Here is a 72,089-nt window from a genome sequence, read left to right on the forward strand (position 1 = left end):
GTTTAAGAAATCGCGTAGCGAATAACCCAGACGCACGACATGATAGATATAGAAAACAAAAATGTCCACAAAATTGAGATAAATTACCTTGAATATGTTTATTATTCGATGTATAATACAGACAGTTTCGTTTTAAAAACCTTATATGAAATTGTATATGGGGAAGTACACCATAGCTTTCGAAATACTCTCCCACACGCATATTTGATATCTAACAGCAACCCAATGTTCACCAGACTTATCACTAGAGTGTGTATTTATAATTATGACTGCTGGAAATGTACGAATAAACAGAGGTAACTCATCTGCAGCATATACACCAATAAAATGATTTTAGGCAGATTTTTTGTAGTGCCTCATAAAGTTCAATTGTATTTAACATTTTTTAATTAATTAAAATATACTTTTCTCTGGAAATCAATTTCTAATTCTGAGGAGAATTCACCATAAATAATTGCCGTTACAGGAGATGGCAGAGCTTCTTTAATATGAACCTCTAAACGTACACTTCCTTGTCGTTGTGGACTAGTATGAAATGCAGCACTAGCACTAGAATCGGGGGTTAAATCAAACACCAGTAGAGCATAACCATTAGGATATTCGGCAAGTGAAATATCATTAACTTGATTACACTAATACATACCTGAACCTGTAAATAACGACGAATATGCCTGTATATATAGCTTATTATCAAAATCAGGTTGTACTGGTTTGGATGGTACAGGCATTCCATCAACATACAATGTAAAAAATGGCATACTAAAATGGTGAAAATTGAACGGATTTGTCTGATAAGTACCATTGAAAGCAGTATTAGTAACGAACCCAATAATAATACGTTTAGGCGCTATGCCGGAAAACAGATCTGGAAGTGTACTATCCATAATTCCTTGTGGCAGAGTTTCCGTCTTCACCTGCACTTTTGTTATAGGATATTTTTTTCTAAATTTAGGATTTAGTAATACTTTTTTGTGCTATTCTAACTGCTGGTGATACATCAATCTTTTTCACAAGCAATGTTGCATCTGTAATTACAACTTTTCCATCAGCATCTTTGCCTCTCATTAGACAAAATACAGGTTTAGATGGAATTAGTTTTATACGCAGTTTTACACCATTCAGTAAAAATTTCTCCTGATTAAATATATCAGCATGAATATAACCCAATAATTCAAATGACTGGCTTAAAGTAGTGAGAAGAAACTGTTGTTTAAATCCTACATTATCATTGGACACACTGTCCATATGACCTGCAGTATCTTTAAACTACATTGATGTTTGAAGATGCGTTGATTTAGCATTAGCATTATAATTTAGTAGTTTATGAATATACGATCGATATGGATATGTATGTGAAGAGTAGGAAATAAGTTGATTATTCAAATATAATTGCACTTCACTGAACATTACATTGAGAAAATCATTTACAGGATCAATTTTCCTATCGGCAGAAGTTAAATGAGAACCATTTGATTTAGTAAGTTTATCTTTAATATATAACATTCTGTGCGTAAGTCCATATAGTCATCCCATGACCGGGGACAACAAATTCTATTGGTGCATTATCAGATATTGAAGCCACAGGCTTATATTGAACTATTTTATTACCTATAATACTAGTTTGAGTGGGTAAACCAGCAAATAATTCTAATTCTGATTTCATACACTCACGCTTCATTTTTGATATTTTCTCTTTTTCTTACTATTAATATTCACACAAGTTAAAATTTACAATACAGTATTACGTTTGCGAAAATGTAATTTTACACATACACTGCCATATTGGAAAGGAAGTGGATTACCTGTTATATCTCTTAAACCAATAATAATTTGATCAAATTGTTTACGTTGCAAGGGGACATAATGAGGATTATCAAAAATATGTACATTATTAATACCATACTCTGTAATATTTATATTTATAATACGTAACAATGGAGCTATAGTATCGCCTACCATTTGTGGTTCTACAATATCACTGTACCCATACATAAGCGTAGGTAGCGATTTTTGTAAATCAGGTGGATAACGAGCATGATGCATAAGTGCAATATCTTCTTGTTGTATATGATCAAAACCTAGTATTCTGGCTAGTTCAGGAGGTAGACGTACTTCTATAAGCATCTCCTGGTCCTTTCTTACTCTACTGACTTCAATTCGTTTTACTGATACTTTAGCTTTTAATTGTAAATTTAATATATCACTTTTATGATTAATTTGAGATAGAATATCATCAACATTATAATTGTGTCCTGATAAGATTTTAGTTATGTTCCAGCTTTCTTGTATTCATGAGACGGTAATAAATATTATTAGTATATTTAGAAACATTCAGAAATGAATTTGTATAATGTACTTCAACAGCTGCTGTCTCCAACATCGTCCAAAACTCAATGAAGCGACGAAAAAGATCTTCTTCGCAAAGTGAGATATTGACATCTAGTCCTTATAAACGTCAACTGGAAGCAAGAGTCCGTCCTGGAACTACAAAGACTCGAAACACGGAGAACGGCAGATCAAAGTCTATTTCAACCAAACAAGTCAACGTACATATGCAACATACTAGCCGAAATGGATCCCAGGAAGAACTACAGAAATCAACAAAAGATGACGAAGAAACGCGTTGCATAATTTGTGGAGAGTCATTTCAAGAAGATTGGATACAATGTTGTCTTTGCAGTGGGTGGGCTCATGAAAACTGTACGAATCTACAGCGTTGTCCAGAGCTTTACATATGCGGCAACTGTGAATCAATGACTAAGAAACTCATAGTTCTATTTTTACGATCTTAACTGTAGATTAGTATAGTGTTCGATACTACCCGACAAAAGTTTAGAAATACTTAAATTTTGCATGTTTTTATTTTCCTTACTCGGTTGTACAAATGAACGTTTTCCATACGGAAATTGCATGTATTGTTAGAATAAACTTTACACTTGATATGCAAACAGTTGTTTCAGTTTCTACTCCTAATCCTATGAAATATATTTTGAAACACTCTTAAGTGTCCGATACTACCCGACCCTACTCTATACTGAGATTCAGGGAGACTAAGATAATGAGATAGATAATAATGGTAGAATGAAGGAAGTGGGAGAAAACGGAAAAATCTCAAGAAAATCTATACATACGGTTTTTGTCCACGAAAAAATTACACTTAGCGGGAGCTGAAATCGAACGAAGTATCTCAAGAGTGAGCTCTCTACCACTGAGCTACTGCGGCCCCTAGTTTTGGAAACTTGTATTCTCTATTCTGTATATTATATGCTACTTCTTTGTTACCTAGGCTGTATCGAATACTAGCGGATATAAAGTAGTTTAGCTTTCGATATACTGTTTGTTTCTTTTCTTTCATCCTCTGCAGTAAAAATGATACGTATTATGCTAATAAGAGTAGCAAGTTGATATGTTCAACCAATTTGTTACTATGATTATTATTGATTATTATTTTGCTGTTGTTGCTAAATATGATCAATACTATTACCATCTTTCATTTTCAGACCATTGTTTTTTTTATGCAACTGAAAATGTAAGTTGTACAATTTTAATGAATATTTTCTAAGATGTATATCGTGAACATAGAAATTCATCCATATAATTCTAATGTATAATACTAAAATTTAATGTAAGTGATACTAAAACTATATGTAACTAAAAAAATATTCTCTTCAGGATGGTTGAAAATGTAACAACAATTACGGAGGAAATAAGTAAAATCACGTCAAGGGAATTCAAATTAATTCAAGATTAAAATATATAAATAATTATCCATATCAATTAATGGCTGAAAAGTCAAAGATGGTATAGATTCTTGTTACCGTTAAGTAGAAAATGGTTTACCTTTCTAATGCTAGTTAAAGCGAGTTTCATGATGAAAATCAATTAATAAAGAACGAATATCGATGTTTTACTTACAGGAAAAACGACAGGCGTGATTATCTGTATAATGCTCACGGTCATGTATACTGTACAGTGCTTAGTGGTTAGTATGCGCGCCTTTCATGTGCTTATTTACTTATTTTTTATGACTTTTCGTCCTTCAGTATGAACAATAAAAAATACATTTTTTAAAAACATATTGTGAGAAATAACAATATTATTAAACAAAATATCTAAAACGTCTGAGAGCAATCACAATTATCAAAAACAACAAAAGCCGTCACTACAACATGGCCGTCCTTCTCCACCCCAACAACATAGCTATTATCCCCATCATACTGGAACGGACTCGTCTGGCAGTATGAACCTTAAGTCAGAAAACCAATATGGTGATCATTGCGAATACGAACAGGGCACAATGGTACAGTCTAGTGTCAAATCCGAAGATGACTTTGGTGTGTTCATTTTGAACAGGCACATTTTACCTATTTACAATGCGGATTTTTTGTTTCTCAATATGCAATGACTGATCTGGCAACTTTGCGCTCCCGTAAGTAACAGTGCGTTCTCACAGACAAAACACAAGCCTATCAGATGTGCAGTGTGAATGCCTCACGTTGTATAGTCATATCGAAAAGAAAGAGACTTACACCGGAACAACTTTTGGGAGAACTACGTGACATTAGTTCTGTGACTATGCTGTGCGGAATATTGAACACATCTCTTTCTTCCACTCCCTCAAACTGCTCATTGATGACCACATGCTTCGCAATATAAAGAAAATGACTCAGGTGGAAGCAAAAATATACCTGAACACAGACGAGTAGTCTATTTCTACTGAAGAAATAGAGGCTTTCCTGGCAATTTTGTATACTCGAGGAGAACTTGGTTCCAGTGATCAATCAGTGGTCTTTCTGTGGAGTACAACATAGGGGCCATCATTTTTTTTTGGGGGGGAAACAACGTCACGGGATAGTTTTAAAGAAATGAAACGTTTCATAAGATTTGACAAAAAGAGTACAAGATCTGAAAGACTAAAAGAAGACAGATTCGTTGCTATATCTGAGGTAGGAATCGCTTCATTGAGAATTGTAAGGTGTATTATGCAGGGCATAATGTTACCATTGACGAGCAGCTTTCTCCAACAAACGCACGGTGTCTCTTCACACAATACATGGGCAATAAGCCAGACAAATTTGGAGTCCAAGTGACTTCGACGTGTCAATGATTAGTCGACGTGATTTCTTCCTGAAGATTACAGAGGAATTCCGTTCAAAATACCTCGCGAACAGCAAAGGAAGAAATGATAAACGTGGAAAGGATTATGAACAGGTTCAAGAAGGGTAGTCCAATAAAAGGTATCAGTGTCAAATCGGATAATGAAAGGGAAACAAAACAATAACACAAAGCAGAACCTGCAAGAAGTTTGTGTGCGGCAAGTTCTGAAACAAGTAAAATGCAAACAATGTAAGCAATATTTTTGTCCACATATCTCACGTTTTCAGACATTCATTTGCTAATATTCTTTATCTCTAAAGTTATTTTCATTATGTCGTGTAACTTCTGTTTCAGGAATATTTTATATAAATTGATCTCAAAGGTTGTAGTTTGTTGATGTAACAGTGAGATCAGTGATGGTGTATCAATATTTGTTTTTTATTAAGGCAGTCAGTATAATATTTATAATGCTTTTCTCCAGACTATTCAAGTATTTAGACGAAAGGCCTAGATGTAGATTTTCTTTGCGCAGTAGGTCATAAAAGGGAACGAGTACGTGAGACCAGTGGGGGTGACCAGGGGGCGTGGCCACTCGTGGGCGGGGTCAAGTGCGCGTGGCCAGGGGGCGGGGGTCACGTGACCGGCGCCAGCCAGTCATTGTGAAGGGGGCGTGGCTTGTTTGCGCATGGGCAGTAGGAAAAATACCCCAAGGTGTCTCCTCCCTATTGGTGTGAATTTATCACTCAAACGTCGGTGTACTACCATGAGCAAAGTAAATGACGCGTCTCTTTATTTTGAAGTTTTTTTAAAAATATCTCCGTTTCCTTTATATGTTCGAAATTTCGGAAGGTTTCCCCAGCAGGACAGGTTAATAACAAACCCGTTTTTAATATTTGTGTTAGATATTAGCTTAAAATAAATAGATTAGAAGCAAAAAACATTAAATCGACAGAAATCTCGAGAATTACCAACTCTGCTAAAGTGGGAAATTTTCAAGAACACGAGGGAATTGTGCATTTCAACAAGAAGCAGCGACATCTATGTCATTGAGAGAAATGTGGATTAAATCTACAAACTAAACTTTTAACCAATATTTCTAGTATGTCTTATTATATGCATTATCTGCAAACTCCAAATATATGAATATATGCTAAGTATTAACATAAAGATAGAGCAAATAGTGGAAATTATCTATGGAAAAGGACGAATTGGTAGGACGATCGTAATGAAATCGTCTTTACCGGAACAGGCTGAGTTCACGTAAAGGAAACAAATAGCTCAGTTAGTTGAAGCAACGAGTCTGTATGCTGTAAAGGGGATAGTAACGGGTTCGATCCCATGGAAGTGCCGTTGTCATTTTTATCACTACACAACGGTTATTTTATTTATTTTTTTATGTAGGAAAGAATCAAATTGTAACGTATGTACAAAACTCATGACGATACCAAAAAAAAGAAAAAATGCCGTTGTCGCACTTGCATTAGCGTCCCTAATTTTGTTTGCAAACAGTTTCGTAATTATTTCCCCTGTGCTCACTGCTCACCATATGCTCTCAGGCGCATAACGAAAGTTTCCCAGTAAATGTTAATTCTAATTTGGAGAATTTTATAAAGTTTCACCATATTTCTCACTAGATAGTCTTCTATCTACGTGTTTGGATATTTTGATAACAGATGTCCCTATTAAATGTTTAATTTTCCCTAGATGTTTAATTACGGAAAAGCTTTACAATGTATTTGTATTGAATTGAAATTGTTTTGAATTTACTACATAAGGTAAGTAGACCAAAGGAGGAGAACTCAAGTAATTGATATTCTACGTAAAAGCAACCTATTGTAGAATGATGATGCTTCTTACCTTCAGCACATAATCTTTACAATCGTCAGACAGAGAAAAATCCTGGTTTTTCCTCCTCTATGACCACCCATCTTAAACCTCTACATATCATTGTTCGTCTCACAAAATTTCGGTGCTCCAAAAATATTCAAATAATAATAATAATAATAATAATAATAATAATAATAATAATAATAATAATAATAATAATAATAATAATAATAATAATAATAATAATAATAATAATCCTGAATATGCCATCCTTACATAATGTAAGGATGTCTTAGTTTCCTAGTTTAAATCTTAAATATCTTAGTTTAAAATGCTTTCTTTAGTACTTATTTGAGCAACCATGTAGGAGGGGGTACGACTCTTTATTTTGCCCCTCTCATTTCAGTACCCTTCCAACAGAAAGTAATTTTTGATAAGCAGGACAGACAAAATGAATAAGAAATATATTTACAGCATCCTCTCCCCTTTCATGATTGGAATATCACGTAATATTTTTTATTCTACGAAAGATGGCCCTGTGCGGTTAGGGGTAGGTAACTAAAAAAATACCTAATATATAGCGCCCCTTGATTGTAATATTACCGCTTCTTTATTTGTACGAGGGGGCCCCTACACAATCAAGGGTGACAAAAAGAATATGATGAGTGTCTATTGATTCCAGTGGTGGATCCAGTACGAATTCCTGGGGGAGGGGAGGGGAAGTGAAACATTCTTTTGATGATGTGAAGCTGTCACAAATTACCACTTAACGAAACTAAACAATAGTGGGGAGAACTGGAACCCAGTCAGTTTAAATTGATGTAAAAGTTTAATTTTTGGCTTCATATTAAAGTTTTGGTTTCAAATGAGAATTTCAGTCCAAGTGGTCAATGATCAAATCTCGTGGGGCTCTTCAGTGTAGGCTAATACGGCCCCCTTATGAGAAAAGGTAAAATTATTTATAACTTATAACATGTTTATAACTTTCGAATTTTTCGTCTATTTTAAAGAAATATTTTGCTTCGTATTAAAGTGTTGGTTCCAAATGACAAATTCAGTCCGAGAGGACAATGATCAATCCTCCGGGGGGGGCTCTTCATATTTGGGGGCTACGGCTCCCTTATGGGAAAAGGCAAAAATATGAAAATGCTTATAACTTCCGAATTTTCCGTCTATTTTAAAAAAAATTATTGGCTTCATATTAAAGTCTTGGCTTCAAATGACAATTTCAGTCCGTGTGGACAATCATCAAATCTCGGAGGGCTCTTCGGTGTAGGGGTTTCGGCTTCGTTATGGGACAAGATTCACGTAGTTGATATTGCAAAATTGTTTTGTATATATAAGTGGAAACTTGCACCATTTGGTTAATTTTACCTCTTATGTTTTGCAGATTCATATTCCAAGCAATAGTTACTTCGCAGAGCTAAAAGAAGGCACTTACTAGTTTCATTAAAATGAAAGGTCTTTTATGAGAGGAGCAGACGAACGAACAGGCACCCAAACGTTGGTTGAGTCGTACGGTTGAAACTCGTTAAGCTCGCTTCAATTAATAACAATAATAATAATAATAATAATAATAATAATAATAATAATAATAATAATAATAAAGCATTGCAGGTACCTTTGGTGCAGGGGGTCCGTGGCTCGATTCCACTTCGTGCCAAGTGAAATTTTAGGTGGACAAATACCGTGTGCATGGGTATGTGTTTTCTTGAGATTTTCCATTTTCCTCCCACTTTCTTCATTTCACCATTTCATTCATCATCATTCTCCCTTAGCATAGGTGCATAATCGTCCAACGTTAAACTAGATACTGCAATTTCAATAATAATAATAATAAAAATTAATTCAACTGAAAGGACTGTAATTTATGTGGACAGCAATTATCATAAATATGCAACCATTATAAAAACAATGTTTTGAGTAGAAAGATAATCCTTTCCAAGTGTTAACGAATGCACACGAGATAAGACATGTCTCGAGAAAGAGACAAGACGCGCTTTGTGACATCCAAGATAATACGAGGCAAATGTTTTGGACACGAGATAGCTTGTAAAATGTCTCGTCTTGTCTGGAATGTCTCGAAAACAAAAGTCTAAGTTTTAAAATTATTTTTCAAGATCTATTCTCTCAGAAGTAGTTCTCTGCCTTAAAATTAATAACGACATTTGTGATTTAGAAAAAGATAAACAATGCCTAAAGTTAATAGTTAACTTTTCGAAAAGAAGCTTCATTAAGGGTGAACCTGAAAGATGTCCACAAACTTCGGGAGGTGATTCGTGACATCAAAAGGAGACAAATGGTCCTCTTGCAGTTTTCGAATTCAGCTTCGTTGTCGAGATACAGGGTTGCCAACTGGTCGTGTTTGAGAAACTCACTGGGAATAAATTCAAGTCCAAGAATAAACTACTACTCATATATTTTTCAGGTCAATTGACTTATACCATGTTGTAAGTTCAAATATTTATTTATGAAGTGTGTACAAAATTCGCCAGGGTCTTTTCTGAGAAAATCGTCGAGAAAAAGTCACCTCCAAGAATAAACTACCCCTCGTAAATTTTTCTAAGAGAAATATCTGATACTGCAATATAGGGTTCTTAATTAAATATTGATTAATGAAAAATAAACAAAATTGTTAAAACCATTTTTGAGAAAATACCGTTTTTCGATTTTCGGCTGTTTGTAAACCACACTTATTTTAGGTGGTAGGAAATAATGGAAAAGCTCGTGTAAGAATACTAAGTAAACCCTAAGTTTAAAATTTGGTGTAGATAAGTTGAACGGTATGGCCTCTAGGCGAGTGCATATAAAAGTGTGCCGAACGGGCGGACCGGAAAGATTGGTGTCGAAAAGTCACATTTTCGGTATGTAGATGCCATGAAACGTAAATCCGTTGAAATCTGAATTTGATATTATTTTCACAATCACTATATTTTCTTCTCTCTTTTGTCGCTCGAAAAAGAAAAGCCTGAGTTTACCACAAAAAGCTAGGGAGTTTCTCAAAAAATATTCAATTACAGGGCCACCGCACTAAACATTTTCAATTCAATATCTTAACTGTGTTAGGCCGCAGTTGTTACTGAAGTGTGTATTTGGATAATACGAATAAAATTATCGTATTATTCAAATACATCGAATGTCAGATTATCGAAAAAAAACTTCGATTGAAGAAAATCCACACTACAAAACTAACTCACACTTTGAGCACATTTTCATTAGACATATAATAGACCAATTAATGCAATCATTGTTTATGAAATATGAAAAAAATCAAATGAGTCACTTTGGGAAAGTCGTTCAAAAAGAACACGTCAGGAGTTACCTACCTCTTGTGAATTGTTTCGACCAATGAGTTAAGATATACTTTTGGTTATTAATGAAATATTTATTTGCGAAATTTGAACAAAATCGCCTGTCGTTCGAGAAAATTGTCGGGGAAATATCCTTCACCCCAAAAATAAAATATCCGTTGTAATTGTTTTTCATAGAAATGACTTATACTAAAATATAGGGTTATTAATGAAATACTTATTTATGAATTATCAATAAAATTGTCCGAGTAATTTTTGAGAAAATCGTGAGGGAAAAATAACTCCCCGAATAAACTATCTCTTGAGGAATCTTTCAGGGTAAGCGAGTTATTCCATATTACTAGGTTTTTAATGAAATATTTATTTCTGAGTACGAACAAAATTGCTTGACTCATTTTTGAGAAAACCGTGGAGGAAAAACACCCCCAAGAGTAAACTACCCCTCGCATATTTTTCAGGACAAAGGAGTTTTGCCATATTGTTCGGTTATTAACGAAATATTTATTTTTGAAATATGAATAAACTTTTTTGAGTCGTTTTTGAGAAAATCGCCCAGACAACACTCCACCAAGAATAAACTACCCCTCGCATTTTTTTAGGACAAACGAGTTATGCCATATTGATACGTTATTAATGAAATCTTTATTTATGAAATATGAACGAAAACATTTGAGTCCATTTTGAGAAAATCACTGAGAAAAAACTCACCCCCTTAGTATAAACTACCACTTGTAGATTTTTCTCAGATAAATGCCTTATACCACAAAATAGGGTTCCTAATTAAATATTGATTTATAAAAAAAGAAAGAAAACAAGATCGTTAGAGCCAGTTATGAGAAAATATCTTTTTTCTATTTTCATCGTACAGGAAACTACCCTTGTTTTGGGAGTAGGAGGGAAATAAAAAAAACTATAGGAAATACTATGAAAATCTTAAACTCAAATTTGGTGCAGATAAGTTGAACGGTATGGCCTCTAGGCGAGTGCACAGAAAAGTGTAGTGAACGGACGGACGAACAGATAGACATGTATCGAAAAATAACTTTTTCGGTGTTAGGGGCTATAATGCGTGTAAATTCGTTGAAATCTCAAATTTGATTTCTTATTTCGAACACCATACTTTCTTCTCTCATTTGTCACTTCAAAGTAAAAGGAACACAGAACTACAGATAAGAGACACCTACTTTTACACATAGACTTTTATTGATTTAAAACTGTTTTAGTTTGTCATTTCACTTCCAATTGAAAGGCTTTACAATGATTAACGGCATACCAATGACGAGACGGAAGTTTTCAGGAAGTAAATGCATTCAAAGTCTAGGCTGCATTACAGCTATCTGCCTGTTTTTATTTCTGAAATTGTTAACAGCTGTAATTTTGTCCAAACACTACATGAAATAATTTTTGGTTGACGTCATTGTATTACTATCTTAGTATTGTTCTCTTCAGACTTGGTTGCAGTTTTTTCTTAACGGTTTTACATTTTTCTTATTTCATCGTTACACATAAGAATAAAATTTTGTGGTGACTGGATAGATTCGAACCTACGAACATTGAGTTTTTATTCTTCAAACAATTTACCAATGGGCCAAGCGTTGTCCTCACGTTAACGTACAGTTACAGGGGTTATTACGATTTATATAAAATGGCTGGCTGTTATAGTTTCCTGCTCACATATTTCGATAAAAAATTTTTCATTGCTTCGTAGATACGTAGAGCAATGTTTAGATACACATTTTAGGAAAGTGCCTTTTGGTGTATATAGTAATTTCATGCCAGATAAAAGCTGGATAAGTTTTAATAACATGTTTCATATGTAGTTCTCAATAGTAGACTTGTTCTTCGGGATGACGTTCCAAGGTTTAGCATTGACTAGCAGTTTTTGCTATTAATATCCCTTCTAGCAATATTGGCAGTGGACAAAAGTTAGCCCGTGTTAAAGCTTTTTGCTCCTAATTTAGTTATTTTACTTTATTATTTAACGAATATATTGAAAATTGTCAGAGACACGTATGCAGTAATTTATTTCGGGAGGGAGTCCGACTTCAATATTAGGATAAATTATAATAAAATTTTAAAAGATAATCCCCAAAATTAGGCTAAATTTACAGAAAAGTTGCGGTTTTAGAGGGGGTCCGGACCCCCTGGACCCACCCCTAAATGCGTCCTTGTTTGTCAGTAACATTTCCTCATTTTGAAACCCTCAAAAACTTCGGATATACTATATAAAGGAAAACGAGTTATTTTCGATGAAATATCACTTCAAGGAGACGCGTCAGTTTTATTGCACATGGTGGTATCCCACGTTCACAATGGCAAGAATTCCTTTCCTCTGATTCTCTGTCATCGTACTCTATCGAAAGGTTAGGTTCGAAATATTACTCCTACGAACAAGCATGACTGGCAGATAGGAATACTGAACAGAACTCCACAGAAATGCATGCTGAACTTACGTTTATAGCTACGCTTTGGTAATTTGCCCTCAAGGTCAATCGAGTGGTAATTCAGTTCCGTCTCTGTTTGTAAGCCATGTTCGTATTACTTCGAACAGTTTTGATAATGAAAAGCATGCCTCTTAATATAACAGACTTCTTTCGCGTAAGAAATCGAAACTCAGTTGGTCAGAGCAACTAGTCTGTAAGAATTAGGTTGTTATTTAGTTAGGAGCATAGTACGAGTAAGGGTTTTTATTACTATTGTTTTTATCTTTTTTATGTGAGGAAAAATCAAATTGTGACATCGCGATATCAAATGTATTTGATTAGGTAGCTTTGTCTTAGCTAAACTTTAAACATCAGTAACCGTCGAAATTATTTCACTAACCGATCACTTACTGAACATTTCAAACACGTCAAACCAATGGCATAACATGAAGGTTAACCTCTCCTCCGCAGTCCTTAGTTATGCGTCCGTACTTTCAAGGGCGAACTAAGGGTCGCGCGACTGCCCGGGGCGCCAGAGAAAGAGGGGCACCAAAACGAGCCTCAAAAAGTAAATTTTATAATGTGCTTTCTACTGACGTTTTTGGTTTATATTCTTGTAAAGTAGTGGCAATTATATGATCTTTTTCCATTTCACTATGGAAGAGAGTTTCATAGTACTAAGGGGGCTGTATCGAAAAATTGAGAGATGGCATGTAGAATAAAGAATGCCGGAAATTAAGTATTGTTTGTTTGTTTGCTTGAGTTTAGCATTCCACGGTTATGCCTTAATGGGCAAGGGAGATGTGGATACTAATTATAGTGGAATCCGAATCACTTTTATCGTTCAACAGTAATCCACCGGAAATTGGACCCGGTACCACAGAAGGCAGGCGTGCTAGCCACTAGACCAGGGGGGGTGGAGTTGGTATTGTTAATAGCGGGCCATATTCTTTGTGAAGTTTTCCTAGGTAATGGATTTCTTTTTGAAAATGGGTTTAAAACAGGGGCGTCATTTAGGGAGGGCAAGGAGGGGCATTTGCCGCCCCTGAGTTTGAGATGTATATAGATTTTATCATTAGAATAGTAGTAAACCAGTGAAAAACGCGAAATTTTACTTATATCAAGAGGTCTTGCCCCCCCCCAAAGCAAAATCTGAAATGACGCTCCTGGTTTAAACTATTAAAAACACTATGATAAAATGTAAAATATAGGCTACTACTAGGGGAAGGGCGCCAAAAAGTCACTTTGCCCATGTGAAAATTTGGCCTGCTCCGCCCCTGCGTACTTTCTATGTATTTTTTTGGCCTTGCAGCTTGTGCGGTCCCCACGCCACATTATTGCGGGGGCGCTATTTACGCCTACCCTTCGAACGTAATTCAATAACTGTTTAAGAAATTCTACCATCAGCGTGGAAACGGGAATATATTTTTCTAATAGTCCCATAGAACTTTCACTCAGAACGCCAGATGCAATTTTTCAGAGTGGGCTCTGGCTAAGTAGAAGGAAGATCTGTTTCCTAAGTAAGTTCCTTTCAGAAAGTTTGCTATTTCTTTAACAGTGATGTAAATAAACATACTCATTGTTAATAGCTCGACACCCTCTAGAACAAATCCCTCTAGAACAATGATCGGCAAAAGTTATTCTGCCTAATTTTATAAGCGACTGAAGGGTGAAACACTTGTTAACGAAAGCAATGTTGTGTATATACTGCCTTGTTTCTGATAAAATATAAAGTCTTTTGTAATCTTTAGACACTTTTCCTATTCTTTTTGTCACCCTTGGTTGTGTAGGGAAGCCTCGAACAAATAAAAAAGAGGTAATATTACAGTTAAGGGGCGCTATAAATATATTAGGTATTTCTTTTGTTACCTAACCATAACGGCCTAGGGTCGTCTTCAGTAGAATAAAAAATGCTACGTGAGATTACATTCACGAAGGAGGAAAGGATGCTCTAAATATATTTCTTATTCATTTTGTCTGCCCTGCTTCTCAGAAATTATATACCTTCTGTTGGAGGGTGCTGAAAAGAGAGGAGGGGAAATAAAACGTCGTGCCCCCTCATACATTTTAAATTTTGTGACGTGGTTGCTCAAATTATTACTAAAGAAAGCACTTTAAACTAAGATGTCTAACGTTAAAACATTTTGTAAAGGTGGCATATTCAGGAATAAAATAATAATAATAATAATAATAATAATAATAATAATAATAATAATAATAATAATAATAATAATAATAATAATAATAATAATAATAAATATGAATGTCTTTGTAGAGCTGAAATTATGCGACACGAATCATTATAGGTAGAGCTTTAAGATGAGTGGTCATAGGGGAGGAAAATCAGGATTTTTCTGTCTCTGACTCTCTAACGTTAAGATTATGTGCTGAAGGTAAGAAGCATCATCATTCTACAATAGGTTGCTTTTACGTAGAATATCTATTACTTGAGCTCTCCTCCTTCGGGGAATCTTTGCTTATGTAGTAAATTCAAAACAATTTCAATTTAAGACAAATATTTATAGAGAAAATTAAACATTTAATAGGGAAATCTGTTATCAAAATATCCAAACACGTAGATAGAAGACTATGTAGTGAGAAACATTGTGAAAGTATAAAATTCTCCAATTAGAATTAACATTTACTGGAAAACATTCGTTATGCATCAGTGAGCACAGGGGAAATAATTACGAATCTGTTTGCAAACAAAAATTAGAGACACTAATGCAAATGCGACGATATTTTCTCTCTCTCTCTCTCTCTTTTTTTTTTTTTTTTTTTGGTATCGTCATGAGTTTTACACATATGTTACAATTTGATTCTTTCCCAAATAAAAAATAAATAAATAAAATAACCTTAGTGATAAAAAAGACAAAAGTACTTCCACGGGATTCGAACCGTCTACCTTCGGTATACAAACTCGTTGCTTTATCGAACTGAGCTATTTGCTTTCTTACGCAAGCTGAACCTGTTCTACAGTAAAGACGATTTTTCATTACGATTGGGCTAACAATTCGTCTTTTTCCATAGGTAATTTCCACTATTTGCACTATCTATACGTTAATACTTAGCATAGATTCATATATTTGGAGTTCGCTGATAATGCATATAATAAGACATACTAGAAATATTTCGTTAAAATTTTCGTTTGTAGATCTAATCCACGCTTCTCTCAATGACATAGATGTCGCTGCTTCGTGTTGAGCTGCAGAATTCTCTCGCGTTCTTGAAAATTTCCCACTTTAGCAGAGTTGGTAATTCTCGAGATTTCTGTCGATTTGATGTTTTTTGCTCCTAATTTCTTTATTTTAAGCTAATATCTAACACAAATATTAAAAACGGGTTTGTTATTAACCTGTCCTGCTGGGGAAACCTTCCGAAATTTCGAACATATAAAGAAAACGGAGATATTTTCAAAAAACTTCAAAATCAAGAGACGCGTCATTTATTTTGCTCATAGTAGTACCTTTGTACCACGGCCATCAAATCGAAGAACTCGCGAAATCATTTTGAAACGTTTCAAAGAGATTGTTGCTCTGAAAATACTACGTCCTTCATCAGGATGCCACAACGATACAGTACATTCGTTGTTAGATTTATACACACCAGCTATTAGTAGCAAACCTACATATGCCATCAAATCAATTTCATCAAGGGTCTTCCACTCGACACCATAAGCGTTGTCCTTCTAAGTTTGTACATTTCAAGATGATATGCTGAACAGAAAGAGACAAAAGCAACATAAAAGCCGACTGTACATCATGAATACGCCCTGTTGAATATTTAGTAATCCTGGGAGTCAAACGAACCGCTTTCGCGAAGGAAATATTCCTAGATTACTCGGAGGTCCCCTTTTTCCACACAACTGTTTTGTCCTTTGACAACAATACATTACTCACATAAGCGATTTCACATTTACTATCTGCTTCTGATGATGATAGGTTACTGTGTAACCTATTTGCTTAATGAAATTTTCTTCCAGAATAAATAATCCTGTCTAAAAGATAGTTGCTTTTAGAAGATATACTACTGCCTATGCCCTGCCCTATCGAATATCACTTTTACTGTCCAGAAGTGCAGTGACGTCGCTAGAAATGGATGGGAGCCTCGTGTGACTTTGATTAGTTCCTACAATAACCAAACATGATCAATTGGAATATAGGTGAAGAAATCTAATAATACTGTTTCCAGTATAAAAAATCAGTACCTGACCCATTAAAAATTATCAGCCCCTTTTTTGTATTTCTAGAAACTGAAACTATTGTCGTAATTGCCACTTCTATGCAAAATGGAAAATCTAAGGGTAGTATAGAAGTCCTTGTAGGTAGCTGTCAGGCAAAACATTTTCTAAATCCAACTGTTCTTGCCTTCTGTATCTACTAAGGTCCATATGAGTGATATGAATAAAATGAGATATTTTATTCCCTAACTTCATTCGAAGCAAAAAGGGTGGCGATAAGATTTGGTAAACGTTTTTACAGCAAAACCTATCCGCGGCATCGACTCATTAAAATGTACTCAATCAATGCAATATTATCTCATAGGAAGATGTGAAACGTCCGTATACTTATGTAAAATCTTTTTTCTGCATATTCCAAATAGATAGCGCTCGAGGTAACCATGTGCTCAACAAACAATTGTCAAGGTCTTGGAGGTTATCATCAGCCTGCGAACAAACCTGCTAAAGAAGTAGAATAATATAGCATGTATTGTCTTTTCCTAATTAGAACAAGTGCACTAGAAGCCGAAGAAACACGTAAAGAATCTTCCTCCTAATCTTTCTCTTAGTAAAACGTACAAACAATGAAGTGCCCTTGAAATCGCAAAAGCGAAATATATATGAAGTAGGTTTATTTCAACACAACAACTATCTTAGTAAAAAAGAACTTCAATTCTGCCTTCTTAATAGAAAAAAAACTGGTAATAAGGTTATGTGGCTAAATTTTAAAGATATTCCTGTTGAGAGACAAAATCCAGGAAGAGTTGAGTTGAGTTTGAGTTTAACGTCCCGTTCATCAGCGAGGCTATGTGAGGTGTGGACCTACTGATTAACGCGGAATCCGAACCACATGAGCTCCCGCCGGGAATCGAACCCGGGCCTCCCACGCCAAATGTGCATACGCTAACCGCTTAGCCACGGACGAGCACAACACCAGCAAGAGTCTTGTACAAATAATCATAGAGATTTCTATGAGCTGAACCTTAATGGAAATATTAACATTCGTCCAAGAAACATGAGTACTGCTACTCAATTGTTTTATCTATTTGGACATTCTATGAGCAAACCTAAGAAAAAAATATTAGCCCTCTTAGAATTTGTTCCTTCAGCGTATCACAATTTCTATTAGCTTTTGTTAACAGCTTATAGGGGTAAAGATAGAGTGTAAATAATATGTGAGAGTGAGTTACCTTATTTACAAGGCAATACGTAAAATCTTCAAGATCTAATAATCTACAATCACCACTAATTATGTTTTGTTAGTATATTAATAAATATATTATGTTTTTAGCTCCAGTTATTGTAGTTCGGTGTTACCTGTTTACCATAACGTTCTTGCAGAATTGTTATTACAATACTAGACACATTAGGAGCTTTGTACTAGTTTGTAGCAGACCAAAACAATTCGATATGTTTCTACTAAAACCAACTTTAGCATTCACAATTTCTGTGAGATTGAACAGTCTCAGTTAGCGTCTTTCCATATTTATATAAAATATGAAGAAATTTGTGATACTGTATGAAACACCTCAAAACCGATAAAGAATAAAGAAACAGGGTTACGTTTGTGTAGTCAATCTCAGCATTTCATTGTTCAAACTGAAAGCAAAATTAAATAAAACCGAATAAGCGAGTTTTTCTATTATCACAAAAGTACAAATAAGTTATATTTAAAACTACAAAAATAATTGTAATTAACAACACAAACGCGAATCTACGCGTTTACTTGAATTATGCATGTTAGGTATCACGTATCGTAGGTTACTCAATCTAAAGACGATACCACTATTTTTTTCCTCTTCAGAGTCACAGCCTTTTAGCACTGAAAATTAAACTTAAAAATAAATATCACGTTTATCAATAGAAGTAAGTTGTCGTTTCATACGCACAGCTTTCACATACGTATTAGTACGGTAATAATAGATATTTCGTATACAGTGTAAAATTCAGGAATGCATATTCCACTTCTGGACTACTTGTATCCTTAGATGTTTGATTAGGAGTTTCCGTAAGGGAGGCGTCATAAATAGTTTTGAATCCAGAGAATATCTTAATCTATTCAAAATACCTGTAATATCACACTTACATGTTTAACCTATGAATGCCTTAGCCCCTACCATATAAATACACACTGTTACATTGTTTACTGTACTCGTTTTTAAATATAATTCTCTCTAAATACATACTTTTATATTTTGAATTCACCGTGTTTCAATTATGCACATATTTTTTCATATAAAACCAATATTCCCTTTTACCTTTTCATTCTACTTAATTTGTTCGTATTAATATTTCCAATTGTTTTTGTTCATCTTTATTTTATGCGCTTTTCCTTTCAGTGCACTAGTATATAATCTGCGAATTAGTTGTTGTTAACGTTCGTTCAATCTACAGTTTACTTTTTCCGAAACGGGATACTTACTATTGTTTTTAGTTTTATTTTTTATTCTCTATAATTTTCATCAAATGATTTTAGTTGTGGGTAGGATCCGATACACTCTGCAAATATGTATATTATGGTAATAGGCTACAACTATCGCATGGCGTTCATTAATTGTAATTCGAATGTGGAACCAAATATGTATATATATATATATATATATATATATATATATATATATATATATATATATATATATGAATGTAGTGTGCCTGACATAAGTTTTATATCACTTAAGAATTGTAATTTTCATAAGCATTCATACGGCATGTATGTTTTACTATTTTGTAGTAATATTTCAAAAAAAATGGGTTACGTTCTGCTCATATCTGGTTTAGAGGCAGTGTTTCTGTTCACTTACCTAAAGACTTAAACACGCATAATTTTCTCTAATACTATACGTTGATATTGTTGTCTACTGGGTCACTTCGAAATAAGAGATAAACTATTTTATATATTTTTCTATATGTTTGTACCAAGTATCAATTAAAGAACACTACATGAACATGAAGAACAATATATTCAATGATTTAATACGAAAAGTGCAAAATTCTAATTCAGCTCCATTTCCATATTCAAATTCTATTGTTGAATTTTAAACCACTGTCATAGTATCTTTCTCTTTGATCCTTGTAAAATCTTCCAATAGCACGAATACCAAGATGTACTTAATCACGCTTAATTTTGTTTGGAATCGGGATATATATCTAATATTTGGCACTGATTGTACATTCTATTTGCACAATCGGTTTGAAAGTGTGATTTCATAGTATTACATAATAACAGACACACCACACACACACACACACAACAATGATGCACATTTGAACAATCCCAAACGTTTCAGGATATCGGATTGATGTCCTGAGCGCGAAGTTTAAGTTACGGCCAAGGGTGTCCATCGGGTGGATGCAAGGTGGGTGCGCTTCCCGCCTAGAGGAAATTGTACGTCAGAATATCAAAATTGCAAAAGCATTTTTAGATAATTTACAGAAAAATTTGAATCGATTTTTGAAACGTCGCTTATACTTGCTCCCATTGGAAACCACAATATGGGCGCCCTTGGTTACGGAGAATATCATTTGAGAATATTAATATAGTCGTGTACTGTATTGCAAGTATAATAATTTACCTTCCACTTTGGTAATTATACCTCCTGGTCATTATCGATGATTGTTATAAGTAAAAGAGTACATAATAACCATACTAGAACATATAATAATATTATAAGTAAAAAGATATAAGAATTTCAAATCAAATGAAATATTAGTCTTTTAGATATAATGTGTTTTCTAATTTCATTTGGTAAATCTAATTACAAATTATTAACATGAACAATATAAATTAAAATAAGAACTTGAATCTGAATTAAAGCCGTATCCGAATTTTTAAAGATAATTATAAAATAATATGTTGAGTATAACACATAATAACTTTAAAGTTAACTTGAACATTATCATAAATAACTTTCTAATTCTTCTTATCTGCATTCTTAAACTCATTTACAATTGAATGGTAAACATCTATCATTTCAATAATCTATTTGAACGCCTGTTATAAATCAATTATTGAACGGTAAAACTAATTCGTGAAAGATTTAAAAGAACAAGCAGTAATGATTTTTTAAGAATAATAACGATTTTTAAAGGAAAATATTGACATGTAGGTTAGTATGCGAGAATATAATTTGTACCAAACGAAAAGGTAATACACTATATAGAATCGCATAACAGAACGATTTTGAGACATTTCGTCTGTATAATTTGTACACTTACGTCGGGGAAAGTCAACATTTTCAGTTGAGGTGAGAGCATAATTCATCTAATTCTGTACTAGTAAAACACCTTTTTGGCATTTAAATGTTTCATTTAGAGCGTTTCTGTAAAACGTACTCACTCGTTCAATGTTTGTTTTATTTTCTACTCCAGAACTAATTCAACATGTTTTGCTAAACTTAAGACGTATGAGTATACTGCTATTTTCTACAGCTTCATTTTCTAAAGCATTATTCTAAATTTTACAATTTATTATTATTCAAACCTATGCAACAGTTGGTGTTGTACATTATCCGCTTTAGTAATTATTCTTTATAATAACACATTAAACAAATAAAATATAAAAAGATCATTAGTGTGTATGATTCTAAAAAGGAAAGTGTTCCTTTCAGAAGAGTCTTCTTGAAAGGTCCCAAAGGCTGCGAATAAAAAAAGCCTGGATAAAAAGGCCTCTTCAACGAAATGTGGCGAGCCTAAACGATAGCACGACAAATGGATAAGAGTCAAATAGAAACCGTGTTTAAAGGGCGCAGGTACAATAAGTGAACATTCATAATGTCAAAGTTAACAAGTGAATATGGTACACTAGGTTAAGTGTACCTAATAAACTGGAGATTTTATCCTAAAGAATGAAATACATTAATGGTTTTAGCAACTAAGAAGATACATAAATACTGATCTCATTTCGTTTCGATATTGCTTGTTCTGCAGGAAACACTGTCGCTTAACCAGGTTCCCCCTGAAAATTTGCTCGCAAAAGTGACACCCTTCGCTCTTATTCTCATGTCATAGGTCTTGATCAGATTGTATCTATTAATGACAGTCGCTTCTTTTCAAAAATTCCATTTTCACAATTGGATTAAATATAAAAATATTAATTATTACTACAAAAAGTATTCTACGGAGTCAACTTTTGTTTTTTTAATTTTATTGTACAAACATGCATATGGATCTGTGTTCAAGTGTAGTCAGATGTATTAGAGAGTTCAGTAACAACCATAGATGTAGACGAAGTAAAACAGATGATACAATTGATACTGGTGTAAAAGCAGGATTGAGTTTTAGTATGACTATCACAGAACCCATTTTGAAATCCGCATATTGGATATCACAAAAATCTTTAAAAAATCGTGAATACCAATCAATTTAGCAAAGTATATTCGTACAAAGAACAATCTAAGTAAATGTTTGACTTACCGCCAATGATTCACGGAATAGCGTATGCTACGTTATATTTATTTTTAGTATAAAAACGTATCGGGACAGGCAAGTAATAACGACGGGTTTTTGGGGTGATCTTCACGTTTGTGTTGAGTTGTCGTGTTCGCAAAATTGTGTTGAATCTAGTACCCTATTGAAATATATCAATAGTAAAAACATATTTTTGTTAGATATGAGTTTGGGATCATAAAATAACAGCATTCTCTTAATTTGCAACGTTTAGAGCAGTCAGTAGAGTTGAAAATTTTAGTTTCAAATGTGCGAATTAGGCGTAATATTTGTGTGAACTGTTTATTAAGTTGTGCGCTTAAAACAAATGAGTATAATTATAAAATAGCTAGAAAGAAACAATACATAATACAAATCAAGTAACAGAAAATATTTAAATTTTGCCTGTTTCCGCACATATTAGAATGGAGTGTTTTGCACTTTTGTTGGAAATTCGATGACGGCTAGTGAGGGAAAGGTGCCATTAGTGCACCTAATTTAATGTTTTTTTTTTTTTTTGGACAGTCCCTTACCCTGCCCCAACTGACTTATTTTTTTTAGTGCTTGGTTAGGCAACACGCCCAACACCAATGACAGAAAAGCTATTTGTTGTTTTCAGAGTTACCTGATGGCTATAATAGAATTATTTTATCAAGAGAAAACTTCTATCAATGCCAGTAAATAATTTTAAAATGTTTATGAGTCATCTACAGCCATATTAGCTCAGTTCTTGGAATTAATGTCCAGATTTATTTTGGTATGCCACCTTAACTATGATTATAGGAATAGACCTTGATATAACAGGATTTTCTTTGTGCAAATCTTCGCTTATTTTGTTCTGTATGCATAATAACCCAGACTTTAGCACGGGGAGGCGGTTGCACACCGAGTTGCGACCACCCATCCACCCAGTAAGCATACGTTGACATTTTACCTTAGATCACTAGTTCTTCTTGGTCTCGAAGCTGGACATTCTTGTTCTAGACTTCAGTTTGGCTCTGACGTAGATACCTCTTGCACTTTTTCGACGCTGCCTCCGACACCAGCTTCACTGCGCCTTCCACAGCTTGACTATGGCAATAGAGTGATGTTATTAGAGTAGCTGAAGTTCGGATGTCTTCTTCAAGCTGCTGATCTGTTATGTTACGTGTGATTGGCGGCTCTGTTAGATTTTTAGTAAAATTTAAGCTGTAAAGTTTAATTTCGGAACAATGAACTCACGTAAGCGGCTTCATCTCGGAGCCTTCTGGCTGCGGTACTTTTTTTTATCCTTCTTCAGAATAACGTTCAAATATGCGGGCAGAACCGAGTGAACCATGTGATGTAGATTTTCTGGCTGTAAAACGTGACAGCTTAACTATGCTAAGCAAATGCATGGCGCCCATTTCGCACGAAGGATTTCACCGTATTTAAAACCAGACGGGAGCGCATATTTTAACAATGTACAGTCAAAGTAGAAACAAACTTGAACTAGATTTTTCAGTACAGATGTAGTAGCGAAGCATCCTACAGGCCAATGTAAGCTATCGTGTATGTGATAATGGTCCTGGTTTTCTGTTTGCTAGATCAGTAGTACACATTCCTGTAGCAACAGCCTTACAAATTTCAAAGAGGTAATTCTGGTCTCTCCTTAAACCATCTGTTTTATTTCATTTCAATGACACATTCAACGGAATGGGTGTAAAGAAGCCGATCGGTGAACGTTCACAATTCTTTAATTAATTTCCGATTTGGCAAGAAAAAACGTTCCACCAACCAATTCGGTAACCAGGCGTCGAAATGGCAACTCGTAGGTATTAAGAAGGCAAAGAAGATGCTGCAGCTCCTTTCCTATGGATTTTTGTATCTGACTTATCACGCCGTTATCCCATGTTGTGTTCGTGGATTCACCATCGCTGCGAACTGCCTCAAGACTTGACACGTCGTAGTGGTTCTTCTCTAGCAGCTCGAATATAAAGTCGGCAATAATCTTGCCAGTGCCTCACTTAGTTGTGGCATAACTCAAGTATTCTGAACCAGGCACCGGTTGAACTGTGATATGCTTTTCTGTAACCTCTCGTCTTCGTAGTTTTCCGTTATTTTTTTCTTGCACAAGAGTTGCATATTTTTCCGTCGAAGTGGATACGTGGCCCGGCCTAGGTGAGCTTTTTCTTGCTGGATCTCCTCACCCAATTTTCTTTTACTCTTCGTACCTTAAATCTGTTAAGAACTAGATTTTTCTCCTCCGGCGTTTTGAGTCCCGCGTCCTGAAGTACGGAAGAAGCGATCAAAGTAACCTGTCTGTCTGAAACTTTATTTCTGAAAGCTGCCACCGCACTATATTGAAGACAGATGCGCTTTAGGCTATGTTTCCTTCTTGGTCAGGCCTCGAATTTAGATCCAGACGTGCTTCCTGATTCAATAACTTCCCTGTATTCCCCTGACGACGCCAGTATCTTTGACCTCTGCCAATTGGGACAAGGTAAGGGTTTGTCGAGGAAATTTTTAAAAAATCAGTAAGATCGATGCAAATAGTGACACTTTTTCCGCACTAGCCGTCATCGAATTTCCAACAAAAGTGGACAACGCTCAACCATAATATATATAGCCGAAAATTATCCGAAATAAGTGTTGTGTAATGATTAATTTAAATTGAACCTCTATGGGCATCATAGTATAATATAGTTCTTTGAATTTAAATGCAGTGCTACATATACAGAACCTCGAACTTGCAGTAAAATACGTAAAAGTTTTTGTTAGAGAAATAATGAAACAAATGCATAGAAATAAACTCATCAATTAATTATACACTGACATATACAAAAGTCTACACATGTAATTTAATACACTTTTGTGAAGTATTTTAATTGTATTTTAACGTCATGCACAATTCTTATTAAGCAGTTGACTCTATTAAGTTGATTCAGAACTGAATGCTTCTGCCTAACGACAAAGACTAGAACTCAAAGCGAACAATTCAAACAGCTCAGTTGCTGAATTTCTCGCTAACATTATTTATTCAATCTCTAATTGTATAATATCTTTAATTGTTATCTCTCTTCTTGTAAATTCACACACCATTACACTTGGTATCTAGTCTGAATCTACAAGAAGAATTTACTAATTATTTATTGTACATAAGAGCACAAGCATAACTGTCAATACATAACTAAGAATCATTAACAACTGACACCCTCATTATTATCGAAATATTAATTTTCATGCAATGGCATTTCTAGCCTGATGTTTAACCAAAATCATTACTTGAACTTATTAATAGCTTTTCATAAGTTTAAGCGATAACAATATTCTTCCAGGTTAACGATTTAAACTCATCCTTTACTACTCAAATTTATTTTACAGAAGTAAAGCTTTAGCTTGACATCCAAGCTGAATTACCACATTAAATTATTAAGAACTTTCTCTATGCAGCAACACAAACTTTAGAGTTAACACAGTAAACAACACTACCGATAGACTCCGTTTCGTTCCCTGGCAAGGATGGAAACATAGCGAATTTAGCTTGACACCAAGCCGCAACTTGTAATTTATTTTGTTAACAAACGTAGCTCCATTAACATTTTCTGTGCCTAAGAAACCTCTACCTACGATTGACACTATTTTCATTATGCACACGTTTATTTTATGGATGTGGAGTGTCCTGCTTTGCATTAAGAAAGGCGCAAAATTTTAATTTGTAATAATTTTCCGTACTAATCAACAAAATATGTGTGCTTATATTACCAACATTATCTAACACAGTACAATGATTAGCACTACGAATATTTGCCATTCATTTTGTTATCTTAAACTTTATTTGAAAATTAAGTGATTGTAGCAAATCAGAATTACTAACAAGGAACCCCTCTGAGTGCGAGGTAGAAAAGCAAGAAATCGTTGATTTCATTAAAAGCCGCTTCCCATCAAATACCCGTATACAAAATATTAGCTGCTAATGACCAACACAGGGGGAAAGAGGAAGGAGGCTTTATCAAAGACAGACGCATGAGAGGTAATGTGCCGAGGAACAAACAACTACAGCGTCCGTACAAGAATTTCTAAATGAGGTGATCGCACTGATGCCCACGTTCCGCAGGAACTGTGTTTTCAATACAGACCGATTGGTGACAATAACTTGCTTCTGCTAAAGTTTTGGTCTGTGTATAAAAATCACGAAATATTGTATCAAACTATCCCTCCTGGGAAAAGTATGAAATGCAAATTCATTCCACCTGGAACCACTGGACCCAATTTAGACCTCGGACCTTTTTATTCGATCATAAAAGACTTACTTTTGCACCACTTGGAGTTACACTCTTCAGTATGCGCGTTTGCAAGAGAAACTACATGGCCGACTGTTTAGGATTTAACTGCATGCAATCAGCTTTCAAGACAATATACCAATATGTTTCTCTACGCATTTTACAGAAGTGGCTACCAACGTGATAGTCCTGAATGCTTTATAGCTCCAAAGAAGTTTATCTTTCATCTCACCGAGATTACATTCTGTCGCCATTGTGGATTATCGTTTTTTTTTCGTTGCTCGTGGTGCAAGGTGCCAGTGTGTTTGCACCATTCCTTCAACATGACAGATGCACATTTTAATACGTGCACCTCGTATGTTAGGTAAGAGTTTGGGTTTTGTATCACCAACGAGACCTTCCTTTACATTCATGTCGCCTATTTGAGGTAAGTACGTCCGTATTGGTTCACCGATATTTTTCTCTGTTTCTAAAGTTTGAATTTTCGAGATGTGATATTATATATATATATATATATATATATATATATATATATATATATATATATATATATATATATATATATAGTGACTGACTTTACGCGACTTCGTTCCTTATTGTGGCCGGATGGTATTTTTATATTTGGATTCGTATGAAGCACTGCCGGGGCTTACGCATCCCGACCATGTTGTTCTTCAGTTTTCTTCCTTTAAATACGTGTGCCTTAATTTTGGCTTCTCTATTCATTTTCACATATTCATATTCCTTCCTCCTCCCTCGTATTCACCACGTTCTTCTGAAATTCACATATGTCTGTTTTTGACAAAGGTGATCCTGGTTCCCCCTGTGGTGGCCATTAGCAGCTAATATTTTGTATACAGTTATTTGATGGGAAGGGAGTTTAAGGCCACCAACGATTTCTTGCTTTCTCATCCTCACACTTAGAGGGGTTCTTTGTAAGTAACAGCATTAATATTGTATTTTTTGCAGTAACATTCAGACAACTTTCTATACACAGATGTATTAACGGTGTGGTTGTGCCACTAACAAGTTCTGATATTGTACGAACGATTTCCACCCTTTTCATTCTCTTCCATTAGTAAGACAATTGTAGCTTTAAGTTGACACAGTTTATTTTTTACTTTGTAAATAACATTTTGTGTGTTGAAGCACTAACCTTTTTGTAACATTAACGATCAGACCATGGTTTGTTTCTTGAAAGTTGTTTCAAAATGCAAGGTATTCTAGATTGACAAAGCCTGACGGGCATAGGATTTGCTGCAAACGTTTTCAATCCAGAATTGAATTGCTTACTTTCTAAACAAAAGGTTCGAGATATTTTTTATACTAATATGGACATGAAACTATTGGTTTTAGTAATTAAAATTCACTTATTTATATCAAACATTTCTCTTGTTTACGGCTGTATTAAGTATTAGACAATCTGTTAAAATTCTTCTACACTATTCATGTAACTGCACATTGCAAACGTTAGAACATGTTTCAATTGATTTTTTTTGTGATACACTGCATTTTTTACATTTTCAGGTAGTTTTCACTAAAATGAAAATAAGTATGTATGCCGTGATTTTCTTAATATTTATCATATCTCCAAGGATATTTATAAGCGGCCAAAATCGTGGTAAGCATTAGGTATTCCTTAGAAAGTATCTAAAGATAATTTTTGTTATATTATACTTAAATTTCTATATTTCTAATACTCAAAATAGGATTTCTAATACTCAAGATATGATAAATATTTATAAATATTTATGATACTTGTACGTTTATATTTGCGAATTCAATACACGCAGTATTTTAATGCAATACCTCTCAGAACAGTTCAATTACTTGAAAATCAGTACTAGTTACACGTCGTTTGTGTAAGACGCAAACGGATACAACTGTGCCAGAGCTGTGTTAAAGGAAAGCTAAACCAATATATAATTTGCGAATTAGAGTCAAATTATTAACGACAAATCTGCAAAAACTTCAAATAAAGGTGTACATTTTTACGAAATACAGTAAAGAGGTTTCATATCAAAGAGAGAAAGAAGTATTACACGAAAGTAAATTGTAAAATTTTATATTATTAGGGTGATCCAAAACTTCGAGAAGTTGAAATTGTACTGTGGAATCCCTTATATTTCATCTCCTTTACAAATAACTAGTACATGCAAAATATCAAACTAATACCTCAATATTTAGATGTTGCGCAATCGACTTAAAATTTAAGAAAACTTGCAATTTATTGCTCTCTATTTGTTGTTATATACTTTGCTAGTATCAGGGCACAAGCCACTAGAAATAAGAATGGCTTTACTTCTTAGAAACAGATAAGGAAAGATTGACTGGAAGTAAACTTCCTTTGAATCACGATCTTTTGCTTGGAATTTTCACTATTATCTAACATAAACACAATTGATGATAGTGCTAGACATGTTATACAAGTGAGTGCACAATTTTCGGAAAGAGCTCCTATCCCAAATCATGACGGAAAGCACGCAATTTTAGAACATGAAGCAATTGGGAACCAATGTGTACATCTAAAGAAAAACAAGAAGTGAAAATTTACCACAGAGAAAGACAATGAAGCAAGATTTATTCCAAGCTTGCCGAAGATAATTTATTTTAAGTGGCACATGCGGATGTTCTTAGATAAATCAAAACTAAGGAAGACAAGGATTTTCTCATTACTTGATAGAGCATGCTATCGACCACGGGGCGCTCATCGAAGCAAGAAAATTATTAGTTTTCCCAAGCAATGTTAGTGAAAAGGACACTAGTTGGCAGCTGTGAAACCAGTCTTATCTTCGGCTTCGACCTAAAGATGCAAAAATTAAGTTTGTCTTTATATCTGTGTGTGCGTACGACAGTACCTCTTTGTTCGAAAAGTAGCTGAGAGACTTTCTCTATTTCAGTTCCCATGAGAACGAAAATTAGCAAGTCACCTCAGTTGCCTAAGTGACATCTAAACTAATTTGTGTTTGCACAATTTTTGGTCATCAACCAATAGTGGACAATCTTATATTGGGTGAGTGATTAATAATCACGTGACCCACAGTGACCAGTAGAAACGCAAATCAGTCGACGAACATTGAAATCCCCATCACGGGAGGGAAGTCGGGCTACGACTGCGAAGCGTGTGTGTGAAGTCACCCACCGCGAAAAAGGTCTCGAAGAAGTAGTTATCTGCCAATACGCCTAATACATAAACATTAAGCTAAATGCCATACGTTCTTAATCGTGAATTTTTATAGTTAACCACGATCAACATCCAAACACAGTTTTAATTACTCAGTTGTCTGGAAAAAGTGTTTAAGTGCCGATTGACCGGACTCAGTATGCGATCATCTTAAGCAGCTTTTACAGGATTCTTCGAAGGACTCGTTACCGAAGCAGTGGACGAGAATAAACCACTCCATAGGTTGCAACAGAGAAGAAAATTGTAAGCAGCTTTAAAATTGCATTTCTGATATCAGAGGAAGAATCCAGTGTTAGGATCGACAGATGAATATTGAACAGTCATTGTGGAAGAACAATATAATACGTTCAATTAGCACGCCAGCTAGTAAAGAGCGATAGTAGAAAAAAATGAACAGTGCGCAATTGCTTACGCAAAATTCATTCTTAACGAGTCACTTACATACAAATAAATCTGCAGAACCTGTTATTAATGTAAAAGAAAATGAAATCTTTGAGTTTTACGTCCCACGCTTATACCGGTTAGGCTAAAGGAGACGGTTTTGATGATGAGTAATGAATGAAATGGTGGAATGAAGAAAGTGGGAGGAAACGAGAGAACCCCGAGAAAACCCACGCACACGGTGTTTGTCCACCACAAAGTTCACTTGGCGGGGGCTGGGATCGAACCCGGGACCCCAAGCACCAGAGGTGAACGCTCTACCACTGAGTCACCGCGACCCTAGGTAAACGTAATTACTATTTGAGTAATCATTTTGTTTTTTAAATTATATTCCTTCATTAACGCGAGGTTGTAAGTTACGGTATGTGCTTCTCATCCAACATCGAAGTTGTGAGCTATCCCTCGGAATATGTATAAATAGTAAAAAAGGGGAAAATAATATTTAAGCCAATTTTACTACTTTGATAGCTCTACGTAACCGACCACATTGTCTATCAATTTCCTATTTAAATCTTCCCAAATTTAAATAACAATTGACAAAGCATGACATGTGTCCTAGTGGAGGAGATGATTGGGACTTTGCATTTTTCGATACCTCTCAACTCTAAGCGCAAGGGTAGCAAGGCATAACCTCCAACACTAGTGATAACATATTTAATTGGTACCGAAATCAGTTAACATAGTAAAATAATTTACTTAGTTGGTGTAGCAAAACCCGCGAGTATAGCAACTAGTTAAATTTAATCAGCCCTAGCATTATTGTTCATTTCTTTGTAGACTGCCTACTATCCGAGTAAACGCAAACATTAATTCCTTTCAAATACTGGCATTGAAAAAAAAGAAAGAAGAAGAAAGAAAGAAAGAAAATATATGTCAACCCGTATGATGATTTGTGCATTAAAAGTGTGCAGTGTATGTTTATTATTGTGTTTACATATGTGCGCTAGAGGTATTAGTTACAATTTAAATAACTTTTAGATACTTTTAGAGATATGATTAGCCTATTTTAAAGATAGTCAATAGAAATGCATAGACAAAATGTCATACCACGCAGAGTTAAAGCAATTGCTTACCGCATTGCTCCAGAAAAGTAAGAAAGTATGCGAAAAATTAGAAAGTATGGCAGAGAACGGAAACAAAACGCGTCAGAACGTAAGGTAAATGAACAGCAGGCCGAAAAACATATTTTAGATTTTGAAGCAACAGCCAACGTTCCAGATACACAAACAGAAGAAAACATGTCATGTTTAGAATAGCAGGGTCGTAAAGTAAATGTCATTCACAACGACATTCTTAAAATTGAAAATGTAGCTTCAGAAAACACCGCTAATGCTTCTCAGTTAACAACAAAAGTCGATACATCAGAAAATCATACGGTGCAATATGTTGAGGGTGCTATACAGATATAAAGCATTCCATCGCGATCAGCTGTTAGGCCAACCGTTAGCTCAGAAGTAGATCAACAGGTTAGGAGCAGCGGGCGTGAGTGAGAATGCGAAATAGAAGGTTGTGAAAGTGATATTAACCAGATGCAAGAGGATACGACTTTTTACAATTTAGGCAGCCCGACACAGGAAAAGAATCAAAATAGCGAGCCAGGTGATAATAGTGAGAGCTATAGTTTCGATCACTTTCAGCGTAACTTAAGAGATAATTTCTTTTTGGTTAAAATGCAGAAGCCTAGTGTGACATTTAAAACTCGTGATTTGTTTACATTCAGTGCAAGGTCAGATAAGGAAACAGGATGTTCTCTCTCGCGTACTTTTCAGTGTGAGTTAGACGTGTTGAACACATGAAGATACTGTGTTGCCGGTTCTCCCTAGTTCAATACACTACCCGCATTTACAATTGTGCGCGATACTTTCACATTTATTTCTCACTTCCGTATCGTTTCGAAACGCTTTTGTTAATGAATTTAAATGGGAAACTACCATCGCAGACAAGTTAAGATTTCTTGAAAGCACGTCGTTCAGTTTTCAAGTGCATGAATCGGTTCTTGAAGTCGTAAAAACGCAACTTCGTTCTTCAAGTGATCTGATCCTGGGAAGTTCGCCCCTTGAGATAATAGATAGCTTCGCAACACTACTTTGTCATAGATGTAAAGAAATTTATGCATTATGTATTTGCACTTCCTTACTTAAAGTAATCGTGTAGTTAAATTATGGGATTTCTTGGATAATCAGTATATATGATTCGGTTTCGTGAACAAAGCTAGTATTTGAGGTCCCACAGCGAAGGCCCATAACACGTATGTTTGCATTTTCAGAAATAACTCGTTCAAAAAACAGATTGTTAAATTAAAAGAAACTCCTTATCACCAGTTAACACATGAAAAATCGTTACCTTTGACTTCTGTAAGTACAAATTTCCAGTCAGCATGAACAACTCAACGAAAATAGTTCCGAAACAATAACAAAACAGGCTTGTGCTAAAATACAACATTATGATCGTTTGAGTCATTTCCTACACGAATTAAGAGATTTGTATATTACACGTCATGCAGAAATTCCATGGAATAGTGTGACGAGTGTCTCAAAGTAATAATGAGGAACTTCTCTATTGGATTACAGTTACTACCTTGAAAAAATAAAAACACTACCAATCCGTTTGAATAAGGACTTCTATTGCAGCACATTTGAGAAGACTCTCCTGAGAGCCGTATCCCAAATCACATGAGATACGTAAACAATGTATATGCTTATTAATTAAAATTTATTTTAGGATTACCCAGAGCTGAGAATCTTTGGGAGGAGGAAAGGATCACGGAAAAACAAATAAAAGTAACTAAAGGTAAAAACGGTTTAAATTAAATAGCAAATTCTTTTAAAATTTGAAATTTGTTGACCCCTTGATCCATTTCGATTACAACCATGACTTTTTAAATATGTGGACCTCACCACATTTAAGTATTTTCGAGTTTCTTGTAATATTATTGTGTTTATTTCAGGATAAGGAAGAAGATGAGTGGCTGAATAAAAAATTAAACTATAGTATTGTGTTGTTTTTTATTAGAATATTTAAATGTATAAACTTTCAAACCCTTAATGACCTCATTTGAAGCTGTTTCAGGAACCTTAGATATTGGTTAGATATACTTAGAGAATTCTGAAGGAACCTTAGAGATCATGTACGACATACCAATGCTTATGTATGTATATGATGTTCATAAATATATTGTTTGCTTGTATTATGTCAGAAAATAGAAAAATTAAGCACTTTATAAAATAAAGTTATAATAATGTTGCTTTAGCAATTTACTAATCTGTTTTACATGTTAAAATTAAGTGTCAATCATAATATACAATTTGCACTGTACTTACGAAAATTAATATTGATCTGCATTTTGATTTTTGTGAATAATTATTGTTTATATTTGACGTCAATATTTTTCTGATGAGATATTATTATGAAATTATATGCAAGTAAAGGTAAATAAAATGTATAGTTACTCATTCGATCGGTGCAAGAGTAAATTATTCATATGAAAAGCTTTGTTAAAAGTTTATGGCAGACAATAAGTTAGGTTCTCTTGTCATCCCGTTGTTGTAAGAGAAAAAAGACAGCATATTATTAATGTTATCGGAAGGTTAAAAATCTTACAGACACCCATTAGAGAAAAGGGTGGATTAGCATTTGGACGTCTAATTAGGTCCTGTAGTCCATGACGAAAATTTGGCTTTACCGCTCTTCATTCTAAATTATCAAAATTTTGTAACAATTTTACCTCTTTCGGTCATAATTATTTTTGGTAAATATAAACTAAAGTGTGTTATATTAAAGAAAGTAATAGAAGTGATTTTGATAATGAAAAAATTTAAAATGTGTATGTAGTACGAAGATAATTATAAAATGTACAAACAAATAATGTAATGGTGTAATAGAAATATTAGATTAAGATTAAACTACCGGCTTAGACATAAATGAACTCGGATAAGACTTATCGAAGGAAGACATCGTACATAGACTAGTGTCTAATTTTATGGAGTTGCTACTGTAATAGTCAGAGGTGCAAAGACTTAATTGCGTTCGCACGTATGGACAAGTCGCTTTAGATTTTCTTGTAAGAAGATGTTTAATTTAAGAACGAACAATTATTAGCTTTGGAGCTGTTATCAATTACCCTCCATTTGAAACTGTATCGCACACGTTTCAGGGGAAAATATCTTCATTTTTTCTATAACGTCCTCTTCTATTTTTTCTTATGACATCATCGCGTAACGATGTTTCGTTAACAGCTCATGTGGGAATGTACCGATTTATGACTATAAGGGAACGGAAATTCTAGGACTTATTGTAGAAGTCACTAAATTCCTAAGAATGTTAGTAAAGCTCAGGGCTTCCTGCAAAACTAAAGCTATGGGTATAGCGAGTCTCTTTTGCCTATTGACTTTAGAGGTCAATACCTTGACCTATTGTTACTCTACTTTTATCGGATTTGGTTTCGTGCTGGTATATAATCACAATCATTATCGGAATATATATCAAAGTTCCCATCCGACATGTCCTCATAAAGTGTATCTTCAACTTTTGAAGGTGATACAGACATTATAAATGACGCGCTGTTAGATCAGGTCCCCGAATTTTCAACTGGTGTTAAAAGTTTCAAGAGAGGCTTGAAAATGAACTTTATAATATAGTGATGAACTATAATATGGTTTGACCGGCCTCCCCAAAGTTGTACCCGGCCACCCTACGTTTTTTGGGCTGGCTACATCCTGTGGAGATACAAACAATTTACGCGTTTTTACTGAGTTTTTTTTCGTTAGGCATATTACAATTTTATATATAACACAATATAATTCTTGCAAGCTAAAAGAGAAAGGTTTCTTCGTATCAACATTAAATTCTTGGTGAAACAGTCAAAACTAATGTTTCAATATTTTCTACATACCAGGCTAGAATAGCAACATAAAAGAAAAAAATCATTAAACCCGTGAGGTATTTAATTGAATAATAAATGTGCAAATTGGGAATGTGACAGACAGCCTGCCCGACGCGACGCAGTCAAAGGAATTTTAAGTTGTACGCCGCGTCGAGTACACGTGACCGACACTCAAAAATGTTTAACCACTCTACATGAATGTTGTTGAAGGGAGAGAAACTTATGATAATAATGGCCTAAATGCTAAGAATCCATCGGAAGGCTCCTAAGTCAATGTGTAATTATGTCATAAAAGAATGAAAAGAACATCAACAGCTCGTTGCTTGTGCTCTAGTATGAACCAAAAGTATACATTACTACATAAAGTGTTCAGTGTGAAAGCACCAGGAAGAACTCATAGAGTATGAACTTATATCATTGTTAGTAAAATATGATCTTAAAATAGAAATAATTATATTTTCTACGCTATTTGATGTTCAAATATTCATCTTAAAATTTATACAACTTTATTTGGTTAAATAAAAAGTTTAAATTACATTTCTAGTATTATAAACAACGGCATATAAATTGAATCAGTATGACAAACTGATCTGAAAAAGCAAAATATTAATAATTTTCAAGTATAATAAATTATCTACAAGTACGTTGTATTCATGGCAGATGTCATGTTTTCGGTTAATAAAGTTAGTCCATATACAACATTGGTAAGAATAGTACATTGCAAAAATTTGCAATACTAAGTGGAAAGTTTTGTACGAAGAGAAATACATGTCATAGATCAGTCTAAAAACATCAAGAAACGATATGTATTATGTAGAGTACATTTAACTGTTACCTATTGAAATAAGTAACATTAAACACATTGCAAATTCCATTGAGAATTAGAACATATTTTGTACCACTTGTTTATGTTATAATATAATGTTCGATAAATAATATATTTTATTTATAATATAATAATGTATATTATAAATACATTGTATTACATTGTATACATTGTATTACATTATAATATAATAATGTATTAAACCACATTTCTAGGTCATCCTCTTTGTCAGCGAGAATGGTGCAGGCTATATCCTAACGAAATATGCAGCACTCCCAGGAGATGGGTGCCATGCAGCAGATTCTATATCCTATCCGATTACCCTGGCCATTGACGTTTTGACTTTGAATGAGAATACCTTTATAAATGAATAACCACAGTATCAAGATTTGGAAATTCTTTAAAGTAGAGAATGTAGGATATATGGTAAAATAAATCAATAAATATAAACTGACTTCTGATATAACGATTAACTTTACATACATTGAATTTATTTTAGTAATATTTTAATGTAACAATTAACATTGTGATAAATCTCCCAATATATTTATCCCTTTAATCAGTTTGCCACACCGTGCATTTGCCTAAAGAAGAACTACAAACTAGCCTTCATGCCCATGAAAACGACACTTTAAGAAAAATACACTTATATTACTCTAGAAACTAAGTAAAGAGAGATTTTAGATATTATAATTTTCATTAATATAGCTTAGTTTCGAAACAGCAGATTATTTATATAATTTTCTTGTATAAAATAAAGAAAACTGCCAGCACATTTGTGGAGATATGTCTATAATCGAATAAAAATTAAATGTGATTAAGGAATTGTTAGTAGAAAAGAAAACAGTAAAAATTAGTATACAGATTTTTGTTCTCTCTCAAACTCACATTGGCATCTACACTAATCATAAAAGTTTGCAGTGTGAAATATTATGTTTCTTCTAAGAATATAAATGTTAGATAAACTAATTTTAATAACATATGTTCGCTTTCATTTATTTTCACGCTGAGCACGTGACTTAAATGAAAACATCAGTAACCGGATTCAATTGTAGAATCAGTTTGATATTTCTACTATAATCTTATCTCAATTTGGAAAGAGGAGTTCAGTTTTAATAGAGAATATTTTCTCCGCAGTTTGTTCTTTATATTTTTAGAATTGTTAATCTTACAGTGAAAGTGAATGAATGAACTGGATATGAACCGCATTCAGATAGATGAAAGGAAAACAAATTACAACTCTTAATATCCCCAAAATGAAGGAACTTGAAGAAAACCATCAACCACAACGGAAGCAAAGTCTAAGGAAAACACATGGATGTGCATGTATTAACTCGATTCGGAATTATTATTCTGTTTAGCAACGCAGATATATGAGTGTCTTGAATGAGGACAGCGGTGGGTAGTATTTTCAAATTTTTGGGTGCACTAGAATATATACATTCCCATACAATGCGCATCATTCTACATACTAAGCAAACTTCCCCTCCCAATGCAGATATATTTCCGAATTAAAACTGTTCGAATACTCTTTTCTGGACAAATCTGAAAACATTTCAATTAGTAATTAATTTCACCAAAAGCAGCTCTTACTGTCGCCTTACGGAGCCGCTCACATGAGACAATGAATACAATTAAACATGAAATCGGATTTTTATCTGATTTTGAGTTTAATGTCCCTTTTGGACTTACATCACAAGGTGGGATGCACACCACATGAACTCATGCTGAGATTGGAACGGTATCTACCACGCTTAACGTGAAAACATACAGATAAACATATGTTCAATGGCCTTGCACGCGCATGAAATGTATTGACTATATATGAAGAAGAATGATCAACTTAGCAATTATAAGAATAGCTGTTGACTAAGGTTTGAGAATACAACATCAATGTGCTGGATAGTAGGAAAAGTATGGAGCACATAGGAGACAATTAATAGCAGCAGAAAATATAAGAATATTGAATGTATTATAAGTAAAACACAAATAACTGGTTATATAAAAGATGCAGATGATCAATTAGCGAGTAACTGTTGAGAATAGAGAGTAGTGAACTATATAATGAGTTTTTTTTTTAAATATTAACCAACATCAACAAAAGTACTGAAACTTTCATAACAAAAACATGAAGAAAATCCCCAATAATAATAATAATAATAAACTTGAATTTGGATTTGAGTGTGAATTTCTTGATAGTAGTGATCACAGCCTAAGCCAAAAATGGTTACAAATATGCAAAGAATATACAATGGAGAATTACAAAGTAAATACAAAATAAACAAGTTAAAAAACGGTACATCTAAATGTTTCGATCAGATACAAAATTATATGTTATAAGCTACGAACTTGATATAAGCTTAGATTACAAAATAAAATTTCGACATGAGTTTCACTTAAGTATCTATTAAAATAAGAACTGTGATGTATAAAAAAAGTAAAGTATAATGAACACTAATAAGATTAAACAAAATTTCCGAAATATATATATAACAAAGAACATGAGTAGATAAATTAAATACACATCAAACAAAAGACACCTGAAAGTTAATAGAGAATATACCAGATGAAAAAATTGCAATGTATATTTACTTGACAACACATTCTAAGTACTGTTGTTTAAGGTCCTTCAATAGGCACTCACGCATCTGGAGAATTTTGTTGATGGACGAATGCGCCACGTAGTGGCACTTCGTGTAACTCACACAAATACAGCAAACACAGCAAGGGTGCAGGTCAAAACTCATCCGGCCTTACCCCCTGGAGTCACAGATCTTGTCCCTGTGCAGAGAATGGTGGTAAACAAAAATTCTTGTCCATTATAAACCCTCTGCTCGATGTGTAGCCTCTCTGTCTGTAAACATCGTTCTCTTGCGATGATTTACACTACAAATCAGATGTTATTGGCTCTATATGTAACACGGGTCATAGGAAAATTTTCAATGCATATAGACTTATTCAATATAAAAACTAATAGCAAAACGCTCATCTTTCAACGTAAATCACATTACACAGAGTTATACCTACGTATATGTGCAATTCTTATGTAAAAATGACTAGAGTAGCAAAGGACCGAAGCACATGAAAGGCTCCAGCCAGTGGCGTAGCCAGAAAACTCGTCAAGGGGAGATTCAGAAAGCATTGCTGGAACGCAATTCTTGTATTCATATGAAATAACCAATAGTTTTTACTTTTACTACAAATAAGCTTTCCATTTTATTCTCGTATGAGTCTCCTTCTTCCCACCTATGTTAACTACATAAAATACATTACCCAAGGTTTGTATTATTATTATTATTATTATTATTATTATTATTATTATTATTATTATTATTATTATTATTATTATTATTATTATTATTCAAGAAAGCGTTGTATGTAATGTCAACCTCCAAATTATCCTTACATACCTTATTCAAAATAGTAGTACCAACTACCAACTCGTAAACTTACCACTGGCGTATTTGGAGGGCTATCGGGCTCCAGTCCCCTCCCCGGCCCGAAAATCGTTAAAATTTGCTGGCACCCATAAGGAAAAATTGAAAGTGCTTATTGACATATTGGGCATAGCCCTACGTTTCCTAAACAAAATCCTAAATATGCCACTGAAACTTACTCAATATTTCTGATAAAATATCCTATTGTATAAAGTATACTCTTTTACTTTATGAGTTTAATATTTCGACCTTTTTCGTTGCATCCCTCTTCTAAAATTCACAACGACGCAATTTGAGTCATAATTGCAACCTGTATGTACAAAATTTAACAAAAGTAATAAATAAACTTATCCGTAAAGAAAATAAATTAAAATACAATAAAACTCTGTTCATTTGGCTATATAAACTCTTCTATGTGAGGGGAAAATCGTTAGTAAAATTACTGTGGCAATAACAATTTCGTACTTTCAGTGTTCTAGAACTAAGCAGATCATAGTGTCTTATCGATACCAAGAAAATTAATATGAGATCCAAGTATACCTAAAGTTGTTCTTTTCTCCAAGATCATGAACCTTAGATTACCCTTTTTCTTTCTTTCCTTTTGTTTTCAAAACGTGACATTTGTTGTAACCAGAAGGAAAAGTACAATCCCAACGTTAGATTTTGTTGTACAAAAATCTTTGGAATAGATCGATCAATTCAAATGCTAGTTCCATCTCAATTTCTCTAAGCGGGGAAAATCATCCAAATTGGTCTAGAATAAAATCTTGCGGTGGCGATGAAGTTCTACTTATTGTCGTGCGTGGAAAATTAGCACCCGGAACGAGAGTATACGACGGCGCCCTCCGTACATAGGAGTGAGGTCGACAGACCAGCCGTGAAGCGCCATGTTTGGCGGGAAGCGTAAGAAAAGTTTCAAAAATAAACCCTGCTTTTCATTGGTTTTGAGCACTTTTTATTATTTTTTTTCTTCCATTTTATATATGTGCACGCCATGCGGACTGGTAGTTCACAGTCTCTGTCCTTGGTTAGCTGCCAGTCCTGATGGGCTTATCCACGACGATGGATTGTTGGAAGTGAAGTGTCCAAGTTCAGCTCGTGATTATACCCCCAGCTCGTGATTATACCCCAACAGAAGCGGCTACAAAATTGAAGAAGTTTTACTTACACATATAGACTCTCTCACAAAGGAGCTGAAACTGGAAAGTAACCATAATTATTACTATCAAATTCAGGGATAGTTACGAGTGACAGGTAGACAGTGGCTAGGTTGCCGGTTTCTCCGTAAATTGGGGGGAGGTATTCAGATGCAGAAGGTATATTTTTTCTATATATGAAGATTTTAATACAAATTGCACTCAAATTTACGCCAAAATATTGTATATTTTACAAATATAATAGGGGACCTACATGAGGTTTGGGGGCCCGGGCCCCCAGGATGGGCGCCTTTGGACAGTAGTGTGACTTTGCTGTTTCGACACCAATTGGACTATCCATTGAACGTATCCGAAGAGATTATCATTTTTTGAATAAAGTGTTTCCAAAATTACAAACATTTTATATGTGTTATATTTTACCAGAGTTGCTGGATCCTCGAGTAAGATGAAGTCAGAAGATACAATTTCTTGATAGGAGGGATAATCTCAAATCGTAGAAGGAAACGTTGTAGGAGTACCAAATACACCCATGTAACTATGGGAAACTCATGCATTCTGCTGTGCATTTCTTCATATTTCTTTTTTTACATATTATAGTATACCCGTCTGCCTCAAATAAGATTTTAAAAGGTGAAAAATAAACAACATAAAACTTTACAATTCTTAAAAAGTTATATCTAAATTTTCCACCACGAAACAGTTTACATTTTTCAAAAAAAAAAAAAAAATAGTTGGTAGGCATATTTAATGTAATATTATTTGAATATCACATGTAGAAACGTTTGAACAATATTTTCATTTAAGAAACAAGTGAGTTTCCTTTCAAAGTGAAAAACTACAATAAGTAGCTTCCGAACTATGGGAATTCAATAATAAAACCGGAAGTAGTACATCTATAACTTTTGTTTTCAATAGAATGATCCTCGTGTTCTCGTTTGGCAGAATCCTGTTTCGCAGATAGGAATTCCAACTGGTTTTCAACGTTCAGTGTTGCCATGTTTCGAAGAACAGAAAATACGCAATGAGTGTACATTCCCGTTTTGCAGAATGAGAGATGTAGGTTTTTGGAAAATCTGTACTGCACCTGAAGCATTCCGATATCTTTTATTATACGCTGAGAAACGCCGATACTTGTAATACATGTTGAGAAATTGATCCTTCGTTTGGAAATTGATTCCATGGAAGCAAACGTCACGAGGGAAAGATATTTGCTCATTGATGACAGACAAAGGCAAACTCTATTCCGAGTCGCACCTCTTTCTTAGATGTACATTCGATTTGTTTTCCTTTCACGCGAAAGAGGAGGAAATTGAGGTGAATTACTCGTTGACATTTAGCTGCTAAGACACTTCTTCAGAACGTGAATGAGTAAACTTGGCAACGCTGTACACTGATTCTGCAAAAACACCGAGTAACCAGAGTGATAAGATAAAAGATAGAACCTGTTCCTCCGACTCTGTATTCAAATCAAATCGCAATTACTTACCCGCTATCTTGCACTTCCGGTTTGAGTAAAAGAATATGCGTGAAAGTCGAATAAACTATTGGGACATGGAATCGGTTCCCAAACAATGCTTTTAGCTATTTTACCGTTTCTGTTCTATAGCGATGAAATGGGGGACCATAAATGACAATTTCTAAAACTACTTGTTGAATAGAGTTTACCTTAGGAGAACCTATTCTTGCAACAATGAGTACATTCCAAAAAAAAAATAAATAAATAAATAAAAAAAGCTTCTTTCTTTCCGTTTTTGCACTATGACGACCAATACTGAAGCCGGAAAAGGTTATTATTTATTTATTTATTTATTTATTACCATTTACAATTTGAGCAGAGGGTTAATGGAGAAGTTGATATCTACTGCTGGGATACTGAATCAAAGGCAAAAATAAACTGTTTGCCGTTGTCTCGTAACAAGTTTTGCTCTTTAGTCAATAGAAAACGGAAGAAATTGGTAATATATTACTATTTACGGTTGTCGTAGGGAGCTGTCGTTCTTTCAGAAAAAATGTTCCGGGGGGCACTTCTGGTACTATTTTATTTATTATTATATTATAGACGTATTATTTTGGTTTCGTCCGGGGGGCACTCTCAGAGTTCCGGGAGGGGCAGAGTTCCCCATAAAACATGTCTGGAAGAAACACTGGTAGGGAGATGCGAGTGAAATTTTATCTTTTCTTGAGACGAAGAATCAATTCTACAAAACCGCTTCTTGCTATGTTACCATTTCTGTTCTATGTCGATCAAATTTGAAATCGGAAATTGTTAATTTCTACCGCTTCCGGTTTGAATAGAGAATGAACAAAGAAGTTGAAACCTATTGCTGAGACCGCTTATCGATATTTCTTACGGTTCTTGCTCTGATACCTGTTGACAGGTGGACGGATAGTCATTCTATAATACCCATGCTTACGAATAGCATAATTCGGAAGTCTAAACCGTATTTTCGGTTGGGAGGTGGGTGTGGCTTCGAAGACATTTGAGCGAGGGGACATGAATAATTCAAACAAAGCCTCCGTAACGCTATTATTTCAAAGGTGAGCAGATTTTTAAAATAATAATAACTCACTTCTGTATGTTCTCTACACTTCACTATTTACTTGTCGAATGAAGAAATTATAAAAGAAAAAAGGATTTTCAGATTGCCGTAGACGTGAAAAATGAGTAAATGTACTAAACTTCCTCGGAACAAACACATGGCAGACAGTGTCTTGACCTGTTTCTCCTAAAAACAGCCCACCAGCTGTGACATCCCTCGACAAAGAAGGAAGTTTCATTCCCAGACAGGCCCATGCGACTTCTGTGAACTCCCACTGTTTGCAAGCTATGAACAGAACATCTCGATAACAGTAAAAGACAATTTGTTGAAAACAGGTCAAACAACTGTTTGCAGACACTAGCGTCATATTATATTTTACTTGATGGTAAGTGCGAGGAATGACTCCTATACAACTTGTGTAGATTTTTATACTGTTTTTATATTATTGAATGTGTCCATGTCCCACAATGAGGTAATCGAAATTCCATGTGGATCATGCACTCAGCAGCGTATCTAGGATGTTTTTGTGTGTCTGTGTGGGTTCTTAGTACCGGATATACACAAAAATAACCAACATAAAAAAATATAAACAATTACAAGCATCAGAGTACATAATCGGAAATCTTTGAGGGGGCGGCGCCGCTGAGCCTCCTTTCCCTACGCCACTGCATGCACCAGATAGTGTAGTAAACGAGCATGGTTTTCGCTTTCAATATGAAGTGTATACAAAAATGAACTTCACAAACCCGTATCAATAATGCAATAGATATTCTAGTAGGATAAGCGCGTAAGTACGGTAACTTTCAACAAATTGCCAACAAAAATAATATAGTTCATTTTTCAACTATAGAAGCTTCTAAAAATGGTAATAATGAAGTAATCGCAATTTCGTATGAACCATGCACTAGATGTTGTAGCAGTCAATGGACGTGTGTAGTGTGCCAACATTTTATATCGTAGCCTCCTTTTTACTAATAGAATCCTCACAACAATGGAAAAAATACGAAATGGCAATTTTCTCATACATCATGCAATAAATATTGCACTAGTGTGCATGACTTAACACTAATTGAAAAAATTACAACGGAGATATCCTGCATCATATTGTAAACAATGAAATGAAAACAGCAATGGAAATAATGCGGAAATCAAAATTTCATATGGAACTAGTACATACGTCTACGTGATTTGACATCCATTGGTGAATTACTGACTGAGATATAGTGTCCAGCGTTTTCAACAATGGGGTGCTCTCAACAATGGAAATAATTAGGAAATCAAAATTCTCCACAGAAAATGCACTAAATGTTGTACTAGTAGATATGTCTGTGTGATTTGAGATCCCTTGATGAATTACTGACCGAGATATCGCGTCCAGCGTTTTCAACAATGGATTTCTCACAACAATTGAAATAATAAGGAAATCAAAATTTTCAACGGATAATGCACTAGATGATGTATTAGTACATATGCCTGCGTGATTTGTGATCCATTGGTGAATTACTGACCGAGATAACGTGTCCAGCATTTTCAACAATGGAGTGCTCACAACACTGGAAATAATAAGGAAATCAAAATTTTGCGCGGATAATGCACTAGAAGTTGTATTAGTACATATGTCTGCGTGATTTGAGATCCATTGATGAATTACTGACGGAGATCTAGTGTTCAGCGTTTTCAACAATGGAGTGCTCACAACAATATAAATAATAACGAAATCAAATTTTTGCACGGATAATGCACTAGACGTTGCATTAGTACATATGTCTGCTTGATTTCACATCCATTGGTGAATTACTGACTGAGATATCGTGTCCAGTGTTTTCAACAATGAAGTGCTCACAACACTGGAAATAATAAGGAAATAAAAATTTTGCGAGGATAATGCACTAGAAGTTGTATTAGTACATATGTCTGCGTGATTTCACATCCACAGGTGAATTACTGACTGAGATATAGTGTCCAGCATTTTCAACAATGGAGTGCTCACAACAATGGAAATAATTAGGAAATCAAAATTCTGCACGGATAATGCACTAAATGTTGTACTAGTAGAATTTCACGCTATACATTATTCGTGTGCCTGTTCGCAGCGCCAAGCTTTACCGGGGTTTGAGTCCGACTGGAGTCGAACCTCGGTTCAGCTGAAAACGCTACAGATGCGAGAATTCGTCCGCTGGGCCGCCTGAATATTACTCCCCCTCCTACTTCACTCCTAGACCAACCCCTCAGTATCTGTGAATGCTACGTAGCTTGGTATAGTCCTGTTTCCTTGGTCATTTGCAATAATTTCTACCTTCCCATTCTGGAAGACTCCAACACAGGAATATGTGGTCCCAAGATCGATGCCTACAGCTGGTGCTTTTGCCATGTTTATTCTCTTTGGTATGTATTACAGACAAAACTCGATGATAGTTTTCTCACGTTCCACACACTACAACATCTTGTGACTGAATATTCCTGTGTTGGAATCTTCCAGCATGGGAAGGTAGAAATTATTGCAAATGACCAAGGAAACAGGACTACACCAAGCTACGTAGCATTCACAGATACTGAGGGGTTGGTCTAGGAGTGAAGTAGAAGGGGGAGTAATATTCAGGTGGCCCAGCGGACGAATCCTTCTCATCTGTAGCGTTTTCAGCTGAACCGAGGTTCGACTCCAGTAAAGCTAACGGTAAAGCTAACCGTGAAAAATGGCGCCGCGAACAGGCACACGAATAATGTATAGCGTGAAAAAGAGCGCATCGAACAGGGACTCAAATCATGTTTACTGCAACAAAATGTCGCATCGAAATTGGGATTCGTGTTTTGGAGACAAAAGTGACGTTGCAATCATTGACCCGGTTCAGTTACATTAGATTATTTCACATCAAATTAAATATTTTTCCTTCCTAATTACGAAATTATGGAGTGTGGCAACACTCATGGCATTGATTTTCAATTTCCGATAGTTTGAAATTTTCCTATTTATAGCGGACACAACAGTTTCAGCAGAACAACCCAGAACAACTTTTCAAAAAAAAGAAAAAAGAAAAAAAAAGAAAAAAAGAAAAGAAAGAAAAAAGAAAACTGTCTGCTGCCTTATTTTTTGCTTCACGTCCACTGGGTATTTGACGCACAGAAGGGAGGAAAACACAGGTCAGAAAAGAAGAAGAAGAAAAAGACTTTACAAATGATGGTTTCACACTAGCCTTTCTAAAAACGACAGGGGGTGAACCCTCTGAACGTCGTAAAAAAAGTAAAATAAAAAGTATTGACTACAGTTTAGAAATGGTTTTGTTTTCTTTCTGTCCTTTGCCTGGACTTGACTAAAAAACAGAAAGAAAATTAGAAGACAAAAATGAACGGGACACCGAAAAAGTAGGTAAAAATAAAAAGTAAATACACGATACCTAGTAGCCTTTGCACTCAGCGAACTTGGTTCTGAAGTACCTCCAACGCTAGGTATTGTCAGTTATTGATATGTTTCCGTGATTTGAGATTTCTTGATGAATTACTGACCGAGATATAGTGTCCAGCCTTTTCAACAATGGAGTGCTCACAACAATGGAAATAATAAGGAAATCAAAATTATGCACGGATAATGCACTAGACGATATATTAGTAAATATGTTTGCGTGATTTGAGATCCACTGTTGAATTATTGACCGAGATATCGTGCCCAGCGTTTTCAACAATGGAGTGCTCACAACAATGGAAATAATTATGAAATCAAAAGTTTGCCGGATAATGCACTAGACGTTGTATTAGTACATACGTCTGCGTGATTTGAGATCCATTGGTGAATTACTGACCGAGATATCGGGTCCAGATTTTTCAACAATGGAGTGCTCACAACAATAGAAATAATTAGGAAATCAAAATTTTGCACCGATAGTGCACTAGACGATGAATTAGTACATACGTCTGCGTGATTTGAGATCCATTTGTCAATTAGTGACCGAGATATCGTGTCCAGCGTTTTCAACAAAAGAGTGCTCACAACAATGGTAATAAACAGGATATTAAATTTTTGCAAGGATAATGAACTACATATTGTACTAGTACATACGTCAGCGTGATTTGACATGGATTGGTGAATTACTGATTGAAATGTCGTGTTCCGCGTTTTCAAAATGAATGGTTGTAAGAATGGAAATAATGACTAAATCGAAATTTTGCTCGGATAATGCGCTAGTTGTTGTATTAGTACATACTTCTGCGTGATTTGAGATCCATTGGTGAATTACTAACTGAGATATCGTGTCCAGCGTTTTCAACAGTTGAGTGCTCACAACAATGGAAATAATTAGGAAGTCAAAATTTTTCACGGATAACGCACTAGATATTGTACTAGTATGTACGTCTGCGTGATTTGAGATCTTTTTGTGAGTTAGTGACTGAGATATAGTGTCCAGCCTTTTCAACAATGGAGTGCTCACAACAATGGAAATAATAAGGAAATCAAAATTAAGCACGGATAATGCACTAGACGATATATTAGTAAATATGTTTGCGTGATTTGAGATCCACTGTTGAATTATTGACCGAGATATCGTGCCCAGCGTTTTCAACAATGGAGTGCTCACAACAATGGAAATAATTATGAAATCAAAAGTTTGCCGGATAATGCACTAGACGTTGTATTAGTACATACGTCTGCGTGATTTGAGATCCATTGGTGAATTACTGACCGAGATATCGGGTCCAGATTTTTCAACAATGGAGTGCTCACAACAATAGAAATAATTAGGAAATCAAAATTTTGCACCGATAGTGCACTAGATGATGAATTAGTACATACGTCTGCGTGATTTGAGATCCATTTGTCAATTAGTGACCGAGATATCGTGTCCAGCGTTTTCAACAAAGGAGTGCTCACAACAATGGTAATAAAGAGGATATTAAATTTTTGCAAGGATAATGAACTACATATTGTACTAGTGCATACGTCAGCGTGATTTGACATGGATTGGTGAATTACTGATTGAAATGTCGTGTTCCGCGTTTTCAAAATGAATGGTTGTAAGAATGGAAATAATGACTAAATCGAAATTTTGCTCGGATAATGCACTAGATGTTGTACTAGTACATCCTTCTGCGTGATTTGACATCCATTGGTGGATTATTGACTGAGATATCGTGTCCAGCGTTTTCAACAATTAAATGCTCACAACAATGGAAATTAGAAAATCAAAATTTTGCTCGGATAAGGCACTAGATGTTTTACTAGTACATACATCTGCGTGATTTGAGATCTTTTTGTGAGTTACTGACTGAGATGTCGTGTTCCGCGTTTTCAACAATGGAGTGCTCACGACAATGGAAATAATTAGGAAATCAAAATTTTGCTCGGATAATGCACTAGATAATGTATTAGCATATACGTCTACGTGATTTGAGATCTGTTTGTGAGTTACTGACTGAGATGTCGTGTTCCGCGTTTTCAACAATGGAGTGCTCACACCAATGGAAATAATTAGGAAATCAAAATTTTTCTCGGATAATGCACTAGATGTTGATTAGTACATACGTCTGCGTGATTTGAGATCCATAGGTGAATTACTGACGGGAGATATCGTGCCCAGCGTTTTCAACAATGGAGTGCTCACAACAATGGAAATAATTAGGAAATCAAAATGTTGTTCGGATAATGCACTAGATGTTGTACTAGTACATACGTCTGCGTGATTTGACATCCATTGGTGGATTATTGACTGAGATATCGTGCCCAGCGTTTTCAACAATGGAGTGCTTACAACAATGGAAATAATTAGGAAATCAAAATTTTCCTCGGATAATGCACTAGATGTGGTATTGGTACATACGTCTGCGTGATTTGAGATCCATAGGTGAAATACTGACGGAGATAGCGTGTCCAGCGTTTTCAACAATGGAGTGCTCACAACAATGGAAATAATTAGGAAATCAAAATTTGTCTCGGATAAGGCACTAGATGTTGTACTTGTACATACGTATGCGTGATTTGACATCCATTGGTGGATTGTTGACGGAGATATCGTGTCCAGCGTTTTCAACAATTGAGTGCTTACAACAATGGAAATAATTAGGAAATCAAAATTTTGCTCGGATAATGCACTAGATGTGGTATTAGTACATACGTCTGCGTGATTTGAGATCTGTTTGTGAGTTACTGACTGAGATGTCATGTTCTGCGGTTTCAACAATGGAGTGCTCACAACAATGGAAATATTTAGGAAATCAAAATTTTGCGCGGATAATGCACTAGATGTTGTACTAGTACATACATCTGCGTGATTTGAGATCTTTTTGTGAGTTACTGACTGAGATTTCGTGTTCCGCATTTTCAACAATGGAGTGCTCACAACAATGGAAATAATTAGGAAATCAAAATTTTGCTCGGATAATGCACTAGATGTTGTATTAGTACATACGTCTGCGTGATTTGACATCGATTGGTGGATTATTGACTGAGATATCGTGTCCAGCGTTTTCAACAATGAAGTGCTCACAACAATGGAAATATTTAGGAAATCAAAATTTTGCACGGATAATGCACTAGATATTGTACTAGTACATACGTCTGCGTGATTTGAGATCAATTGGTGAAATACTGACTGAGATATCGTGTTCCGCGTTTTCAACAATGAATGGTTGTAACAATGGATATAATGGCTTAATCAAAATTTTGCAAGGATAATGCACTAGATAATGTTGAGCTGCGATAATGTTCTAAGTTTGGTTTTATTATTGCTTTAAATAATGTAGTTATTGTGTTTCAATCTTTTTTTATTTTCTAATATACTTCTATTGACCGAAGGTTGCGCCATCTAATGGCTCAGCTTCAAACTACTTAGAAGTATTGAAGAACCTTAAGTAGAGCATAATTCACATCGAATAGATAGATTTTTAAAAAGTTTTTGTTTATATTCTCTACACTAATAAATAGTGGAGTACCATTCTCCTAACATCCTAGTGAGAATCCCTCCAAGAGTCATGTGGTTCAATTTGAATTTGAATCTCAGTGAGCCAAGAAAGAGATTAGATTTGACTCAAAAACTTGAACAATACTAACAAGATTTCGGTTCCGTATTAAAGTTGCATATTCCAGATGAAGTTCAATATAAACACAATTGAAATTTTGCAGTGTGCAATACATTTAAAGTACTTGGTAACCTACTTAATAAGACCAAGATTTCTACCGGTGTTACATGGCATAGTAGAAATATGTTGATCAGATTATAGCTACATTCATCATAACTATTCATCATAACACATACATCTTTATTAGTTGAAACAATTTCTATTGTATGAACATTGATTAAATATAAGACAAAGTATACATTCGTTTTTCTAGAAAATGATATGATTTGGTTTTGTTCATGTTCTAAAATAGTTTATTCTGAAAGTACCATTGATAAACTGAATTAATATCAGTTTGTAATTTCAGCTGATCTAGACTGTTTACTATTTTAGAAAAATCTGCAAATCATCTGCATACAAGAGAAAAGAACACTTAAAAAAATTATCAATACAATTTACATATATTGTAAACAAAATGGGAACCAGATTGGGTCATTGAGGAACACTCGAAGAAGTATTGTACCAGGATGATTTGGAACCCATATATCTGATCACAAATCTACGACCAATCAAGTAGGGAGCGAACCAAAGTATCCAAGATTTAGGAATTTCACAGCAGTCAAGTTTCTGAGGAAGAATATAGTGAGATATCTTGTCGAAAGCTTTAGCAAAATCAAAATAGATTATATAGACTTGACCACGATTATGAACGGAGACACCAATGTCAGTGATTGATTCAGGTTTAATGCAGTATATTTGCCTTTCATAAATCCATACTCTACAGGAATAATGCAATGTTCAACGAAACTATAAAGATAGTTATAAATAAGTTGGTCAAAAATTTTAGGCATTACATCAGAAAAAGACATAGGATAGAAATAGAGTCAGTTACAAACCTTCCATCGGAGTAACGGTAATAGTTTTTATACATTTGGATAGAAATGAGATGAAAAACTGCAGTTAAACAATTTCAAGATTGGAACAATTATTTCAGGTATACCTTTGATTATAAAAATCGGAATATGATGAAGACCTACGGAAGCTTTTGCATTCAGAGTTTTAATAACATCAAGTACCTGTTTGGTGTTGTAACATAGTTAATACTACAACATAGACTAGCCATAAAAGTATCATTACTCTCATTTACATTAATTTCTTCTTTGTGATAAGCAGCTTCAAATTGCTTGGTCATAGCCTCCGATAACAATCGAGGATCAGAAACCCTTTCCTCGTTAACTAATACTGTCATATGCCCCTCTTTAGAATTAATTTTGTTGTTTGTGTACTTCCAAAATCTTTAAGAATTATTTTTAGGCTATTCTCAATTTTACTATAATATTTCGTTTTACCAATAAGAAGCTGCTTCTTAAAATTAGAACGATATTTGTAAAGTACACTATAATACTGAGGAGATTGGTTTCTTTTATACTTGTTATAAGCATTATACATTTTGTTAAGCAAATAATTTATATTGTGAGAATAACTTCTCGGTTATTTAGAAAATGATTTGCTTGCTAATGGAACATTATTCCTAATTGTTTTTAATATAACATCGTTAATATGTTGAGCAACAGTATCAATAGATTGATTCAACAAAATATTTTCCCAGGAAACCTTTGGACTTCTGTATAAAAAGAAAGATAGTCACCCTTCTGATATAGCTAAAAAAACATCACTTGAAATCTCCTGTATTATCTAACTACCTGGAACCAGGCCTGTATGGCCTATGGAACCAGGAGGTTCAATGCAGTAGGGGATAGACGTAATGTGCGTCCTTTGTTATGCAAATTAGGGTTCGAGACTAGGCATTTCCGAGTCGAGACAATGGATAACTTGAAGATAAAAGCTTTTAGAGGGATGTTTGCTATTTATGAGTGTTTTTATGTTATTTATTGCGTTGAAAATATGTGTTCAATGACAATTTATGGCTGTGAAAGTTAAAATTCGTAGAACATACAATTTGACTGAAGGTTATCTTGAAAAATAAAACTTTATTGATGTGTTTTGATACTTTGTTTGATCATTTATTATTGCCAATATGTGAAACGATGTTGGAAAAAATCCTTGACACCTGAATTCTCAGAAATGAAGCTTGAAGGTTTTTGAGAGTTGATGCAAGGCCAAGTAGCGCTTTATTATTTGCTATATACGAATTCTTTGAAGAATTGTTTGAAGTTTTAACCATCTTTGTTGGTATATACACCTGTGATTCTGTGTAGGTATTTATGAAAAGATACCGTCCTTCAGCCGAAAGGAGCCGTGAAAAAATTAGGATTCACCGTTAGATACAACCATCAGATTTAATTAGACAGTGTGACCTTCACATAGATACCAGAGTCCCCCTCAAAAAGATTTTTGGAACACAATTCTGCAATTTAGTTACTGTTAAAAAAACTGTTAGGGATTATTGTCTACTTTTTAGCGAGCTTTGTGATGATTGCATTCTAGGAATGTGAATGTCCATCAAGAAATTTTTTCTCCCTTACAGAAAAAAAGAAAACAAAACCCAAACTTGACATTGAACTTTGAAAAGCTTTATGTATTGTTCCCCTTTTACGTAACAGTTAGGTTGTTACATGAATTTGTTTTCCTCAAGTTTTTGTAAAGATTGTATTGAAACGAAACATTCTTTCTTTTATTGCCTAAAAACCGCTGGAAAAGAAAGAGACGCGCTGGATCCCATATTGAACGGAAGGGAGGGAGGGGTGAACTGAGTTGCCCAAACTTGTTTTGACGGGAAGATGTGTTTATAAAAATTGTTATTGTGAATGAATGAATATTAACTCCTATGATTAAAAAATGTATATGCAACATGTAATGTCCATGATGTATGACGAAATCATTTCTTGATTTGTAAATATTGTGCCGTATGGTTATATCACTTAGGTTAACTTATAACAGTTTACTTTGTGCTAACAATCCCCTTATGATAAATAAAATGTTGGAATGAAGAAAGTGAGAGGAAAACTCATGAGCAAGGTGTTTACTCACTACAAATTTACTTGATTGGAAATCGAACCAAGATATCTCAAGCACTGAAGATGTGGATTGTAGCAGCAATGCACTAAATACTTAGAAAATGTTTAAATAATTTGTGTGACCTAGGATTTCCCAACTAACAGAGAACAAGACTTTTTTACTGTGGTACTAGCCCTTAGAAAGTGAGAGGAATCTTTACTGAGATAATATTGATTGACACTTGTTTATGTTGCGTTTAGTAAAATGGTTTTCACGAGGAAATAAACCAAGAACCTCATATACTAGAGACCTCTTTGCCACTAAGACTTTATGAATTTATTAAATTTATTGTCAGAGAATTATTCTGTTAGACTAATTTATATGAATGCATTTTTGGCGTAATATTTCCTTTATGAAAAACATAGTGGAATGAGGAAGTGGGAGGAAACGGGTAACTTTAAGAAGACTTATGAACTTGATGGTGATTAGATCAATTTATAGAATATACTTTTTGTTATAAGAACACTAAAAAATGATATGGCCAGGCTTGTCATGAGAAAATCCACCAGCAGAGGTAGATGTTCTACCATTGAACTAGTTTGTACCATTATTAATTATATTAATTGGGTTCCGCATGAGCCGATTGGTACAGATTTTTATAACTAGATTTGAGTCGTGTTGATTTTAGATTAGTGTGTCTTTTAGCAGTGCAACTATAAGAGACGTGAACCTACTGATTAACGTAGAATCCAGACTATATACCTCCACCGGGAATTGAGTTGATTTTGATTTTAACGTGCCGTTTAGCAGTGCAGCTATATGAGACGTGAACCTACAGTTTTAACGTAGAATCCCAACTATACACCTCCGCCGGGAATTAAGTTGATTTTGAGTTTAACGTTCCGTTTAGCAGCGAGGCTATATGAGACGTGAACCTACGTGGAATCCGACCTTTTGCCGGGAATTGAACCCGGTTTCCTACGCCAAAGGCTCTCGCCGGAAAACGAATTGGAAACGTTACATACACTATTGAAAATGAACTTAGGACCACATGTATTAAAGGCAAGCATGATGTTATCAAATAATTATTACTCTTGTAATTCTGTAACACATAATGTTTCTATAAGAGTGCGTAGCAAAATTGTGTGACATACGGTAAAATACATAAACAGAGTTTCTTAAGACCGACTAAACTAAAACAGTTGCTACATGAAATGAGTTTTTGTGCAGTTTAAGGTACCTCGACTATATTTTGTAGACTAAGTTTTAATTATTGATAAGATGTAAGGAAAAAATAAGTGTTGAATGCATGGACATGTATGTCATGTGTACAGTAAATGCAATACAATGTTTGTTATGAAATTGATTAAAAATACATAGTTGGAGAGGTTCTTAGAACATAATTAATTGCCATACTTTAATGAACTTTACTTACACATATACTAATTATATAATGAGAGAAAAAATACTCACAGAATCTATAAAACCCGATGGTAGACTATTGGGCGTCTTATTGCAGTTTGAAGCACAGGATTGCTTACCCTCGGAGTAAGAGGAAAGGTGGAATTGCTTCTTTTCCTTTATCTTTTTTAATGTTTTTTGCAAACATCCCGTTATTGCTATGAGGGGTTATCAACCATATAGAATTCCAGAGGAAAAAAAAGTGGTCTACAATCTTTTTAGAGGAGCCTTTTTATTATTGTTGTATGGAATTGTGAAAATTGGCGTGGGTTTCTTCTGATCAATATAAAAACTGAATTTTGAAGAACTCTGTCATTTCAAGTTAGCTGAATAGAGTGTGATCGCTGTTCTTGCTTCGAAGTTGTTTTTTATCGGCGCTACTTCATCTGTTCTTATATTTGAAAAGGTAAGTGGACTTCTGTTTTCTTAAATATATTCAGATAAAAATTCATTTTCATTAATTGATTACAAGATATGAAACATTTTTTAATATTATTATTATTATTGGAAAATTATCTTAGAGTAATTTTGTTGATTGCATGAATTCATTTAGAAATCATTTGTTTCATATCACATTTATTTTACCAAAATACATGCAAGCTGACTTATAGTATCCTGAAAACATGGCATTTTGAGAAAGAATTGGATTTTTCTTCCTAATTTCTTCGACTTAGCTCATTGAAATGAAAAAAATTCTTCATTTTCGGAAAGGATTAATTTTATAATAAATATTCATTTGATTTTTCTTAGCACTGATTATTTTTGTAATAGAAAAAAATCAAATATATTAATTCATTTTTTTCTTTCTTTTTAGATTATACCATTTCTTTAGTACGAATCACGTTTCAGAAAGAATTACCAGGTAAGAAAATAATATATTTCTTATTATTATATAATATGTAATGTTGAAGTCATACGATTATTTATTTTTTCATGGAAGAAAACAGAATGAAATCATTTATTAGTTTTTTATTAATCGTATCTAGAATACATATTGCTTTTAAAGTTTAATTGAAAACAAACATTCATTATCATCATTATAGGTATTTTGCCTTTATTGATAGGGCACAGCTGAAAAGCTTCCATGCTCCTCCGCTAACCTTTTTGTTTTTGCGTCCGATCTTTTTGTTTTAATATCATCCATTAATTGTAGTCTTCTTCAACCCTTCCCTCTTTTTCCGTTATCATACCCTCTAGGATATCACTCATGATAGATTATTTTCTTAGGCAATGTCATAACAATTTCTCTTCCTCTTACTAATAATGTCTAAAAAATGTTCTTTTTCACCCACCATTTCTAACATCCTGTTATTTCTTTTTTGCTTTATCCAACTATTTCTTACAATTTTTCTCAATACCTACATTTTGAAGGCTTCCAGTTGATTTTTTCCCACTTAGGAAAGCGTAACAAGCATGAGGAAAACGTAAATTACAAATAGTAGACATTAAATTCATGTTTATAGCTACAAACCGAAATCAGTGCCGAGCTTTTACGTATTAGTTGAATTGATATTTTATATTTGGACTGATCGGGAGACAAATGGTGTATTATTAAACCATGTTTTATATACGAACACATTTATAAAAATTATCGAGTTATTGAGTTAATAGCCTTTTCACAACTAGACTATATGAGACGGGGACCTCAAGTGAAATCTAACTTTTGTCGTGAACCAAGTTAGGATTTTTGTTATGTTAACAACAAGTACAATAACTAAGTACGGTTTTTGCGCAATAACTAGGATATATGTGACGGGGTCCTAGTGAACTACATGGCTTTGCCGAGAATTGCACACCGCTCTTTCACGGTAAAGGGGTGCACGATAACTAAGAAGTTACGAGGAAATTTTATGAAATTTTATGGAGTGTTTTACAGAAGATTAAGATCGAGTTTCAGTTATTGGTCGGAATTACACTTATTTATTTTAACACGTTTGTACAATATTTTCCTTCAGTGAACGTACTATTTGTGGAAAGATACAAAGTGATATTTGTTTGTGTGTTTGTTGGACCAAGGTTTACGCATTTATTTGTTCTGAATGAAAGAAATCTTTATATTATTTTGTGAAAATGGTAGATGTTAGATACTGTATGTGATTACTAGGTTGTTTGAACAAAGTAAATCATAATATTTAGTGAATTTATCAGAAATAGTAATGAATTATTCATGGTAGATTAATCGATTTTTCTTTTTATATACGGTCTTCCTGTTGGTGTTTTTTCCATATGTTGACAGAATAATTTAATTAGATTGTTGAATAGATTTGAACGGTATTCATCAGTTATGGTATATACTGATGATGTAAATTTAATAGGGGATGATAGGAGAACAGTAGAAATAAATACATAGATCTTATGAAATGTTTGCAGGGACATGAGTTTAGAAATAAATGCAGAGAAAAGTAAATACACGGAACTGCGTCGGGACCGTAATACTGCATTTTATGTGTGCGTTAAAATATTAAATAATACTTTTGATAAAGTGGATAGTTTCAAATATTTAAGATCAGTATTACACAGAGGAAAAAAATCATATTCACGGAGAAATTAAATGTTGACTAAAACCAGGGAATTCGTGTTACTATTTGGTTCAAAATCTTTTGTTGTAGCGAATTCTGTCGAAGCTTAAAATATATAAAACGTTAATCATGCTTGTTTTTTGTATGGTTGCAAAACATGCTCGCTTACTCTGAGTAAAGAACATAGACTAAAAGTATTTCAGTACAAGATCCTGAGACGAATATTCGGACCCAAGAGGAACGGGAATGGGGAATGGTGGAAACTTCTTAATGTAATTTATTAGATTGTTTATAAAACATGGTTAGGATCGTAATAAAAAGAGGAAAACATCCATTAGGAAGACCTGGGCGCAGATGGGAGGATAATATTAAGATGGATCTCGCACAGATAGGCATACAAAGTAGAAACTGGATGCAATTATCTAAGGATAGAAGTCAGTGGAGAGGTTTTGTGAACGTGGCACTGAGCCTCCGGGTTTCATAGACCATAGAGTTAGTTAGTTAGTTACTTGAATAAAACGATACTTATTAACGATAATAAGAAAAATTTTTAAGAATATTATTTCACACTTTTCTAAAATAGAACTGATTGCTAAACAGATTTGGATTGCTTGTTGTTTTATAATATGATATCGTATTCTTAATTTGATCGAACGGCTTACGTATTATTTTTCAAAAGTAATTATTTCCCAAACATTTTAGTAATGTTATTGGGAAAAAATGAAATCTTTAGTTTCTACGAATATTAGATTAAATTATAATGAAAGTAGAAAGGGTTCCCCACGAGAAAATGTAGACGCATGATGTTTGTGGAAGATCTAAACTGACAACATAAATCAAGTAACCCTTGCATCAGAAACGAAGGCTTTACCATTGATTTTTCGCGTCACCCTTATTCATGTACACAATTCAATGAAAGGGTATCTTGACATATGGTGCCTAGCCTGAAAAAGAAAAGCATTAATGTTTTTTCGGTTAAATGATTTGACAGTATATCTCGTAGAAAAGTGTATATATCATTACATGTAGGTATAGAAAAGAATTCCGAAATTAGAATATAGAGTTGGACATCTAAACTTATTGTCCCCTTGAGGGATGACATCTCTCGCAGAGAGAGAATAATCCGTGAAGGAAAATGTCTGTATAATCCCTACATGTTAGGCAACCCAATATGATTCACTGTACTGTTGGGTTATCTAATCTGAATGATAACTGAGTTTTACGTCTGATGGTTATACCGCTACGCTAAAGGAGACGATAATTGTTGTACCATCACTATCAAAAAAGAAACCACTTAAAAGTATATAGAACCCCAACAAAAGCTAGGCACATGGTGTTTGTCCACCACAATTTGTAAAAAATAAATCCAAACTTAATGTTTGTAATAAAAATGTTGAAATAATTCGCGGGCGCTAAAATTAAAGCGGGACCCCAAGCACCAGAGGTGAACGCTGTATCACTGAATCACCAAGACCCCCAGAAATTATTTGAATTCACTAAATTTTAATTATTATTCTAAAATATAATAAAACACTTGAAAATAACCTGTGGGATAAGGAAGAATTGTGATTGTTTTTCATAACGAAATAATTTGATTGTACTGTCCAACTGTCTTGATCAATTTGTTGAGGTATAAATATATGTGAATTAACGCATATTTTATTCCAAAGAACGATAAGAATGATACTTGAAATAATTAAAGTCACCGTCCGTACGGTACCTTCATATTAACTAACTAACTAACTAACTCTATGGCCTATGGAACCCGGAGGTTCAGTGCCGCGTTCACAAAAGCTCTCCACTGACTTCTATCCTTAGCTAATTGGATCCAGTTTCTACTTTGTATTCCTATCTCTGCGAGATCCATCTTAATATTATCCTCCCATCTGCGCCTAGGTCTTCCTAATGGTCGTTTTCCTATGGGTCTACCAGTCAAGACTTTGACAGCGTTTCTACTTTCTTCCATTCTAGCTACATGACCTGCCCACCTAAGCCTCCTAGACTTGACGACCCTAACAATGTTGGGTAAACCGTATAAACTATGTAGTTCCTCATTATGAAGCTTCCGCCATTCCCCATTCTTGTTCCTCTTGGGTCCGAATATTCTTCTCAGGATCCTGTTCTCAAATACTTTCAGTCTATGTTCTTCCCTCAGAGTAAGCGGCAATGTTTCGCAACCATACAGAACAACAGGCATGATTATCGTTTTATATATTTTAAGCTTCAAATTCCTCGACAGAATTCGCGACGACAAGAGATTTTGAACCGAATAGTAACACGAATTCCCTGCTTTTAGTCGACATTTAATTTCTTCGTGAATATAATTTTCGTCTGTTAATATTGATCCTAAATATTTGAAAGTATCCACTTTATAAAAAGTATTATTTAATATTTTAACGCCTCCACAATTTGCCGTATTACGGTCCCGACGCACTTCCATGTATTTAGTTTTCTCTGCATTTACTTCTAAACCCATGTCCCTGCAAGCGTTTAATAATATCTCTGCATTTATTTCTACTGTTCTCCTATCATCCCCTATTAAATTTACATCATCAGCATATGCCATAACCTGGTGAATGCCGCTCAACTCTAGGCCCTGGTTGCTATCTTTGATTTTCGTTATGGCGTATTCCAGCACAAAGTTAAATAATAATGGCGACAATGCATCTCCTTGTTTCAGGCCATTTTCGACGTGCAAGCTCGTGGACAAAAATTTTCCTACCCGGACTTTACTTTGGGATTCACTTAAACATATCTTAATTAATCTAATTAGCTTTCTCGGTATTCCAAGCTCTGTAAGAACGTTGTATAATGTTTCTCTCCTAACCGAGTCGTAAGCCTTTCTAAAATCAATAAATAGTTGATGTACCGGGGTATTGTATTCCCACTTCTTTTCGAGTATTTGGCGAATGGTAAATATTTGGTCGATTCTTGATCGATATCGTCTAAATCCGCACTGATAATCTCCAATAATTTCATCTGCGTATGGGGTCAATCTTGCTAACAGAATATTTGAAAGGATTTTATAGGATGTTGACAGAAGAGAAATGCCTCGATAATTATTACAGTCAGTTTTGTCGCCTTTCTTGTGAATTGGAACAATGATTGACTCTTTCCACTCTTGTGGCAATTCTTCCTAGTTCCAGATAAGGAGAATGAGTTTGTGTATCTTGTTCCACAATTTTTCGCCTCCAGCTAAAATTAACTCAGCCGGAATTTCATCTACACCCGGAGATTTGTGTTTCTTTAATTTCTTTATAGCGGCTTCCACTTCTATTCGATTGGGTTCTGGAATATAAGGTTCTGCGGTGTGTATCTCCTTTTCTCCACGAACATTAGTTTTTGGCTGCGTGTTCAGCAAATCGTCAAAGAAATCTTTCCATCTATTTAAGAGGCTATCCGTATCAGTGAGAACTGTTCCGTCAGATTTCTTTAATATATAAGCACGCGGTTGATAGCCTTTCTTAAATTCGCTGATCCCCTTATACATGTCCCGAATATTTTTATTTTTACTATTATCTTCAAGTTCCTTAATTTTAGCTTTCAAAAAATCCCGTTTCTTTGTTCTAAAAGTTTTGGAAGTTTCCCGCCTGATATCTGCGAAATTTTGTGTAGTTATTTCATTCGGATTTTGTAGCCACCGTAATTTTGCCTGTTTTCTCTTCTCTACTAGTTTAATGCATTCTTGGTCGTACCATGGTTTGTTCCTACGTATTTCCGCGTGTCCCAATTTTTCTACTGCTGAACTTTTAATGCTATCTCTAATTTCAATCCAAGTATCCTCAACACTAGTGCACTCCGAGTCTTCTAAAACCGAGAATCTATTCGAAACTTCAATCTGGTATTCCTCTCTTACCTGGCTCTCTTCTAATTTCTTTAAATTAAATCTCTCCGTTTTCGGACATTGAGTGTTACCTTTATTCAACGATAATCTCGCCCGTATTATCGCTGCTACCAGGTAGTGATCAGTGTCACAATCAGCCCCTCTAAACGACCGGACGTCAATTATGCTAGATTGTCTTCTTCTATCTACTAAAACGTGATCAATTTGATTATGTGTTTTTTCCGTCTGGTGATGTCCAAGTGTATTTATGAACGTCGCGATGTGGGAATTTTGTACTCTTCACGATTAGGTTTTGGGATGTTGCGAAATTCACGAGTCTAACACCGTTGTCATTACTTTCCTTATGCAAACTTTCGTTCCCTATAATCGGTTTGAAAATATCCTCTCGTCCTACCTTCGCAATGAAATCCCCTAATAGAATCTTCATATGGTATCGCGGGAGTTGGTCAAATATCCGTTCCACTTCTTCGTAAAAACTATCTTTTATATCGTCACCCTTATCTTCAGTTGGAGCATGTACATTTAAAACAATAATATCACACCACCGTCCCTTAAGAGTAATAAAAGAAAGTCTGTCAGTAACAAATTCAACCCGTTTAATTGCTGGTCATATTCGTTTGTGAACGAAAAACCCTGTTCCTAACTGGTGATTTTTATTTCCTTCCCCGTAAAAGAACGTGAAATTTCCGGAATTCTCAGATCCATTTCCTTCCCACCTAACTTCCTGAACTCCTACTAAGTCCATCCTGCATTTCTCTAACTCACTCGTTACAGATTTTAACGCGCCTGCCCTATAAAGACTTCTAATATTCCATGTTCCAAATATCATGTCCATTTTCTTTTGCTGATGTCGTGCCAAGTTATCAGTCCTTGTCCGAGGCTTTTGTGAATGTTTCTGAACAAGTACCTTTTTTACAGGATGAGGGTGTTAGCCTTACCCAAACCCCCAAGCTGGAGGACCACTCCTAGTCGTCTGTCCGCGACTGCTTATTCAGTATATTCGGAGCTAACCTCTATATCTAGAGGCCTTCTCCTCGATCCGCAACCTGAGGACGCGCCATGCCGTGGTGACAGGAACCCACGTTACACGGGGTACCTTCATATTACAAGACCAATATAGGAAATTAAAATTACATAGACTTTTAATTTGTAGAACGGAAGTTTAGTTTTGAAATTTTGTTGACTTAAAAGATCAAAAAATTAATAGTATTAGAGGTACTGTATTGCTAAAAATGTTGAGTTCTGATTTTCAGAGGATATGAATTTACCTCTTGTGATAATTGGTTAGCCATAAGGATACTTAAGTTAAAATAAATAGATTTGTAATTTTCAATTATTGATAATTTGTTTCTGTTATTTTGCAGGATGGCAGAGGCTAAATCTACCTTTCGAGTTCTTCAATCATTTGAAGAGATTGACTGCATCTTAATAGACATTGAAGCAGAAGATAAGTACAAGAAGTCCCATTTCCCAAAGTTGCAGTTTCTGAATCCACAAAAAAGGAAGGAAAGAGAGGAGGACGGAGAAGAAGAAAGGAGAAAAAGAATGAAGGAGGAAGAAGATGCTTTATGGGATCTGTTCCCATTAGATGAAGAATCCATGATTAATATAATAATTATAATGAAAAGAGTTGAAGCAATGGAGAAATTAAAATTGAAAAGACAAAAGTAAAAATCTGAACATAGAAATCATCATATTGTAAATAGTAAAAATAAAGTGATTTTTTTAAAAATCTAATTATATTGAAAATTTGATGGTTTTATTTCAAGAAAATGTGAATCGTTCTTTTCCCATATTAATATGTGTGAGTTATTTTAAAATATTGTTTTCAGCAAAAATACTTTTTGAGACATGAACCTGCAACTTATTATCTGATTTCAATCCGCTCAATTTAACTTGTTTTTTTATTTTGTAAAATTTCAAACCTATTTGAGACATGGATCTACAGAATAAGTTGATATCCGAACCATATAAATAAATCGAACTCAAAATTATCTTTGTCAAATGTGGGTATGAAGAAGATTTATTATTATTATTATTATTATTATTATTTTATTTAACAGTTATGGTCTTTAGGCTAAACTATAGTATTGATTAAGGAAAGTGAATGACAGAAAAACTAACTTTGTGCTCTTTCGACAGAAATCAATCTCTGAACCACATGTACCAAAAGCACACACACTAGCTACTTGACCAATTATTATTATTATTATTATTATTATTATTATTATTATTATTATTATTATTATTATTATTATTATCATTATTATTATTATTATTATATTGATTTGTAACCGTATGAGACTAGTACAGTTATTGAAGGTGCCTAGGAATTGAATGGAAAAACAAATCCTGAAATTGGTGGTGAGTAAATTAACTGAAAAATATTCTTTATTTACATTTGCTAACATGGAAAGATTCAGAAACGTTTACCCATTCATAATTTTAAGGTGAAGACCACTTCACACACACACACACACACACACACACACACTCATAACCACTTGAGAAAACAAGTTTTAGTTGAATACGGTAACCTCTTATTCCCTCCTCTGCCTTTTCCCCCTCTTGAGCGGGGTTTCCACTGTTTGGCTATTTTTCTAAGAAAAGAGTGTCTGGTTTTGGGACGTGGGATTCTTTTGAAGAAAGCGAAAGTGGTGGGAATAGCCTTTTAAGTATAATATACCAGGAAGGAATGAAGGAATTCTGAATGACTAAGATTTGAAGGTTATCTTTTGCTATGAATTGTTTGCGCTTTCCAATGTATTTTTGTTCTTATAATATCATAGCAGAAAATTCTAACAGTCTCTTTCAGATTTATGTTGCTATTAGAAATGAAGAATAAAAATATTTAGTTGAACTTGAAATATACAAATCACACGGTGTCCTGTAACACTTGACCCAATATTAAAAATCTTATGTGACTCTTTCGTTTTGAGATTGATTTGCGAAAATTGGAATCGAATAGGATTAAGATTACAATTTAGATTTTTTTGGTCTTTTAACATCTAAGACCATTTACCACTTCACGTTTGAGGGATAATGTTGTTCAGCGAGCACACAATCCGGGAAAGGAAGGAAGGAAGAAAAGGATTCGGGGAGGAAGAAAGTGGTCTGGGACTTATAAGTTAGGTATCACCAAGGCATTTGCCTGGTGTGGCTGAGGAAAATCCAAGAAAAATTAATTCAAGATGGGCGGACTTAAAAGTATTGTACACTTTTTTGACCGAGTGCTCCCCACCGGGACTGCTTGCACCAAACTGGAATCGAATCATTGTGTCCAACTACATGAATATTTCATGTCAGTCTATTATTTTTTCTCTTTTTCTATATTAATTAAGTAAAAATATGGTCGTTATTCCACATGCTTGAGCAATAAATATTCTTTGGATCGGTATAGAATTTTAGTTAAAGTATCATGGAGAAGTCCATTGAAATGAATTAGAGCTATAGCTTGTGATTCATTAAAATTTATAGAGGATCATGTGTTAGTTTTTGAAAAAATAGTATCTTCAATCAATCGATCCAAAGCAAATGATTGATCAATGATTAAATTACTTACATTATGACATTCTTTGTAAAAATATGCATCTTTTAATATCATTTAAAAAATGTGGCTGTAAAGAAGAATGATGATTTCTGAAACAACACAAAATCTTTTAATGGTGCTTGTAGAACGAAAAAAGTTGAGAAAATTTGACACCTTGAGAGAGTGTATATTACAGAATGTATATTACAGATAAAACACAATTTGAATAAAAAGTATTAGTTAGGATTGAAACTGATGAGTTTGAGTATTGAAACTGATGGGTTTGAAGGATAATGTTCTTTAGGGAGCACACAATCCGGGAAAGGAATAAGGTGGAGTACAAGCTATAAGTAAGGTACCATCCCGGCATTTGCTTCAAATAAATAAATAAAGAAGAAAAAACCTGGAAAACTTCATTTAAGCTTTTACAAATTTTGACAGAGCAAATCCGTAAGCGGGGGTGCAACATAAGCAAAAACGTTAACGAATATACTACATGAATTATTCTAGTATTAATTCAAGAAATATCCCAAGTAGCTTTGCAATTCTTTAGGAATAAAATACCAAAAAACCTTATTATTTATAGATTCCGTTTACCAAACATTGTTAGACTCGTCAAGTCTAGGAGGGGACATGTCATGTAATATAGTCATGATGAAAAGAGGAAAACAACCGTTAGGAAGACCTAGAGAAGATGTATCTTGCAGAATTAGGCATACAAAGTAGAACCAGTTGTGTATGGATAGGAATCATTCAAGAGCTTTTGTGATTGATGCAATGAATTTTGGGGGGATTGTTTGTATTATTCGGGCTAAAAGATAATGAGTAAGAACATATAGAAGTAAAATACACTTCCACTGAGTGACTGCTATGAAAATTAAATGAGTAACGTACTTTGTAGCATAAGAAATCAGTCTATCACTGACTTAATTTGATGGAGAGACCTCAAGTATCATAAGGAAACACTGTAGCACTAAGCCGTCATGGGTATTAAAATAAACACGTTGAAGATTAATGAGGAAGTCTCAAGTTATATAAGGAATCAAGTAATATAAGGAATCAGTTTATTACTAAATCAGTACATTCAAAACTCAATCAGGGACCTCAATTAGCGCAAGGAAGTACTGTATCACTGAGTCATCAAGTATCATAAGTAAGCATTCTAGCACTATTTCTTCATGAAGCAGATTAAATGATGCATTCACTATAAGAAAACAGTCTATCACTGAAGTCTGCATGGTGAAAAGAACACATGTACCATAAGGAAACAGTATAGCCCTAAATCTATCTAATGAAAAGACCAAAAGAAGTAGATGCAATCTAAAAACATGAAACTTAACTTATTATTCACTTCAAAATCTCTTGGTGAAGAATGTTAAGCTTAAAATCATGTATATAACTTAACATATATAAGAAATAGGTACTCATGTCCTATACCCGAAAATAGATTTTGAAGGAAGACTTAGCCAGTAGATGTGAAAGCAATATTAAAATAGATTTCGCGGCTAAAATATGAATTAGTATAGAATAATTGTGATGTTTCAGATTTCATACCGCATAGTTAAAATCTATGTGATATATTGTGTTATAGAATGTCTTTATTTACGTTATATTTATCAACTGTAGTGAGAAATAAATTCTTTGGTATTACAGCAAAGCGTAATCAGTTCAAAAATGTAATGAACATATTATATAGTTTACCGTAAAATTTTTAGGGGATCTTCCATGGATACAAACCTGTGTTATACAAAAGAGAAGGCAAACATCATGGGTATTAAAAAAAATGAATATTCAAAATTACGATAACGCTTAGCAAGTTTACAATATTTCCATTCTACAGTAAGACTAAAAAAGTACTTTCATAGTTTTTAATCAGAGATACTCAAGCTTGCAGATAGTCAGTAAAATACATAGAAACTTAAAAAAGAAATAAAAACATGCAAATACGTAAAACAAGCTACAGATACTCAAGGAATCGGATACACAGTAACAGAAAGTAAAAGCAAGCATAAAAGTTGTCAACAAATAAGCTACAAATACTCAAAAACATGCAGATACGCCATAAAATACATAGAAATAGTAAAAACAAGCTACAGATACTCAAACTTGTAGATAGTCAGTAAAATTCATAGAGAGAGTAAAAAACAAGCTACAGATACTCAAATACAAGCAGATATGCCATAAAATACATAGATAGAGTAAAAACAAGCTACAGATACTCAAAAACAAGCAGATACTCCAAAAAATACATAGATAGAGTAAAAACAAGCTACAGATACTCAAAAACAAGCAGATACTCCATAAATACATAGATAGAGTAAAAAACAAGCTACAGATACTCAAAAACATGCAGATACGTCATAAAATACATAGATAGAGTAAAAAACCAGCTACAGATACTCAAAAACAAGCAGATACGCCATAAAATACGTAGAGAGAGTAAAATCAAGCTACAGATACTCAAAAACATGCAGATACGCCATAAAATACATAGATAGAGTAAAAACAAGCTACAGATACTCAAATACAAGCAGATATGCCATAAAAACATAGATAGAGTAAAAAACAAGCTACAGATACTCAAAAACAAGCAGATACTCCATAAAGTACATAGATAGAGTAAAACAAGCTACAGATACTCAAAAACAAGCAGATACGTCATAAATACATAGAGAGAGTAAAACAAGAACAGAGGATATGTGAAAAAAGATAAAGGGACAAGCAGAATGGAGTTCAACAAACAAGCTACAGATATTCAAGCTTGCAGATACTCAATAAAAAAAATACATAGAGAGAGAGAGAGAGAGAGAGAGAGAGAGAGCTACATTAGCAGTGGAATTTGTTTCGGGAACCGGGTAAGAATCATTTGTACTGCACGTGCAGTGCAAAAATGATCACAAATTTATTTCATGAGAGAATGCAACTTAATATGGGAATATTTTATATTAAATATCTTCTCTACACACAAGATAAAATTTCACGACATGTCCAAACTTACGCCATGCGTAGCTTCTTCTATTTTGTATTCCATAGTTAATCAATTAATTAATATGAGTGAGATAAAACATAGTATATTACATCAATAGTAATCTGAACCTTTATTATAAAGCTTTGAGAGCAAAAATGGTCTATAGATATGCTGCATTGACTTAATCCCTAGTCTTCCGTTGCAAGCGCTGCTATCGGTTGAAGGAATTCCACTCGCTTTCTTTCGCTTAGCAACAGCTAAACTCTTATTGGCTCAACGCGTAGGTGTGTGAGGGTGTGAGCGTTAGTCTGCATTTTTGCCACGGCTCAAGACATTTTGGCAGCACAATAGTAATTATTGAAACAAAGTGATAAACATTTTCAGTACAAGCAAAATGATTAAAAAATCCAAAGTTGACATTTTCTTTTCAGTATAAACAAGCAAAAGTGAATGTATATAACATAATACTTAAAGAATATAGGGTCATATTTTATAAAAATATAACTAGTAAAAGATAAACATATTTCAATGAACAAATTATATCCTGTTAATTCCTATATTTACAATGAAGTCACTAATATGAATTAAATATTAATTTCAAAATTAAAAATGAGTCAAGTGAGTAGCATTATGTTCAAATGTGGTCATACGTAAAAAATAAATCGAGTGAGCAGAGTTGGCACAAAATGTTGTCATATCAATTGAATTATAAGACAATAAGGGGAATCATACAGTAATATTTTGCACATTACGTATTCTAATGTTTGTAAGTAAGATTGGAAACATCAGTGTAAACCATATACGGATTACAGTTGTTAGATATATAGATGTGTGTAAGACAAGTAAATATTGCGATTTATTAGTTAAGAACCACATAATAATGTAAATCCATTTACCGCACATGCATTTATATTTCTGGCACGGCTATAAACGTAAAACTGTACACACCGGCTCCGCGTGCGCCCGGCGTGGGTATAATCGTAAAACCGTACTAACCGGTACCGCGTGCGTCCGGCGAGGGTATTAACGTAAAACCGTACTCGCCCGGCCCCGCGTGCAGCATTCGCGTATAACAACGCGCGCAAATTTCCCATGGGTGTGCCATGCCATGACACACTAGTGCTATGCATGTGATTGGTAAACAAATAATAATTAGTATTGTCAACTTTTCTACATAAATGATACATTATCATTATCAATTACATACTGTATATTAAAGAATATCTTCTCTTAATGTCATGCTCTGTGTATGGAATCATAGATATTAATTAATGTGTAGTAAATGTAGTAAATGTCAAATGTGAAGGAATGCTAAGTGATATAGTATTGTATATCAATACATATTGAATAGTAAAAGCATTGGGTGTCAACAAAAAATGCCTAATATGTTATACTCAACATACAAATTATATAAGAAAAAAATAGCATTCACAATATACACTTGTTGTAATGTTAAAAATAAAAACATCGGGGTCCCTACATAATACATGCATTGAGATGCAGTGGGTGGTATGCCCCATGTCTACCATATAGTTTACTTTAATTTTATTTATGTATAGCAAATAGGATTGGTAGGTATATATGAAGTCAACCACTTCATATTCATACATTTTTAAACCGTACTTAATAAAACATATCAGGCAAAGCAAACATACAATATAACATTTAGTATTGTCATAAACGATTTATATTAGTATATAATAAAGTATAGGAGATCTGTGAGTATAATAAAATATTAGTACATCATTGTACATATACACCCTAGCAGTTTGTATGAGCCTTAACGGTTCATTTCTTGCGCCATACATATATTTGTACCTTTTATATTTTATATTTAAGTATAGTAAATATGCGTATTGATATGCGTATATATTGGATAGTAAACATCATGTCAAACATTTTTACTTCGTTTCCGTTATATATCATAAACTATACGATACATCTGTGCTACAAACGAAAAAAAATTTTCACAACATAAAAATATGCGTGTTATTTATACTATACAAATTAATATCTACCTTACAATGTATATCAAATCATAAAATATGACTTCTTTTTCTCATTAATGTAAATGTTTTAGGGGAAAGTCGATATAAATGAAAACGGTAAGTAACGTTGTCAGTTGCCGATAAACAAAACTGAAATTTTCCCCCCTAAAATTATAATACCTGTAATAATCCTTTTGAATTTTTTCTTAATGTAACACCTTAACATTTCTTTCAAAGCAGAATTTCTTATATTAAGCAATACGTTTTATTTTTTCTTATATCACAACGTATTATTTTCAGTCAGTAGGTATATCGTTGCTTATATTTTTTTCTGTTCATTGTGTTTACTACGTAATTTTAATTGTTACGCTTCTTGTAGGAACAATACTGTTGGGAAAATTATAATTATTTATTCTTTCGTATCTTTTTAATGAATCGCTTTCTACGAAAACTCCTTATTTATTTAACCTCTCGTAATAAATTACTCGAACACTTCGTGTGAGCATACTAAAGATGATCGAAAATACTAATTATTTATTGATTCGTATACCAAACCATACTTGGTAGAACATCTACGGTGTGAACCTGTAAATAAATCATTTGTTTTCCAAGTTGTATTTTGATGTATCGATCTCAATTTTTATCGATTCACTTGTTCAAGCTCTGCTTTTGTGTTATTTCGTTTTTTATTAAAACTCAGAGGAATTATATTCCGAAATATTAAATATTTATCATTTTGTGTTATTTATTATAACACTCGTTGTTAAAATGTTTCGAACACTTCGTGTGAGCGTACTAAAAGTTCGAAAATATAAAAAAATGTGTGAACGTTTCAAAAAATAGTTGTTAAAATGTTTTCTTTCTTCTATTATTTCTGATTGCTACTAATTCTTTTTATGCTCTTTATATTTTAACTAACTAACTAGATAACTAACCTGATTTTATTTTTTTCTTTTCTTCTGTTGTCTCTGTTTGCTACTAATTCTTTTCCATTCTCTTTATATTTTAATTAATTATCTAAATAACTAAGTTGATTTTATTTTATTCCTTTTTTCTGTTCTTAGTGTATGCTACGTAATTTTAATTGGTATGCTTCTTGTAAAAGTTTTACGAACAACAGCGTTGGAAGAATATTAATTTTTTCTTTCGTATCTTTTTAATGAATCGCTTTCTACGAAAACTCAGCTTATGTAGTACTTCGTGTTATTTATTTTAAATTGGATCATTTGCTTTTGCAAATTCAGAACACTATGTGCGAACGTTTCAAAAAAAAGTTGTTAAAATGATTCGAACACTGTGTGTGAGCATACTAAAATGTTGAAAATACTAATTCTTTATTGATTCGTATGCCAAAGCATACTCGGTAGAACAGCTACGGTGTGAACTTCTTAATAAATTGTTTCTGTTATACATGTTGTCGTTGTTAGTTATACGCTTGAAAAACACTTACTTCATGAAATTAATATTTGATTATCGTTTAAGTTACAAATTATAATAATTATTAATTCAACATGTGATAAACACAAGATTCTAACGGGTATGGATACGAAATTTTTCTTAATGCGATTCCGTACGAAATTACAAATTAAATGCGTCTAGATACAAAATTTTTCTTAATGCGATTCCGTACGAAATTACAAATTCAATGCGTCTGGGTGCAACATTACAAACTAAATGTAGCTGGGTCCGAGATTACAAACTGAATGCACCTGGGTGCGAGATTACAAATTGAATGTGTCTGGGTACGAGATTACAAACTAAATGTGGCTGGGGACGAGAGTACAAATTGAATGTATCTGAATATGAAATTATATAGTAAGCGTATCTGGATATAAAATTATATAGTAAGCGTATCTGGATGTGAAATTATAAACTAAATGAATCTTACTGCAAAATTGAAAATTAAGTGTACGAGATTACAAAGTAAGTACATCTGTGCACTAAATTACACAGTAACTGTGTTTGCATATAAAAATTATAAACTAAATGATTTTAAAGAAATCAACAACGCTAAAATATTTTTATTCATATAATATTTATTTTTTTCCATATAAGATAAAGTGATTACATATATATCAAATAAAAAAAGTAATAAAGTATCATATATATTATGAATAGTAAATAAAAAAAGTTATTTTAATTTTGAATTTGTGTAAATGTCATTGATAATAGAGATTTTTTCTGTCTGAAATTGTAATATATATTTCCAATATATAACTTTCACTTCATTTAGTTATTTCACTAACAAACAAAGAAATGAATTAAAAATTATAAGTGAAATCTTTTTCCAAGAGAAATTCTAAAATTACATTGATGTAGTTTTTCTTTAATAAAATATTAAATAAAGCATAATCAAATGTCCAATCGTCAATTTCACTCTCATGATACGAAGAAAAGACTTTGTACAGTTCATCAAACGTATCTGATTGCATAACACGCCATGCACTATAACACAACATTTCACGGTCTAAAACAATGCATTCATGTTCATCTCTAATGCGGCTGTTTTGATAGCACCCGTAGCACAGAAGTTTATATTCCGGTTTCCATCTTGATATACATTCCAGCACACACAGTTCATTCACAGAAAGAAAAGTACATTCATACGTACATAATTTGTTTTTCAAACACATCTCTGTCTTTCTTTAAAAACAGTTCAACTAAATCACAAATATATGAATCTGAAAACGTAACTGATTCATAAGCTAAATTAAATCTATTTAAAACAGTTTTGTTTTTTTTCTATAATTCTTATCATAAGAACTAAAG

The sequence above is a fragment of the Thermobia domestica genome, chromosome 9 (genome assembly GCF_964235325.1).
Source record: "Thermobia domestica chromosome 9, izTheDome1.hap1.1, whole genome shotgun sequence".
Classification (NCBI taxonomy): domain Eukaryota; kingdom Metazoa; phylum Arthropoda; class Insecta; order Zygentoma; family Lepismatidae; genus Thermobia; species Thermobia domestica.